General features: G+C 42.3%; 2 protein-coding genes across 3 annotated transcripts; both read right to left on the bottom strand.

Moving 5' to 3' along the window:
- Positions 1–17,986: 17,986 nt before the first annotated feature.
- Positions 17,987–19,646, bottom strand: CH25H (cholesterol 25-hydroxylase). Its single transcript, XM_036437995.2, has one exon. The coding sequence runs from the start codon at positions 19,644–19,646 to the stop codon at positions 18,552–18,554; it is 1,095 nt and encodes a 364-aa protein (XP_036293888.1). The 3' UTR covers positions 17,987–18,551.
- A 7,969-nt stretch (positions 19,647–27,615) lies between these two features.
- On the bottom strand, positions 27,616–56,648 carry LIPA (lipase A, lysosomal acid type). Of its 2 annotated transcripts, none has more exons than XM_036438512.2 (10): positions 56,477–56,648; positions 53,304–53,415; positions 51,590–51,707; positions 43,234–43,432; positions 42,008–42,117; positions 40,095–40,231; positions 37,157–37,303; positions 36,424–36,495; positions 30,360–30,431; positions 27,616–29,109 (listed from the first exon to the last, which is right to left on the bottom strand). In XM_036438512.2, the coding sequence occupies exons 2-10, from the start codon at positions 53,412–53,414 to the stop codon at positions 28,876–28,878; spliced, it is 1,200 nt and encodes a 399-aa protein (XP_036294405.1). In that variant the 5' UTR covers position 53,415; positions 56,477–56,648; the 3' UTR covers positions 27,616–28,875. The 2 variants fall into 2 exon arrangements, with proteins under 2 accessions (XP_036294405.1, XP_036294404.1); XM_036438511.2 differs by lacking the exon at positions 56,477–56,648 and adding an exon at positions 53,662–53,757.
- Positions 56,649–72,089: the final 15,441 nt, after the last annotated feature.

Raw genomic sequence — 72,089 nt, forward strand, 5'->3', positions numbered from 1 at the left:
TTCTCTTAACATAAAAATTATAGAATCTTATGTTTTTTAAAAATTGGACAGAAAAGTAAAGGACATAGGGAAAAAATAATTTTAATCTTATCACTGAGATAACTTCTGTAAAAATTTGGTGTATATTTTAGACTTCATATATGACAAACTGTATCCTTTTTTTAAAGTATCTAAGTGTATGTAATTTTAGTGGTAAAAAGCATATAATAAAATTATTTGATGAGGAAAATGATTAGTTTCCTAGTGACTTCCTATTGTAGAGATTTTATTTTTAAAAGTGTTTATCTATGGAATAATGATGAGGAAAGTTGAAAGGCGGGTGCACTCAAGGCCAAATTTCATACAAAAGCCAACAATTATCTAGAAGGAACTTCTAGCGCTATGACTCTTCCTGCCATTTTCCTGTCTCCACAGAGTCTACAGGCTATACTCTCATTGTTTAATTCCAACTTATCATATCAGAGTCAGTCTAGCTGGCATTCCGAGAAGGGCAAGAACCACTCTATCCCTCCTGGAACACACACACACACACACACACACACACACACACACACACACTCATTTTCTTCTACAAGTACTGCTACAAACTGCTATAACCAATGTGTGTTCCAACTTGACTGTATAGTCATCTAGATATGCTTGCATGTGTGTTCTCTGTACCAGATCTTATCTAGGTAACAGACTAGCACTGATCATGACTCTTGATACTTTTCTCCACTCCTTCCCATGCCATGTTTGGTTCTCCAGAGCCATCTGAGAAAAATTATCTGACTGGGAAATAAGGCAGCTACTTAATATTCCCCATCAGTCAGGATCACAACTTAGAACTCTGTTGTATTTCTGATTATAACTCATCAGAGCTGGCAGGAGATTAGCAGCTGACGTTCATAAATGAAAAATGAAAAAAACCAATAAGGGAGGTGAACTGTGCTAGGCTGTATACATGGCGGGGTAGGACCATGGAGACGAATAAAACCCATGATATTTTTAACTTTTACTCCAGAGTTCTTTATCAAACAGCTGTATTATATTCCCCACATTCAGAACATTACTTTTAAGATTACCTGTTAACAGATTTCATCCATGAAGGAGAGTGGTTCTCAAAGACAAAGGGGAAGAGGCACTTAATTGGGGAAAGATAGAATTTGAAATTTAAATGTTAATTAAAATGGAGTCAGTTGTATATCCCCAAAAGTTAACAAAATATATTGTTTCAGTAAGAGAACTCTAGTTAAATACCAAAATGCTTCTTAAAAGGCATCTTCAGTTCCCTTAGAAATCTGTGTAAATTATGTTAACAGATTTTATAAATTTTGTTATGTTTCCCATTCAGCTATTTCTAGGTAAGAGCTGACAAGATTGGGGTAGCTGGGATGCAGATGTCATCAATAATCTGGGGATATCTTGGCTATAAAAAAAAATGATTTGTTAAAACAAGAATACCATAACTGGTTCATTTCAATGAGACATTATGTGACTAATTTACACCTCCTGTAAAGATACCACTGTTGCTCAAAACATTCTGGAGGCGTGAAGCAGGGGGTGGAGAGCTCTCTTTTAACCTGCCTTCGTGGGTTTTTGTCTACTACATATTATTTCAACCATCCTCTGGTGTTAAAAACCTTTTTTGTTTTTTTTTTGTTTTTTACATTGGAACTGATTATGGAACCAACATCATTTATAATGATGCTTCTTTGTTTAAAAAATTTTTAATATTCTAAAATCAAATCTGTCATACCTACCTCTAAGCCTTCTTTGTGGACTAATTGGTTAGAAGAACTATTATATACAAATGTCAGTTGTTACCACCATCTAAATCTCATGCCTTTTAGTCATAATATTTAGCAACTATCAAAATATCATAATCACAAAGGAATTTTGTTTTTCCATTCTGTCCTGATAATAGATTTCAATAGACATTGCTAATAAGATGACTTTCTTCTAAATGATGTGGTTACAGAGATTTGCATTACGTTGTTCTGTCATTCTTTCCACATTATTTTGAACACATTTCCACTACTACTTGATACTTTGGGGGCTATTTCAGGCTTTTAAAAAATGGGCCTAAATGCTTACTAGTAAAGCAATAGACAGCTCAATGCAATCCCTATTAAAATACCAATGGCATTCTTCTCAGAATTAGAGCAACTAATTTTAAAAATTATATGGAACCACAAAAGACTCTGAATAGCCAAAGAAATCTTGAGAATGAAGTGAATATACCACTCCCTGATATAAAACTATATTTTAAAGCTACAATAATCAAAACAGTGTGGTATTGACATACAATAGAATAAAAGAGCCCAGAAATGAATCCTCACTTACATGGTCAATTAATCTATTACAAAGGAGACAAGAATGTACAATGAGGTAAAGACAGTATCGTTATAGTGGTGTTGGGAAACTGGACAAATACATGCAAAAAAAGAAACTGGACCACTTTCTTACACTATATATGAAATAAATTCAAAATGAATTAAATATAAGACCTAAAACTATAAAATTCCTAAAGAAAACATAGGCACTAAAATCTCAGACATTTCTCATAATAATATCTTCTTAGATATGTCTCCTCAGCAAAGGAAACATAAGTGAAAATAAGGAAATGGGACTGCATCAAACTAAAAAGTTTTTGCAGAGCAAAGAAACCAATCAACAAAACGAAAAGACAGCTTATTGAATGGGAGAGAATATTAGCAATCATACATCTGATAAAGGATGTAGTGACTGCAGGCACTATACTCTATGGAATAGGATACCTACTACACAAGGCCACTCTAATATCAACTCAAGGAGACTTAGCAGCTCTACCCAATACATATAAACAAACACAGGGAAGCAGCCAAAGTGAAAGCAGTCAGACAGAAAGAGAAAGACAACATATGATTTCACTTATATGTAGAATCTAAAAAAACAACAACAAATAAACAGACAAAACAGAAACAGACCCATAGATAAAGAGAACAAGTAGATGGCTGCCAAAAGGGTAGGGGTGGGGTATGGGAAACTTGAAAATGTGTCAAAAGGCCAAATTCAGGCTACAGCTGCAGTTGGGGTCATCTTCCAGGCCTTGATCCCTGCAAGCCCCACAGCTGGGGGTGAGCTGGAAAGTTTGCAAGGTGGAAGCTACCATTCTGGGGACTTCTGGAGAATAGGGATGGTTCTAAGATTGTCTTTAAGATTGGTGCTGAGATTCTTAGTTTGCCTAGAATTCACAAAATCTAAAAGTGTAGTTGTCACCTCCAAGAACAAGCAATTACCTTTTCTCCCCTGCATCTTTCATCCAGAGCACCAGGATTCCTCAAAATGTGGCTCATGAACCATTTGTAAAAGGACTCCTAGTCCCTATCCCAGGTCTGCTGAATCAGAATATCTAGAATATCTAGGGTATCGTTCAGGAATCTATGTTTTGTTTTGGTGTTTTTCCTTTTTAGTTTCTGGGAGTGATTCTTATGAATTCTAAAATTTGAGAACCATGGTTTTACAAGTTATTAAATCCTACCTCCAGGAAGCTTATAAATTAGATCTGACAATATATCAAGGCAAAACTTCATTGAGCTGAGAGATTCATTAGTGTTATGTATGTCATTCTTTATTATGACCAAATAGCAAGAAGTACCTGTCCAGGTCAGCGATTATGGGAACATCAAGACTCATAGTCACACATTCATTCTCCTTAATATACTTACTTCCTTGTACTCCTTTGGTTTTAAGTACTTTTGTCACTCGAACATAGATTTTTAAAAATATAATCGTCTGTTTAACAAATTGCTAAATTCATCAGTACCTGCCATGAGACAGGTCTTGTGCTTGCCATCAACAATATACAAATAAATATGTTAGGATCCTGCCCATCCAAGAGTTCACAGTCCAATCCTTTCTTTCTCGTGTCCTCTAGCAGTTGAGATAGAACAGCCACCACATTCCCCACAAAGAAACAGAAATGTCCTAGTCCACTGGTCTTGCACTGTGCTCCTTAGAGCGCTAAAGTGTCTCTGATGTTCCCCAGGGGATGTGTGGATGGCCGACCAAGCAGGCTCCATACAACTGCCTGCCGTTCAATCGTAAAAGGTCCAGTTTTTCCTGCTTGTTTTTTATTACAAGTCCACTTGACATTCTAAGACAAGGAACTTTATAAAATAGCACTCTAGAATACATATATTTTCAAGTATTTATCTCTGACAAATGGTTTTAATGCTGTATTCTACCCTCCCCTTTTTGTTGTTTCTGGTTAATCAGCGAGGATACCTCAAATTGGTGCTGACATGTCATATACTTCCCACCAGCTGTAATTTGATGAAGGTGTTTGCCCTCAAGAGGACTGTTAAAGTTAGAAACTGCCTTGGCGTTTCATTTGAAAAAAGATGTTTTTGAAACCATGTCAAGCCACACAAGGAAATTCAAAACCACAAACCTTAACTCTCCCATTTCCTGCATTCTCGTTCCAATCTGCTCCAATCCTGGTCTAAGCTGATCTCTTTTCTAAAGTCCTCAATGAGATGTGCATTAGCGCCTGCTTCCGCTGAACTAGAAGATACTTCCATTTTCTAAATAATAGTTGCTTTTCACATCAAGAGTTAGTTCAATTGTTCACAGGAACATAGATGTTAAAAGAGAATGATGAGGGCCTTTTATTTGTCAGTGATTAATGACATACATTAAGGCATGTGCTTCTATCAGCATGCATGTTTAAATACAAAAAATCATGCCCGCTAGACCACATGTTAAGGTAGAAAGGACCATTTCACAGGCATAAGCGTGAAATTCTTAGGGGATAAAGGTATTGCCAGTCCTTGAGAATGAATACAGCATTGTAATCTGGCTGGGTGACAATCAAATATGCTGGGTTGTTTGTGCTCTCTACCTGCCTATACCTCGGTAGGTCAATAAGGACCACATATTTACATGGGAGTGCAAATATTTACTTGGTCTTGGGTAGTTCTTGTTGAGACAATTCTTAGTAGACAGCAACCGGAGTTCTGCCTTTTATTGTTTATGTTGGCACTTGTAGCTGATGAGGGTTATAGAAAGGGCTGTTTCTGGAGAAGGTGGTTTACAATGACATGGATTTGTTCTACTGGAATATTCACTCAACTCTAATTAATCTAAAATCACTATAATAATTTGGAGATATTTTAAATGTTCTCCACATTGCTGTAATGAATCTTTGGGTTTAGGACTAGGGAAAGCAAAGGATGTGAGTCTCTACAACCTCCAAACAGATGTAGTGATTGCTATGGGCCTTCTGGGATGAGAAGCTCCAATGAGGTTTTGGACTCTGATTTGCTTTGTGAATTTGGACATCTTTTTTTGTCATCACTAGCTTAATAGTCTTGCAAGACATAATATTACCTATCCACCTGACCTTGTAAGATTATGATATGAATCTAACTTCTTGATTATAAGAGCATTCTATAAAGTCCTGTGTAAGTGTAAGGGAAATATAATAAGCTCTTTGTAACTATTATTGAAGTCATTAAATAAAATCATTAAGTGGACCCAGCCCAGACCATAGACCTTTCTCAGAGCCGCTGAAAGCTAGTGTGTCTGCTGCCTCCAGCTCCCTTAGGGCAAACACCATTATGAAAGCTTAGCTGGTAGGGAAGGATCTCAGTGAACCACAGCATTTGGGAAGTTGGCTTAGAGAAGAAAATATGCCTGGATGAAAACTATTTTATGTCTTCTAACTTATTCTTAAATTTATATTTCCTCTCACATATGCATAAAGACACAGCCAAAAGCATAGAACAATGCTAAGCTGCATATTCTGGCAAATTAGACATGAAAGGGTTTATATTTAGTGGCTTAAGCACACACAAGTGTATGAAGAAAAATCTTCCAAGATGAACTAAAAAAAAAAAAAAGCTCACCTTTGCCTGTGTTTTGGCATCAAACTGCCAAATCGAGCTATGTACACAATTTTTTTTTCACAGCAGGCTTTGGAAGTTGGCAGGCACAGAAGGGCATATGGAAGTAAACACTCAAAGAATAGTACAAATGCAGGCATACCCACAGGGTGAGAGGTGGTGTGGTCAGGTTGCTTTGGGTTATGTACTCAGAATTATAAAAGCATGGAAAGCACTTCCAAGAATGATTGAAAAGAGGAATGCAAGGATATCAATGTGGCTGTCAATAAATCTTCTCTCCTTCAGAATAAAATACATTAAATGCTCCAGGGCCTCCTCAGACATGTCTGCAAGTTGTGCTCTGCATGGCTCCAAGAGGTGTATGACATTGATGCATATGAAAATGGCACTCCTGGAGTTGTTCAATGTACAATCTGCATGGCTGTACATGGCAGGCCCAGGAGAGACTCTCTAGCATTTGAAGGAGGGAGTAGAATGAAGAGGGGAGGTCTGTGGGATACAGAGGCTTTACTTATATTCTGGTTTTCATATCACCATAGACATCACCAGGGGCAAGTCATTTAACCTCTCCGAGTCTCAATTTCCTCCTCTGTAAAGAAGTAATAATAAAAAGTTTCTACGAGGTTACCAGAGTAAATGAGGGCTAAGTGAGATCGTGGAGATAAAAGTGCCTGAAATACAGAAGGACTTGTAAATGACCATGACAATCATGCACCACCTAACAATGGAAATGCATTCTGAAATATGCGTCGTTGGTGGATTTCATCATTGTGCGAACATCTGAGAGTGTACTTGCACATGTGCTATCCTTCTCACAGCTGGCCGTGCAGCATGTTTTTTACACCAGCATCACCAGAAACATGTGAGTAATTTTCTACCACATTAGGATGGCTGCCACATTAGGATGGCTACCACATTAGGACAGCTACCACATTATGATGGATGCGGTATTACCATGGCTATGACATTACAATGGCTACAACTTTAGGATGGCAATGATGTTAGGATGGCTGTGACATCATGGGCAATAGAAAAATTTCAGCTCCATTATAATCACTAGTCGCCCAGTGCCACGAGATTCATGCACTGGGGGATAGGGGTCCCTCAGCCCAGCCTGTGCCCTCTCGCAGTCCTGGACTCCTTGGGAGATGCCCACTGCCAGCTTGGGCCTGATCAGACATCCTTAGGCCAGACATCTCTCTCACAGTACGGGGCTCTCACAATCCTGGACCCCTCACTCCTTACCGTCCACCTGCAGTGGAGGCAGAAGAGGCTCTCGCCACCACTGTTGTGCTCACCAGCCATGAGCCCAGCTAAGCGGCACTCGCCCTGTGGGAGTAAACTGATCACCAGGGGGCAGCTCCTGCATTGAGCATCTGCCCCCTGCTACTCAGTGTTCATCATAATAACCAATCATTCTGCAATTTGGTTGATTAGACTTTTATTATATAAGATGATACCACCATCGTATATGTGCTCTGTTGTTGACTGAAATGTCATCATGCATCACGTGGCTATATTAGCACTGACTACATGGCCAAGCAGACGCTAGAGGAAGGAAACCCCCTTTATTTATAAAGAGAGATAAAAATTGCTATAATAAAGCCCCTTTAAGTGGTGATCTGTGTATTACTATCAAAATAACCTTTTTGTAGGTAGCATGAGTAGATCCATTTTCTAACTTAGTTGAGTCACTTTACCAAAATCACAAAGTGGAAAAGCCAAACTCACATTATTTCTTTTGATTAAAAGCCCAATGCCCTATCTCTGAGTCACTGAGCAGGAAACAAAGGGGGTAAGTGGAGGCACTTGAATGAAGCTCCATTGGCAGAGTGGGGTTGGCTACTGAGCTTCTTTGGCAATGGATTTTATAAACTCATGAAAATGTATTTAAGAGACTTCTTTCTTTCTCTGTCAGCCACCTTGAGACTGCTTTTGTACAACTCAGAGGCAGAAGAGAGCAATCAGCTCTCGGGCCACACACAGAGCACTAGCAGAAAGGAATAGAAACGTGTGGAATTTAAATGTTGGCTCTAACATAAATTACTTCTATTTTGGTAGCGTATGTGTCTTGTTTTCTCATCTGATAATAGATGTGTGTAATGTGCCAAGGTAAGAATCAGTTCAACAACACAACAAAAAGCAGAATTTTCAAAGGAACTTATAATCTAATCACATTCCTTACCCTGCCCAAAGGTTGAATCCCCCTTCCACATCTAAAATAGCACACTAGTCAAAACTGAAGACTCTGAAATCTGACTGCTTGGGGTTTTATCCTACTATGTAAAACTCTGTGCAAGATTCTTCATCACTTTATGCACCGGTTTTCTTCTCCTCTCTAAAACTGAGATAGTAAATACTGAAAAAACTCTTAACAATGAGTTATGTACGGAAAGCATATATAAGAATGCTTGTCACACAGTAGGTGTTCAATAAATTAGGAGTGCATAATAATCTTAAATGTTCCTATAGCTCAGGTAACAGAGTTCAAAATACAATACATGAAACAAAACTGATAAAACTAAAGAAGAAACAGACACATCCACAATTATAATCAGAGATTGAAAACACCCACATTCAATCATTGATAGACCAAGTAAAAAGAGAATCTATAGTAATAAAAACATAATATGCTAATTAGACCAGACAAACGACCTTCCCAACAACCTTCCAGATGAAGCAGAGGCAGCGGCAGCCACCATGGCTGCAAGGGCCAAGGCAGCTGCCATGGCTGCGAAGGCCGAGCCCCTTGCACGAATTTCAGGCCTCTAGTAAAGATAGATAAGACTTGGATCCCACTTTAATCAACTTGATGTAATTGACAATTACAAAACACTTCACCCAGAAGAATACCTATTCTTTACAAGTACTGAATGAATGTTTGCCTTACCCTCCACCCTCCCCACCCCCCCCATCCCACATTCATATGTCGGTTCCCTAACCCCTATATAGGAGGTAGGGCCTTTGGAAGGTAGTTAGGATTAAATGAGATCATGCTGGTGAGGCTCCCATGAGCCTAGTGTTCTTATATAAAGAGAGAGACCAGAGCTTTCTCTCTCCCTACCATATGAGGACATAAGAAGGCTCTCTATAAACCAAGAAGGGGACCCTCATTAGGAGCTGAATCTACCAGCCCCTTAACTTTGGATTTCTCAGACTCTAGAACTGTGAGAAATAAATGTACCAGTCTATGGTACTTTGTTGTAGTAGCCCAAAACTAAAATTTAGAACATAAGGTCCTGAATTAATTTATCATCATCAGTATCTATTATGATTAAAAGGCTATTCACTACACATATGTTAAGTGTACAATTCGATAAATTTTGACATATGTATCCACTTATTAAACCAACACTACAGTCAAGACGTGAACATACCTATCATCCGTGAAAGTCTTCTCATGCCCCATTGTGATCCATCTTTCTGCCCCTTTCCTCCCCCAAACAACTGCCCAGCTACTCTCTGTCGCAATGAATTCATTTGCATTTTCTGGTATCTCATATAAATGGAATCATATAGCACACACTATATCAACAGACCATATAGTGCATTTTAAGATTCATCTTTGTTGTTGCTCAATAGTTCATTCCTTCTTTATTTTTTTAAAATATATTTTATTGATTTTTTACAGAGAGGAAGAGAGAGAGAGAGAGAGTTAGAAACATCGATGAGAGAGAATCATTGATCAGCTGCCTCTTGCACACCCCCTACTGGGGATGTGCCCATAACCGAGGTACATGCCCTTGCCTGGAATCGAACCCGGGACCTTTCAGTCTGCAGGCGGAGGCTCTATCCACTGAGCCAAACCTGTCCCAGCAGTTCATTCCTTCTTATTGCTGAATTGTATTTCATCATATGGATGCTTCTTACAATGTTTTCTAACAGAAAGTTTCAGAGTTCACAGGAATAAAACACAAATCCACACCAATAACCCACAAATTACATGGCAGGATCGATCTTAGCAAATTTTGAAATAAACACTTCTCTCACATGAGCAGAGCTGTTTATGTGGTGTTCATGCAAATGATTTTTTAAAACATATGGATTATTTCTAATAGTGTCCCATAACCACATTTCTGCTAGTCAGCAAGAGACAGCCTCCAGTGGTTCTAGGACCAGACAGCGTCCAGTGGTTCTAGGGAAGGAAGCAGCTGGGAGAGGCAGGAAGGATGCGGGCCTTTGAGTTCTAACTCAGCTGTCTGATTAAGGAAAAGTCGCCTTTCATCTGAACCTCGGTTTCCCTGTTCATGAAATAGGGAAACTGGACCGTGGTGTCTCAGCCTTAGCATTGGTAGAATCTCTGATCTTGACAAGTGTCAGCTATGTGAGCTAACTTACCTTGGCAAGGCTACATCTCAGGCTAACCAACCCACTGCTAAGCATGAGCCACGCTTTCTCCCTCCACCTAACTGGGGACTCAATCTACCTAATAAGGGCTCACATTTTTCTAGTTAGTGTCCAACTGCAAGAGGCTCCTTCTTTCAAGAGCCCTTCCTTGCTGCCAAATTCTAGTTACGCAACAGGCTGCAGCTCTTGGCTTGGAGCCTGTCCTTAGATTAACACTGCTTCTGACTCTGACACAAGTACTATTGCTCAGGCTGCTTCTGCAAATTGTGCTGCCCGGGGTCAATTTCCCCTAACTCTAGTCCCTCTGAGGCATCATCTCCTCCCCCTCCCCATGTTCTTCTAAGAGTCAGCAGGGAATAGGAACCAAGGAAAGCAGAACAGAGGACTACAAGGGAAAGAAGCTGTATGGTGTGAGAGGCAGTGGGTGGATTGAGGAAGCCATGAAGAAAGCCATGAAGGAGCATCATCATGGCAGAGAAGGAGGGATACAGGAGCCATTGCACCTTTGTGCCTTCATAGATGCCTGAGCTCCACACTATCACACTCACTAACACTCATCCACTCAGCATCATGCTGCTCTGTCTCACTCAACCTTCACGGCAGACTGAGGAAGCAGGGAAGGCCAATTATAATCACCCTTACCTCCACCCATTTCACAGAGAGGAAAACTGATGTTCAGAGTAATTCAAAGATTTCCCCCAAATAAAAATCGGGCAGCTCAACCCCAGCTGCTTCAGGCTCCAGAGCTAAGAGCCCACACTCCAGAAAGAGTGACTGAGCACTTCCCAAGTTGTCAGGTCCTTGAAGAAACCAAGGATCTGTAAGACATTGGCCTCTTCTTTCAGAGAGCTCCATCTCTGGTAGAGAAGGCAGAAAGTGAAGTTCCTGTAAGAGCTGTCAATGAAGTAGGAGTGAGCCGGTGAGAGAAAGGGATCTCCAGCTATAAAGACCAACGGAAGCTTTGCTTTGCCTTTCACCAGTTGTTTCAGATACAAAACAGTCACAGTACCAAGTGATCCATTCGTGGACGCTGTGGAAGACAGACAACTTAAGTTTCTCTTCTTGTTTTGAGTAGTGATCAAAAGACATCAGAAAAAGGAACTAAGCAAAATCTATTTAGAGAGGGCTTGGGCCTTTGTCTAAAGAACTTCTATTCACACTAACTTGCTTTTTTTTTAACTTTTAAAAACAAATGAATGCACAATGAACAACTGATTTCTGGTGTGGCACACAAAAAAGTGTTACCTTTGATTATATCTTCAATGGAAATGAATTCATTGAATGGGAATAGAAATTACTTTTTATTTTATACTGTTCTCTCGCATTTGAAATTTTTCCATAAGCATGCGTTACTTTTATGATCAAAGAGAAATCCATTTCTTCCTCTACACCTCATCTGCACTTGTTTTGGGACAAACGTATTGTCTCTCACCTGTAACCACAACCCTTTTGTAACTACCAGTAGCAAAAGAGATTCTATTTACAGAGTGTTTGCTGTATGTGAGGCAGAGTGCTAAGTTCTCTAAATATTTCACTTCTTTCTTACCACAGTTCTAATGGTAGGTACTACCACCCTCTTTTCGCAGATGAGGAAATTGAACCTCTGAGAGATTAAGTGATTCACTCAGGGTCACAGAGTTCATAGGTGGTGGAGCCAGGCTTGGAATTCACTGCCACCCGTTATCCTCTTAAACCAGATGGAATCACATCTTCCTTGCTTAAAATCTGTGGCACCCCCAACCCTCCCCTCCATTGCCCAGAGCACACAACCTATGCTTCTTAACATGACATTTCCAAGTCCAGTTTTCGATGCATTTATTCATGTACTCATCATAAATCAATAGATAATAGCAAGTTCTAACATTTGTTCCAAAACAGTTTTACATACAATCTCCCCACAACCACGTGGCATAGGCAAGTGAGCAAACAGTCCTAAGCAGTTTCAATGGCTTGTCAAGAGGCAAGACCACATGCCTTGGTTCTCCTCCCTTGTCCTCACAGTCCTCTGAGCTTCCCACCATGTTTTAAGTATGTCAAGTTCCGCCAACCCTCTCTGATTCAGTCACTCTGTGTTTTTTTCTGGTGGGCATGCCTGGAAACACATACAAACCCTTCATGATTTATGTAGCTCGACTGACCCATGTTTCTTTGGGTTTACTCAATAACCCGTCATTACTCTGGATGATCATACGGACTACATTAGAGTAGATGCATTTGTTTGCTTGACTCCCTTTTGCAGTAGACTGTGCAGATTGTGGGTTGTGAACATGGCCTTATTTAGGAAGCTAAGATAAACTAGTGATGGAGGATGGGATGGATGGAGAAAGACATGATTAATGGCAAAGGTGTGTTTCTACTGCTTCCAGGAGTCATGGAATACTAAACCAATAATTATCAAGAATGAGGCATGGTAGTAGGGGCAGAGTGAAATGGTGGTGTGTTAGGTGTGTGTGTGTGTGTGTGTGTGTGTGTGTGCATACCAAGAGAGGGGAAAGGAGTACGTATATAGTAGATATACATATATAGTTTTCTTATATATATAAAATGTTTGCACACATACATAAAGTGTATATATATAATAAGTGCACACACATATATATAGTTTGTATAAAGTATATAAGTACATATAGAGCACATACACTATAGTTTATATATATACTAGAGGCCCAATGCCCAAAATTTGTGCAAGAGTAGGCCTTCCTTCCCCCAGATGCTGCCACAGCTACTCTCTGGCAACAGGGATCTGGGCTTCCTTCACAGTCTCAGCTTCCTTTGGAAGGTTGTCTGGAAGAACATCTGGTCTAATTAGCATATTATGCTATATATATAGTATACACAAGCTTACCTTATAGTGTGTGGATATATAGTTTGTATTTCCTTCACAGTCTCAGCTTCCTTTGGAAGGTTGTCTGGAAGAACATCTGGTCTAATTAGCATATTATGCTATATATATAGTATACACAAGCTTACCTTATAGTGTGTGGATATATAGTTTGTATGTGGCATGTATATAAATAGTATATATATAAAGAGAGAGAAAGAGTGTATTTTATATAGTATCTATTCACATATATGCATAATATATGTGTGCATATACCTCATCTGTATGTGTACTAGAACACAATGAAAGCAGAGATTTAGAAGGTACACTTGAAGATGGTACTGAGGACATTTATTACACACTATATAGATATTTTTTAATAAAATAGAGGCTTGTCTCCCTCTAAGAAAAGCAGCCCCTGAATGAAGAAGAAACAGAATTAGGAAGGGAAATAGAGGATTTTATTAAAACCAAGTAAGAACCGAATTCCAACATGAGGCTAGTTAGCAAAAGAAAGACCTTAAAAAACAAATCCAAGGCAATGGAAAAGCGAGGGCAGGGGGTGGGGAATCAATGGATTTGTACCAAGGAGACAGAACTGAACCTCACATCACCCAACTTAGCCCTGGAGGATGGCTAGTTAGCCAGAGATGGGTAAGATTCCTCAGGGAAGGAACAACCTAAGACAGGCATAGTCGCAGAGGGGCCAGCAGGAGAGAACTTGAGGTCAACAGAGGTGGGGCAAAGAACCTCACCCTCACAACTTTGCAGAGGCCTAACCCCTTACTCCTTCTCAGGGAGGTCTCCTGCCCCCATGGGTACTTAGCTTCCCATGCCCAGCCCAAATCGGGACCCAGGTAACAGACAGAGACTTGGCCGACAGCAGCTGTCCTCTCACTGCAATAAGACTTGTTTGAGTTGTCTTGTACTCATGATGTGGGGAAGTGGGTTTTTGATATCTAAATTCAGCCTAGCACCAGGAATCCTTAGGGCCTATTCAAGAAGGCAAATAATCCTTTCCACTAATATTTACAGGGTAAAATAAGATTGTTGTTAGAGTATTAAATTTGACAGTAAAATAGAAATCAAATTTTCATGCTAATTTAAATTGACTATTTGAAATAAGCAAATATTGTAGAAAAATTATTTATACTGTACAAAAAGCTGTTCCTAAAGTGTTAACTAAAATTTTTATTGGTAGTTCATCTCATGGTAAAATTGCATAACATGTAATGAACCTAAAGCAGTCATATTTTAGTGCAAAAAATTAAATTTAAAATCTATCAAGACTGCATTATAAAAATTCTAAAAGCCTCCTAATATTTAAATAAAAAAGGAGGGATAGTAGAAGAATATAATGTAAGGAAAATATCCTGTAAGTAAATTACATCTAGAAAATTTTTACTTTAGAAAATTAACTTTCATTTGTAATGCTAACAGCAAGACACCAATGTAAAACATACATGGGTTCAAAACAAGCCAAAGAAAAATCATTTGGGCAAAAAATGAAAAAGGATTGCAAGTCAAATTTATAGAAAAGATTCCTTTATTAACTTTTGGTTGAGAATATATTTGAATATTTTCAGAAGACAACTCCAAGACCATGTGGATCCCTGCAACAGAAAGGAATTGACAGGACTACTCCAGCCATGAAGACAGAAGAGAAACAGTCCAGAGATAGAAGACGCTGATGACGCCTTGCAATACTAGCAGTCAGCAGCTGTGCGTCATTGCAGGTTGCCCAGGAGCAAACCAGAGAAGGTCGGACCTACATTACCGCCATCTGTCCACCATCCAGAACTGAACTATCATTGCTGACATGTACACATAAGGAACTGTTTGACATTGAAATTGGAACTCAAAAGAACTGTTAGCCCAGAAAGAAACTCACTACAGACTGATTCATTTGCCTTTCAACATAATCATTATTGCTTGTCTCATTTTTGGTTCTTATAAGTATATTTCTAATAGTACATGATCTCACTCATCTATGGGAAATGATGAACAACATAGACTGATGAACAAGAACAGACCCAGAGACAGGGAAGCATAGATCAGACTGTCGGATCTCAGAGGGAGGGTAGGGGAGGGTAGGGATAACGGGGAGAGAGCAACTAAAGGGCTTTTGTGCATCCATATGAGCCTAACGAGTGGTCACGGACATCAGGGATGTGGGGGCAGGCGTGGGGAGGGGTTTGGGATGGGAATGGGGAGGATGAGGGCAAATATGTGATACCATAATCAATAAAGAAATTTTAAAAAATGGATTTGAGAGTTAGGAAGATGGCAGTGAACAGAGGTGAGAGTTTAGAAAGAGGTGGGATGACTCGTGGTGACGAAGTAGAGTCAGACACTTTCCAGTCTTTTCCTTTCCAACACTTTGGCCTTGAAAGATGATAAGAAAAACCTTATTCGATGGCAGCTTTCATGGGAGAAAAATTAAAAATGGCTTTCTTTGGTTCCCCGTAAGAGGAGAGAGCTCAAATGTGTTTGTGGACGAAGGCTACAGTCCTGGTATCCACATCATGAAACATCAATCATAGCAAACACGGCCAAGACCTCCAATTCACCTAGTAGTAGCTCAAAATCTCTCACAACAACTCTGGGAGGTAGGTTCTTTGATCGTCTACATTTTATAGGAAAGGAATCATGGTATGGCAAGATTAACTCTTCCAGAGTCCCTCAGCTTTTAAGTCTCAGAGTCAAGGTTGCCCCAGGCAATCTGACTTCAGCATAAGTGCTAGCTTGAGTACATAAGGGACACGGAAAATAGCACCCTGACCTCATGCTTTCCCAAGCCTCGCTTAGAAAGGCCTAGGCCTACTTTCCCTAGCTTTCCCTCGTCCCCAGCAGAGGCTTGGAACCCGGGGACGTCCACATCAAAATAGTGGGCCCGGGGGGCACCGTGTTAAGGGGCAGTGGCTGGGGAGGAATAGTGAAGAGTGGCCATTTGTTGGTGTTGCAGAGTTTGTAACTTTCTCAAGTTTGATAAGATGGAGATTATCAGAGGAGAGGGATAGTATACACTACTAGACCTAAGTTCGAGAACTGGCCCCAACTTCTAGTATTTCAGAATCTGGAGTAAGTCACATAACCTATGGAGGTACCAATTCTCTATCCAGAACGTTTGATGATAATAGTAATAATTTTTAAAAATGATAACTATCCTACCTCCCTTAGAGTATGTAAGGAGCAATGTGTGTGACAGTGAATGGAAATGTGAACTATTTCATCACCATCACTATCATAATTGTTATAATAATGATGGTGATGAAATATTAGGTCCTCAAGCTATCTGAAAAATTGCTCATCCTCTCCACACCCTCACTTCCACCTCTCAAGGTATTATAAACTATAAGACATTCGATTCTGAGAAAGTTTTCTAAGCACAAATAGTTTCTATGTGGACAATTTGCCCCAAGTGTAAAAATTCCCTGTAAATTTCCCTTATATGGCAAGGCAACATGACATTGTTAAAAATTCTCAGAGAGGCCTAACCGGTTTGGCTCAGTGGATAGAGCGTCGGCCTGTGGACGAAAGGGTCCCAGTTTCTATTCTGGTCAAGGGCATGTACCTTGGTTGCAGGCACATCCCCAATAGGAGGTAGCTGATCAATGTTTCTCTCCCATCGATGTTTCTGACTCTCTATCCCTCTTCCTTCCTCTCTGTAAAAAGTCAATAAAATTATTTTTAAAAAATTCTCAGAGTAAACTGTGACTAGTTGTCATGATCCAAGATTTGCAGGCAACTCTGGGGAGATTGGAGGTGCTCAAAACAACAAATAGTTGTATCAGATGTTCAACACCTGCCCCTTCATCCTTCTTTGCTTTGTTAATCATATTAACATTTGACCTCCAATCAGCAATTTTCCCTTACATCTCCCTACCTGTTTTTGTGGATTTCACTTTTATAAATCAATATAGACTTAAAATCCCCGCCTGGTCTTGCTAAGGACAGAGGAGGAGATAATCTTAGGGGAGAAGCCAAGAGAGCACACACGTTGGGGAGGAGCCTGGGAAAATGCCTCTGGGTTAGTTGCCAGGCATTCTAACTGCATTCTGCCAAAGATTTGGAGGAATCTCATTTGGCAGGCTATGGAGACCTGGTCTTCAGATGGATTTTTCACCTTTATACAACATAGTTTGGTTCATATATGTAGTGAGCCTAAAATTACCATAAATGCAGAGCTGCCATTCCTTATACTTTTCTGTCTCAATTGTCTTGACTTTTAACTTAGCCCTATGTAACTACACTCCAAAGATAAAACTAAAACAATCAGACAGCAGCTGGATGGAGAACATGATGGGCAGTAACAGGGACACTTAACTGTCACAAATAATCCTCAAGAACATCGGAGGCACAATTTCCTTTGAGAAATAGACATGCAGTTTGCATGTTTGTTTACTTAAGAAAAGTGAATATACAAAATTCCCCGATAGCCGAGACGATGCGTATGATCGTCATTTGTACTAGATCGCTTCATGAAAAAGGGGGGTTCACTCTGAACGCCTTTCTGTACCTACCAGCCCCTCAAATGTACACATTTGACTCCCCAGTTTTGTAAAGCAAGGCACCCCAATAATTCTATTCATCCCCCAATATCGCCCTCCCCCCAAATAAGCAAATGGTTGCTCAGTATTAATCTCTCTAAATTTTCACAAGGTAATTTTTTCAGTTGCCTATTAGGCAGAAATCACTTAAAACACACTTTCGGACAATAGTGTTTTTTCCTCTTTGAAATGTCTAAGCCAAAACTCAGGCTCTTTCTGCCTCTTCCTCTCCTGCAAACCCCACCCCTCCTGCAGCAGACCCCACCACCAGACTCCTCTCATCCCAAGATGAGGCAGAGGGATGCTGGGACAGACACCTGCCATCCCTGCTCCCTCGCCCTCTTTTAGTTTGTTTTTGGTTTTTTTTAACTCAGAATGCCAATAAAACAAGGAGCCAGTACTTATTTGGTTCATATTCTTTTTTTTTTAAGCATAAATAACATTTCTTTCCATATAAATATAAAATTCTTTGATAAAAATAGGAAAAAAGAATGATCATCTTAGTTACTGTCCAGCAGGAACATAGTGCATTGTGTATAGCATCAGACATCAGATTCTCCATTTTAAAAAATACATTTTTCTTTTTAGTCTCATTCTAGGACCCTTTCAAGCATAGGACATCCTTTTGTCCTACAAACAAATCCGTTTAGAAATGATTTAAATATGCCAGTGATACACGTTTACATTGATCCAGGAATCAAGGCTACTGGAGTGAGCTAGCACTCAAAACACCCAGTATACAATTATTGATATACAAAAAAAAAATTATATAAATTAATTCATCAGGTAATTTCCAGCGGGTAATAAATTACTTACTAACAAATAAAAAGAGCTCAGGCGTGTTTCTTCTGATTCAAGTGTGAAAGGCACAAACAGTCCTGGTTCCGAGGGTGGGCACCCCTCTGCCCACCGCAGCCGCCCCTAAGCACCCCCACACACGGGAGGGGTGCGGGGAAGGGGTGCGGGCTAGTTGGCGTGAGGGTGCCACAGCGTCCCCAGGAGCCTGTCCCAGTGCGTGAAGTAGGGGGCGAAGTTGTAGTTGAAGTGGGAGTGATGACGGTCGTGGTGCACCACTCCCCCGTACCACCCGAAGGGCACCAGCCTGTGCGTGGACCAGGGGAAGTCGTAGCCGGAGTGGTCCTCCACCGACAGCCAGATGTTGAGCGTGTGGAAGACCAGGACGGTGAGCGGGTGGCACCGGAGCAGCGCCACGTTCACCGTGTCGAAGAAGCCCAGGGAGAAGAGCTCCCAGGCGCTCAGGTACTGCGTGGCCAGCGCGAAGGAGGGCGCGTGCTGGTGGTGCACCTTGTGGAAGGTGCGGTACAGCCAGGGCACCCGGTGGTGCAGCACGTGCCACGCGAAGAACTCGGCGTCGAAGAGCAGCAGGCAGAGCGCGACGTGGCCCAGCAGCTGGGGCAGCGCGGGGGCCTCGGCGGGCAGCGGGGCCGGGCCGCGGGCCCAGTGCAGCAGCGTCAGCGGGAACACGAACACCAGGTGCTGGTAGAGCGTCCGCGCCAGGCAGCACAGCAGCTGCCGCGCCGAGGGCGTGCAGTCGGGCTGGATCTTGCAGCGCCGCAGCGCGGGCACCCGGGGGCACAGGAGGTCCAGCGCCACGAAGGGCAGGCAGAAGCTCACGTACGTGGTGATGGAGAAGATGACCGGGAAGAAGGGCGACTGGGTGAGCGCCTCCCGGCTCCGTAGGAGGTCCCAGGCGGGCTGCAGGAGCATCTGGCCGGAGCTGGGCTGCAGGAGCATCTGGCCGGAGCTGCACCCGCCGGCGGGGGCGGCGTGGAGCCGGGAGGAGTTGTGGCTGCTCATGGCGAGGCGCTGGCGGGCCGCCGCTGGGGCTGCCGCTGTCCCCCCGGCTTTATAGGGACCCGGCCCCGCCCGGCTGACGTCAGCGGCCGCCGAGCTCCCTCTCCTGCTCCTTGGCTTGCATCCGAGCGAGCTGCTAGAGGCGCGTGGAGTTGCCAAACTGCACAGCCGCGGCTGCGTTTCGAGTTTGGAGAACTCCATCCATGTGTCATCACCACCCCCAAGCAAGACAGGGGATCTTTCCATCACCGCCAGAAGAGCTCCTCTTGTCTTTATTTTATTTTATTTTATTTTATTTTATTTACTTTATTTTTTATTTTTTTATTTTTTTTATTAAGGTATTATATGTGTACGTATCTTACCATTACTCCCCCACTCCCATACATGCCCTCCCTCCCCAGAGTTTTGTGTCCATTGGTTATGCTTATATGCATGCATACAAGTCCTTCGGTTGATCTCTTATCTTCCCATCCTCCCCGCTAATTTGACAGTCTGTTTGTTGCTTTACTGTCTCTGTATCTATCTTTCTGTTCATCAGTTTATAATGTTCCTTATTATCCATAAACGAGTGAGGTCCTGTGGTGTCTCTCTTTCATTGACTGGCTTATTTCACTCAGCATGATGTCCGTAAATGCTCGTTCAATCGCCTGTGCGGACCCATAAAGACGCCAAGTGCAGTTGTACTTTTAAGAACTTTTTAAAGCGGCGTGCCTCCTGTGCTTCCCATCTTTGCTGTCTGTCTGCTCAGCCCGGAACGGTGTGACCCGGAGCGAGGGGCGCACTAACCCTTCTCTCCCGGAGGGAATGGCGCGTCCCCGGCCGCCTGCCGCGGCGATCAGCGCAGGAAATCAGATGCGACCGGGCGGCGGGACCGGAGCCTCTCCAGTTCCTCCGGGCTTCGGCGAGAATGTATTCCCGTCGGTTCGCCCGCCCGGAGCTCCGGATCCTGCCCTTCCCGGCTGCCCCCACTTCCTCCCCTACCCACCCCCGCCCCAACCCCGGTCCCCCTCCTGCACGCAGTCAGCTCAGGGAACTCGCAAACCCGGCCGCCGATCACCCCTCCGGACGCCACCGCGGCGCGCAGACTAGGGACCGGAACGGAGGTGAGACTCCCCGGCAACAGAGGGGTCCGCGACCTTTCATCGCTTTACACACATACGCACATATACATGCATGTATATATGCATGCATACATACATTATATACATGCACACATTCTGGCTTTAACTTCTAGCGCCGGTCTAGAACTAGCGAAAAGGACGCTGCGTCTCAGGAAGCAATTCAATCCGTAAAGCACCCACTTTGGCCCCGAAGGGAATGTGTGCGTGTTCCCGCAGCCTCCCCCCCGAAGCCGCCGGCTGCACAGATGTCGCCTGTCTTGCCCTTCCCTGGGCTGGCTTCGCGGCGCCAGTTGGCACCTTACCTTCATCCCTTTCCTCTAAACCCCCAAGGCTCAGCTCCGGACTGCACTTCTCTGCCATCAAATTGGGGTTGGCTGGCCCAGGACTGAGTGTGAGGAGGTGGGTACCACACACACACACACACACACACACACACACACACACACACACACGTCCAGACCACCAACAAAGCCTCCTTTGACGCGGGAAGCTGGAACACGGGAACGCCTAGAAGATGGGTTTGGATGAAAACTTGGAAGCCAGGGACGCACTTTGCCTCTGATGTCTGTGAGGTTATAGCCAGCACTTCGCTCCTCCAAGCTTTGCATTTTCAGATCTACCCCCTCCCCAAGTAGCAGCTATCTCACGAGTCTATTTCCAGCATTAAAGAGGAAAATAATAATAATAAGGCTACCATGTAACATCTGTGAGGCACTAATTACATGTTTTATTTGAGGGGATTTCACCCAATCCGTGGAAGTAGGCATTATCATTAGTGCTGTGGTCTTACAGAAGTAAACTCAGAGTGCCTGGTAAACGTAGTAAACGTGCAAAATAAGACGCACTACTTTTATTTTTTTTATCACCATTTATCCCTTCTATGCCCTCTTCCACCTTCACCCTCACCCTCCACAGACATTATTTTAAATTTTCATTTCACATTTTATCTAAATCATAATGAAGGACATTTGCAATGAAAATAAAATAAAATTGTGTAAAAAGATATAAAGCTATATATTGTGAGGAAAGAATAAGTACAATGAAAATATAGACCAATATCTGGGCCTAGAAATATGATATATAGCCTATGTACTAGTACATACCCTAATATATGTATCTATATATTAGACATGTTGTATATAATATGCCAGTTCATAATATATCATTATATATTAATATATAATAACATAAGATATACACTGAGCAGCCAGATTATTATGATCTCTGAATGCATAATAATCTGGCCACTCAGTGTATTTATGTATAAAGGAAAGCTGGCAAATCTTGATATGTCAAGGGACCAGGAGATAGTGGCCTTCAGCCTCTGGCTAGTAAGTCCTCTGCTTCTTTCTAACTACCCACAATGCAGATCTTAGACATGGAAAAACCTTATTTTAAAATCCTAACTCTGTGGTCAGTCTACACTGAGTGGCCAGATTATTATGCGTTCAGAGATGATAATATTCTGGGCACTCAGTGTCTATGGGATGTTACACACACACACACACACACACACACACACACACACACACACACATACTAGGCCAATTCCTCATTCAGAACCTCCCAACTAGTGTGTGACCTGAACTGCCACTGATGGACCCTGGATGTTCCTTAGCAGCCCATTCTCTGACGCCTCGGGGTCCTGTGTGCTGTGAAGTTATTATGATATTCTGCTTGTGTCTTGAGGAGATAAGGCTTCAGAAGCAGCTTTGAGCTTCCTGACAGCCAGCGCCAGAAAGGAAAGCAAGTGGGGTTTTCTGTTGTTTGGGCATCTGGATGGAAGCAGAGGCAGGCACAACGCACAGGCCCTTGGCCTCCCTGCTGGTGGGTTCCTTCCGTTTAGAAATCCTGTCCTCTCTAATCTCCTCAGTGTTCCCATGCTCCAGTGCTCTTCCCAATTCGCTTTCTGTGCCACCGGGAACTTGCTACTTCTCATTCCTGGGAAAGATCACCCTGCCCTTGAATTGTGTCCGGCTCAAGCGGCATCTCAGAGAGAAGGGGAAGGGCTTCTTTTCCTTGATCTTTATTTATGATTTTAAAATAATACAAAGAAAAAGCTTTATTTGAGAATCACACCACACTACCGAATGTAGCATATACCATTTACTCTGAGTTCCAAAGGGTCCATCAAAATTCACATTCTCAGACTTACAATTGCACTCTGCTCAGAAGTCAAATATCACTCAGATTTGCCCTCAATAGAAATTAAGTCAACCTTCAAATCTATGTCCGGTACATGCTGTTCATTTCCTGTGGTTTCTATTTTTCATGCTGGGATGCTTTGGGCGAATTCTCTCACAGATTTTTTTAAGCAGGTGGCATTGGCAGGTTTTTTTCATTTAGTCTTAGCTATCGGATTGTTCTCAGGACTGCCCCCTTTGGGCCCGTAGCTCCAACCATCCCCTTCTTCTTCTTTGGTTTTTCCATCCTCTATCACAGCTTGTTAGAATATTTCCCATAAAGCCCTGCGCAGCAAGACCCAGAAGCCCTGGCTTATCCCTGGTTGTTCCAGGCACCCTCCATATTGCTGGTGGCATATTGAAGAATAACCACCAGCTTCTCTGCCTTTGCGTTCCATGCAGCCATCAGGACAAAAGTTTGTGCCCAATACACAAGTGCAACCATCGCAGGGCAAGAGGTCCATTCAAATGTCATCAGTTGTCCATTCCAGGCCACAGAGGATGCTGCAAACATAGGTGTTGGACAACCAAAAACAGAGCATCACTTAATGGAGCCAAATAAAATGGAGCCCCGTATAGTCTTGACTGAAGTGGCATCGTTGCTTGAATTGGCAAACATGCTTCTTGAAACACTTTCACTTAACACAAAATTGATCTAACAGCTTTGCTAGATGATGGGTCTTTTTAGGGCACAGATTCTATCTGGGAGATTTCTGCCCCACAGGGCCAAGCATTACATAATAAGTGACGAGGAAGAGTTATTTGTGGACTCAATGTGCAGTTTAAAAGATATTGGCTCTAAATTGAGGCTAAAACATTTGAATTCTTTTTTTTTTTTTTTTAGCATTTGGTATGTAGTTTAGGTCTACTTATCCCCTGGAATGGTTTTTCCTAAAACGTGGCATTTATTTATTTCAAATTGTTTTAGGACTTTGGGCATTCTTTCTTGCACTTCTTCTTTTGATTTTGACTTCCTGTGTATTATTTTTATCTTGGCAAGGTCTTCCTGACAGGGCTAGAGTACAGGAATCCTTTCCTCTCTAGCTATCCCAGAGATCAAATCACTTCTCTGAGAGTACAACAACCCAGTCTATGAGTGTTTAATACAATCTAGATGCTATTTGGTACTAACTTACCAACAGACTTTGGGTACTGCCCCCTCCCATAAAAAACAAACATGCAGTTGGCAAAGTGCATTGCCTATGACATAAGCTCTTCTTGTGTGTAAACTTCATGTTTGTTTCTTTTAAAAAAAAAATTAGGCGAGACTATCTCTTGTGTGATCTTCATGTTTGTTTCCTTCCAAAATAAAGTGAAACTGTCTTAGCATCTATCTAACCAAAAAAATTATCCATCTAACTAAAACAATTATTCCTGGATAGGAAAAATGAAAACTGTTGTAATGTTTTGCAACTGTAACACATTGAGACTCATAAAGAGAGGGTAATCTAATCCCTGGTTGTAAAAGTGAAGACTTAGCCTCAGAAATGTCAAGACTAGCTAGAGTTAAATAGCAAGGTGCAGCCTATCTGAGAGCAAAACCTGGTCCGTGTCAGCTTCAAGACACGTGCCCCTATATCAAAAATGTGGTGTCAGGATAGAGCATTGATGTTGCATATAAAGTTTACAAAAAACTGGGCAAACGTTAATTATCCACACCAAAATGGGGAATGATGATGAAGAATATAACAAAGATGCTGGTGCATATTTGGTTTTAAACACTTTCTCTTTATATTTGTGATTCTTCTGGGTCACATATGTGTGGGTGCTTCTACTGATATTGGAATTCTCATCAACCTATTTAAAATAAGCAAATATATATATATATATATATATATATATATATATATATATATATATATTTAAAGCATATAAAATCATTCCCATGAAAAGAAATAACAGATGGAGAAATAACATTTCTTTTCATGGGAATGATTTATAGAGAAAATAACTCACTTGTCAAAGGGGTTGTTGCAAAGATCAAAGCCTTATGAGAAAGCTTTAAAAATCAGGAAGGCACAATGTAAAATGCAGAAGTATTTGTGTTTGTACCACTAAGACATGTGGGCAGAGAGTATTCTGCTTAGTTTGGAGTTGAACTTGAAATATGCACCTAAAACAATACAATAAATACTCTTGAATTAATTACTAACTATTTTTTTAAAAATTAGAATTATTACAACCTGATGTTGCCTTTCAGGGGTCACATTTTGAAAATCTCTCCATCTGTTGAAAAATGAATGACAAGAGTTCAAATTAGTGTGTTTTTAATGTTTACATTGAACAAAGTAAGGCCTTTAATACCCACAAGCACAGAATAGTCTTCATCATTTGGAGATCATATCAACAGTCTAAATGTTGGTCCTTTTTAAGTGTGAGGCCTAAGGTTAAAGACATTTCCATTCCCTCCCCCCAATTCCAGGGCAGGGTGATCCTTCCCAGGAATGGAAAAGAAGAAAGTTTCTGGGTGGCACAAAAGCGAATTGGGGGGAGAAAATGGAAATATCTAGGGTTCTGGCCACTGTATTAGGCACATTTTTATTTTCATGTCACATTCCAGACATCGCTATTCTTTGAGAGCATTTTTCAGATGTGATGTGTTAGACAGGATTAGTCATAATCCTAGAAATGACCACAGTCATGGTTGATCTTACCAGTCCTCCAATGACTAACTGGCTCATAAATACAGCTCTCTGCCTCTCCCCAGAGGAAGAGACTAGAGAAAACCTCCTTCTGAAAAGGTTTGGAAGCAAAGCCAAGAGTGTCCTCTTGTGGCAAATGAAAAAAATAATAATTTTGTTCTCAGTGGTGACTTCATTTGGTGGTTTTGCCCATGGAAGTACAGTGCAGTATCGAAGAGTTCCAAGTGGGCAAATATTAACTAGTCTTTTTCTTGCCACACAGGTCTGTGGACATCTTTGTGATCTGCTCAATAGAAATACATACATATGTTTAAAATATACTTTTATTGAATTCAGAGAGGAAGGGAGAGGGAGAGAGAGAGAAGCATCAATGATGAGAGACAATCATTGATTGGCTGCCTCCTACACATCCCACACTGGAGATGGAGCCTGCAACCTGGGCATGTGCTCTGACTGGGAACCGAACCATGACCTCCTGGTTCGTAGGTTGACGCTCAACCACTGAGCCACACCAGCCAGGCATTAGAAATATATTAAACACAGTTGATACGTGTGGGGGCGCATGGGGCTTGGTTGGAAAGTCTGTGGGGAGGATTACCCGGAAGGCCAAAGGCCTCTGGGGGAACTTGCTGAAGGTGGCAGACCCTGCCTTGAGTTTTCCAAACAAGTCTGAGTCCTGGGTGTTGTACTAGAATCTTTATGTTTAGACTTTAAAATGCCCTTGTCTGAAAGACACTACAGATGCAGGTGCTTTCTCAAGGATGCTTACCCTGGTGATTGTAACTAGAGGTTAATTTTAGTTCAAGCTGTTGTGACAATAAAAGCCTAAGGAGGCAGGCAAACAGCCTTCTCTTCCACAGAAATGTGTGTCAGAGTAGTCATTCACCCATCATTCAAGGACTGCCAGTCATCCCTGGTGGATAAGGTAATCAGAACTCCTACAAACACGTTACCAAACTTCTTGAGGCACATGCTCCAGCCTTGTTCTGCACCCTCAGCCACGGATGAAACAAAGCTCCATTATTGCAGCCCCATTACAAAGATATAAAACTGAGGCAAGAATGGCTATGCAGCATTTTCACCTCCGGACTGACCCACATACTGAAGGAAATGAACCAGGGATTTAGAAAGGGGGTGAAAGAAAAACATCCCAATAAAAGGTAGACTGAAGCCCCCGCTTATTCGTATGGCCTGGTGTGTTGGTGCTTTAATAACCACATGTTTCAAGAGCATCTATGGGAGCCTCCATGGCTGCAGCCAAAGCAAGAGAAACCAGGTCACCTATGGCACTGAAGCCATCTCCAATGAGCTCTCTGCCACTATTGGTGTAAAACAACAAAACACCTGCTCACAGTTCCCTTCTTTCCAGCCCTAGCAACGAATCTTGAGCCTGATCGGCCTGTGTCAAAGGAGAGTGGCACCCTCCTGGGGATGTATATCCTTTGCATCTAGTAGTTTTACTCTTTTCTGTGGTTGCCTTGGAAACAGATTTCACAAATATGCAGTCCCAGAAGCTACCTGAGCACCAAATTTTATTTCACTAAATGACAAAGTTCATTATTTTTCACACATTTTGTCAATCCACTCATTTTTATTGACTCACTATACTCTAAGCTAGGGGTGTCGAACTCAATCAGAGAAGGGGCCAAAATCTAAAATCCAGCCTAAATCGCGGGCCGAATGGTTTACTGAACAGTCATAAACTGTCATTGTGATGGAAACGCAGCGGAGTGCAGTGATGACAGCGCGGTGCGGGCCACATTGCAAGGCCTGGCGGGACGGATTTGGCCCGCGGGCCTTGTGTTTGACACATGTGCTCTAAGCTGTGTGTTAGATTTGCGGTAAGATATATCGTCTGCCCTCCAGCTCAGAGTAATTGGAGAGATCACATTAGATCCTAAAAGCTAGATTTATGATCCTTGAGACATGACTCATCTCCACCAGCTCTGGCTGCTTCATTTGTTCATGGAGGGAGTTGGATGGACAGTCCTTGATGCCATTGTCCTGCCTTTAACAGACCACTACCTGCAGATGGGGTTAATCACTACCCAGTGATCACTCAGCCTATCTCTGTGGGCCCTGCAAGATGACCCTGAAGACCAGTGTTTCCCAACTATCCCGATGTTCCTTGTGTTTGAGACACTCTCTGCTGCCCATTGGAGAGGATCAAGCACTCACGGGCAAGCACAAGTCTTATCAAAAAAGAAGGGGAAGCAGAGAAGGGCTATTAAATAAAGAAGACACACACACACACACACACACTAAATCTGTCAAGCCTCTGAGACTCACTGAGTTTTATTGCAAAGTTTAAATAAGACTTTTTATATGTTACAAGGAAGTATTATGCTGTCTCCACACATTAGCCAACACCAAGTATTGTTGATTATTGCAGCTGAAGTAACTAGATCAGAAACACATATCCACGCCATTCTGCCTATCGGACAGAACTGTAGGAAACAAGGCGGTGAGAAAAGCAGCTGAACCTGGACTTCCTGACAGAGGTGTGCAGATCAGGGGTACAAACACATGGACACACACAAAACTAAAAACGAAGCGGTTTCCCGCGATGAGATTTGAAAGCATTCATGGTCATGCTCCTCTCACGTCAGATGCATGAGGACACTCCTCAGGAGCGGCCTTGGGGCTCTTGTTTCACATGCATCATTGCTGAGCGACAGCCACTGGCTGAGGGAGTACATTCGTTTGAAGAAAACTAGTGGCATCGTCTCTCCACAGGACTTCTCTTCTCAAACAAGTGGGTGTAGGACCTGCCTTCCAATGAAGAGTTCAAGGATATGGAAGGTTGTGTGCGTCCGTCTTCAAGTATTTGAAATACAGTTGTTGTGCTTTAATGAGCAGAATTTGTTTTTGAAATTATTTTGCATCCTCTGAGCAATGTAAACAGTTGCTAAGTAACGGCTATCACACACAGATTTGATGAAATGCATTACAGGATTTTTATTACTGACATGGTGGGGGTGTCGCTGCTTTGACTCAGCACCCACGGAGTGACTACACGAGAGTGTCATTAGATCCCCAAGCTCAGGGCCATTCCTCTGGAGAGCCTGTAAGGCCAAGAGATGAGAATAGGGTGCTTATACCCTGAGCTTTCGAGGCAGTGTCATATTATTTACCAATGAACAACACAGTTTAAAAAATCCAACACAGAGGTCAATGTGTCCCATATGGAGTAAAATCAAAAAAGCAATACAGTATATTTTAAATTGTATGGGTAAGCAGAATGGCTATCACCTTTCCAAGTCAGTGATATGTTTAGAAGACTTAAAGAAACTACATTATTGTTAAGACACAGCTGCATATTTGGCCATGATTAAACAAATTTTTTTTAAAGCAAGTGCGTTTCTACCCTAACTGAAGAACGTTGGGCATCTTCAGCATCGTAATTTTCTTAGATATGAAAAAAATAAGAAGCCTGGGAAAGAAAGATAAGTGCTTTAGAAAAATTAAGCCAACAAATGTTTAACATGATTTGATCATGGTATTCATGGTAAATTTCGCTGTCTGGCTTTCACTGATACTTTCTCATTAGATTTATCATTTTCTCATAGAGCCGCCAAGGGGCATCCAAGCCCCAGATGAAGTCCAGGTGCTCCCAGTCCGGAATGCACTCATCATACACCAGGTTGGTGATCTGGGTCAACAAGACACTGACGTCCTTGACGTCCGCAAGCCAGTCCTGACCGCCGCTCCAGATGGCAGTGGGCACGAGCATGTCCTTCACGTGGTAAGCAGGAGGGTAAGTCTATAAAGGAAAAACCCACAGAAAGTTTTGTCATGGCTGCTCTAATTTACAAAACCACAGGCGGCAATCTCCATTAAACACTGATTCATTCATTGAGTATTAAAGACTAAATTTTGAAAATCACTCTGTTTACTTTTCAAGTCACTGCGACCAGAACAAACATAAACCTAACCCACAATGAGAGCACAGTTAGCACAGGACCCTGGTGGGCCGGTACCAAGTGCTGAAATCCGGTGGGAGGACGGTATTCTCCTAAGTCGTCGATTCAAAGCAACAGAACCCAGCGGTCGAGAAGGGGCTTTGGAGTCCATAGCTTTCTATACTTTTCTTCCCTCTGGGGTGCAACACAAGTTCTCTAAGCCTCAAGTTCCTCATCTTTAATAATAACAATAACCATAGGGGATTTGTGAGAATTAAGTAAAACATGGTAAAGTGCCTTATACTTCAGAGTACTCAGCACTCAAAATGAACCCGAAGCAGGGAGGCCTGGAACAGACTGACATACCTCGATGTGGGGTTGGGGGAATGAGAAGAGATAAACTAGAGAACTTATATATTTACTAAAGGCCCAGTGCAGGAAATTCATGCACTGGTAAGGTTCCTAGAAGCTGCTGGCCAGTACTTCCTTCCCCAGGCCCTGACCCCTAGTCAAACTCCCGGACGAACTCCTGGTCAAGGGGATAATTTGCATATTATGCTTTTATTATATAGGAGATATATATATATATATATATATATATATATATATATATCCCATGGACATAGGCAATACGGTAGTGAAGACTTGGGGGGCTGCGTCAGGGCAGGGAGGAGGGAGTATAATGGGGTGTGGAATGGGAGGTATCTGTAATGCTATCACTAATAAAATACATATTTAAAAATGAAAACAATGGTAAATTAATTGCATATGGGAGCAAAGGCTTAGGTCATGTCATTTGGCCAAGGCCCTCCAGCTACCAGATCACAGACCTAGGCTTGTCTGACTCCACGTCTGCGTTCCTGATCACGATGAGTCACATATGACAACAGTGAGAGTGGCAATTGTTATACAGGGCCAAGGAAATAACGGAGAGGGAACGCCCAGGCCACTGCGCCAACCACAAAGCTTGGGTTGTTCTGGGATTGAAACACTCTCTAGTCAACTCTCCCAGACATTTCCACAGCCCGGAGCCCAGGATCCTGACAGCTAGGGCTGGCTTCCTTGGAGAGTCCGCGGGACCCACTGTTTCTAAAGACTCTGAAGACTTTACCTGGTTGTAATGAACGTAATTCCTGGCTCTGCTCCCCCAGTCAAAGGCTTGGAACTTTTGCAACTTAAAAGTCTAGAAAGAAGATAATGTGGACAAAAAGTTTATCTGACACACATGTTTGAGATAACATCACAGGTTGCAAGAGTTAGCCACGCCCACCCTCAGAAATCAATTTTAAACCAATACTCAGGTTTACTCTTCATTTCCAAACTGTAATTCAAAATAAATGGCATTACTTGGCTGTCTTTTACTAAGTGACTCAATTTCTTGCCGTATGATTGGAAAATAGCTATTGTAGGACACAATAAAGCAGCTATAGACATGCTATAAATTATATAGGATTGGGGCAAAAGTAGATTTATAGTTGTGAATATGCAGACACAGAGCTTATTCTTATGTTATTTATTAATTATTGTATTATTTTCTATACAAACAATGGTACACCTACTTTCACCCCACCCTAGATCAATGACCACACTCATTGGATAAACTTTATGCTGACATTTTTTACTAAAATATGTCTTTTTTTTTTTAGTATATTTTATTGATTTTTCACAGAGAAGAAGAGAGAGGGATAGAGAGTTAGAAACATCGATGAGAGAGAATCATCGATCAGCTGCCTCTTGCACACCACCTACTGGGGATGCACCCGCAACCAAGGTACATGCCCTTGACCGGAATCAAACCCGGGACCTTTCAGTCCGCAAGCTGATGCTCTATCCACTGAGCCAAACCAGTCCCGGCTAAAATATAAGTCTTAAACTTTTCAAAGTTACCGTATTTTTCAGACCATAAGACGCTCCGGACCATAAGACGCACCAGTTTTTAGAGAAGGGAAATGAAGAAAAAAAGATTCTGAAACAAATAGTGTCCTAAAATATTTTATGTGCATTAAAACCCAACATCACAGTCATAAACACATGTAATCAACCCTGTAAAGTAAACAGCAGCATTTAGAACCATTTTAGAGCCGGGCAAGCACACAGAGACCACACAGAGCCGGGCAAGTAAAAAAACTTTTTTTTTAAAGTATATGTGTAGGCTATATTTGGACCATAAGATGCAGGAACTTTTCCCCCCCACTTCTGGGGGGGAAAAAGTGTGTCTTATGGTCCGAAAAATACGGTAACTATCTTACTTAGGGAAGTTTTATATATGTGTATGTATGTGTGTGTGTGTGTGTGTGTGTATTACATACAACATATAGATTAATATATATGTATGTGGATTAGAATATAAATATTAATTATAAATCACATAACTATGAATAAATATAATCACTGTATATTTATATATAGATTAACATATTTCTGTGTGCTTCTATATAAACTCCATATATAATCTCCATATTCTCTATATATATACTCTATTTGACTAGTTATATTACTTAATATTTTAATAATTTTATTGTTTTGACACTTTTTCTCAAGTACCAGTGTCAGTATAATCACCAAATTGTACTGCACAAGAGCACAATTCTAACTAGTCATGAAATAATATTGTATATAAAATTTAAATTATGCATAAATAGCATGATATAAAAGCATTTTAAAAGGCACTTATTTTTAAACTTTTAAATAATTCAAATTCACACCTCCTCTATATGTATCCCCAAATTAAAAATATGTCAAGACTTAAATCCAAAATCGGCAACCCAAATGAACTGGGAACTGTTCAAGTTTTGGCCAGAGGGTGGCGTCTGGTAAAGAGGAAAAACATCCTCTGCTGGAACTGCTGTTGATTCATGTAAGGTTCCAGGTCTTATCCATTGCCTAAAATTCTACTGTCTGATATAATAAAAGATGGCGTGAGATTAGAAGCCACAGGGGATTTCTACAGGAGAAATGCTAGCATCTGCTTTTTCCCTTTGCAAAGGACAGAGTTTAAATCCTATGGCACATTTAACAAGCAGAAGAAAGTATGAATTTACAGCACCTGCTAGGGCGTCTGGCTGTCAGTGAAAAAATATCAGCGCAAGCTGCTCACCACTGCAGACAGTCTATTGCTTCCTCACAAATGTCTTTCAGCATTTACAGAAAGCACCCTAGTGAGTATGGAACACACAGGGAAAACTTGCCTAGGGCTCAGACTGAACTTCTAAACTTGACTTTTGTGTTTAGTGTCATAGGAAATCTCAGAAAGAGAGAAATGTGAAGATGATTATTTATAGTAGCAAAAACGTGGAAATGAGCTGAAGTCCAATCATAACTATTTGGTTAAATACATCATGTTACATCAATAGACACAACAGTAAATATAAAGATAATAAACTAGAAAGAGAAATATGAATAATATTTATAAATAATATTAAGTGAGGGGAAAAGTCAGAAAATGAAAGTGAGCAAGCTCTATGGTTACACTTATATGATAATCATATATGACCAAAGATTAGGAGGAAATACTTATACCATTAGGATATTGGGATATATGGATTTTAAAGTGACATTTAAAAATTATTTTTATGTCTTGTATGGTCAATAGGTTCAACCTTTCCAAAGTACAATCTGTATCAGAAATCTTAAAGATATGCCTTCCTCTGACCACTAAGTCTACTTCTACAACTGCACCCTAAGAAAGTAATGAAAGATCTTTAATTCAAGAATTTTGTCCCAGAATGGTTTACTAATACAAAAAAAATAAGCTATCGTAGCAGAAATAACAGTAACAATTACAATAATAAAAATATTAATACTAATAATTTAAGCAGAGGGAAATTGATGTTACCAATATTTTAAATGTTAGTTATTGACCTGGAAAGGTATTTTTGATTACAGCAGAGACAGCTAATTTCCCATTCTTGCTTGCTTCCATAATCCCTAAAGCTTTTGCTGAGCACATGGCCGCCAGGGGAGGAACCACATCCCTTATATGCTTCCTTCCTGGAGGCTGGAACACGCATGGAGGCAACCCGGTTTCCACCGGGGAGAGGGGCGGCATGCCAGCAGTGGCAGAGCTGACGTGCTGCGGGAGCTGGGGCCCTGCATGACTTCCGGGAGCACTGTCACTCCCCCTCCACCACCATCCCGCGGCACTGATGTCTGCGCTGTATCACCAGAAACAAAAACTGTTTTAAGGCTGTATGATGGCATCTCTGATTCAGCAACTTAGCAAATACGAAGCTATCTAATTAAAACTGTTTAACGCGTGCAGAGGGTAATCCTACTTTTGCAATGAAAACAATTATACAGAAAAAAAATATATATTAGAAGATGGCACTGAAAGAGTTCAGGACCTGCCACCACAAAATATGTTGCTTTGGCCATTTTAATGACTGATTTAAAGGAATGTGAGAAACAGCAGACGCAAGGAAGGTACTCTGACCTTCCTTTGAAGCAAGATATAAAATTCCCATGTGAAAGAAGCCATCCCTGTACCAGAAGGAAGAACTGTTTTTATTATCAGAGAGAGAAATCTGTACAAGAAGACCTGGCTAAGCCCTGCTGGTGTGGCTCAGCTGGTTGAGCATCATCTTGTGCACCAAGAGGTCACAGGTTCAGTCCCCACTGTAGGCTTGATCCCAGTAGGGAACAGGCAAGAGGCAGCCAATCAAAGTTTCCCCTCATCAGTGCTTGTATTTCTGCCTCCCTCTCCCTTCCTTTTTTTTAATATATTTTATTGGTTTTTTGGTTTGTTTGTTTGTTTGTTTGTTTACAGAGAGGAAGGGAGAGGGAGAGAAAGAAACATCGATGAGAGAGAAACATCAATCAGCTGCCTCCTGCACACCTCCTACTGGAGATGTGCCTACAACCAACGTACATGTCCTTGACCAGAATTGAACCTGGGACCTTCAGTCTGAAGGCCAGTGCTCTAGCCACTGAGCAAAACCGGTTAAGGCTCCCTCTCCTTCTCTTTAAAAAAAATAATAATAATAATAAAACTCTTATTTCCTTTAGTGTCCTGTATTTATTTTACTTTTTCATAGTTGCTACTTTGATCAACCTAGTTTATAAGCACGTAGGCCTAGTCACTTCTGTGGATCTTCATTTTTCTTGTGAGGGCTCCCATGTACATGTAAATAAAATTTGTACTCTTTTCTCCTGTTAATGTCTTATCTCAGTCCCAGTCAGAAACCCTAAGAGGGTTAAGGAAAATGTTAACTACCACTAATATAACAACATACTACTAGTAGTTATCCCGGGTAGGAGAAATGTGGGTAATTTATTTTCTTCTTTGTATTCACATGTATTTTTAAACTTCATAATGAATACAGACTACTTGTATAATTTAAATTATACTAAATGTCTTTTTATAATCTTTTAAAGACCCTCTCTAATGTACATTATTTTTTAAGCACTAGGTTTCAAACATCAGAATCACATGAGAAACTTCCTAAAATGCAGATCCCAGGGACATACCTCCAGGAATTTGAATTCTCAACAGGTCATGGGTAGGCCTGAGAACCTGAATTTTCTATAGCACCCTAAGTATTTCTAGACAACACCGTAAAGATAGGTTAGGACCTGCCTTCTTCAAATCGGACCGAGTTCCTGGGCTCTAGGCATGGTCAGTGAGGGAATTAAAGGAGGCTTGGCGAGGGGCAGGGGAACAAGAGGTCTCCAAAACTTGTCAGATTTATAAAGAGAATAATATCTATAAATTAAATTTAAAAGCCCAGTAAAGAAATAGGTTTTGGATTGTCAACTACTATGCTGTACACCTGAAACAAGTACAAAATAATATCCTATCTAATAAAAGAGAAACATGCAAATTGACCATACCTCCACGATACCCACAAGCCACACCCACTAGCCAATCAGGAGCGTATATGCAAATTAACCCTATCAATATGGCAGTTAACTTGCATATTCAGGCACAGAGCAAAGACTGAAGACCGCATAGATGGAAGACAGCTGCAGAAGGGAGCGAAGGTTCAGAGAAGCAAGCAAGCAAGCGGGAGGTGGAGAAGGGAGGGAAGCAGGCGGGGTGGCAAAGACCTCCACAGGAAGCCCTATTCTTGCAGGAATCTTCCTGAAACGGACCTCTAGTTGAATATAAACTGTGACTGAAACATTCTTTCAATTTAAAAGACATATTTTTTAAAAAGTAGGAAACATAAAAAAATAGAGTTCCACACCAAAACAAACAAACAATGTTTTGGAACTGTTTTTTATAAAATGGAATGCTAGTTATTTAAACAAGAAGTAAACTTCTGAATGTACTATGAATAAAATGACCTTGTAGGGCACTCTCAAACTCCCACCAGAGGGACCCCCAACCTTCACACTTAAATCATAGCCCTCAGCCTGCCAGTGCCCAGACCCCACACCTTCAGCAGGAGCCTTTGCCAGCAGGCAGCCTGGCAGGCAGGGACTGGCAGCCCCTGGCCAACAGCCCAAAGAGGGAGAATCAAGGAGAAGGTCCTATGAAACAGCTGCACAAAGCAATTCTTCTTGACAAAGATGACTCAGCAAGCAGAAGAGCAAAGGGCAGGACTGCCTTCCGCAGTGCATCTGGACTTCAGAAATGTTCACGAGACACATTCCAATGTGGTTAAGACCTAAAACCACAATGGGGCCCCAGAGCCGGGCTCTGAGCTTCAGTCTGCGGCCTTTGACCCCGGCCAGCTGCTAGATTAAAGGGGCTGGGGCAAGAACAGAAGCCTGGACTGCAGCCGCTCCAAGAGCTCTGCAGACCAGGTGCGTGGTGGCGGCCTGCCCCCCAGAGGGGTGGAGCAACCCTGTCCTGTAACATATAGCAGGTGCCTGACAGCCGTGAGGCCTGGGGGTCAGCTGTACTTGGCTGAGGCGAACGACACAGCACACGTGGCCTGCAATGGTCATGAAGCTGGGTAGTCCAGCAGCTGCCTTCAACTCGGCAGGCCATCCTCCCCACAAAAGTGCACTAACCGCAGAGGTGACAAGAACTGGGCCTTTTCAGAAATTATCCATTAGGTAGAGGGTAGGACATGTTCCAAAAGGCAGGGGCATTTGGTGATAGGGTACATAAAGAAAACAAGTGACCATCAACAGAAACGTGGCTGAAGAAAGGTACATCATGGGATACACAGATCTTCCTGACGCTCATTTGACACAAATCCCACTGCCCTCCTGGAATGCCCGCCTACCTGGCTCCAGTGGATCATGTTTTGCACGGAGGTCCCAGCGGGAGAATGTGTCACATACACAGATATTCTAGACTGCAAAAGGAATGTTGAAATAAAGCATTTTAAAAAAAAAGAAAGAAAGAAAACAGTGTTTAGGAGGCATTGATAATACACAAATTTTGCACTTCAAAGCATTAAAAACCACAGAGCCACAATCTCAATGATACGATATTAAGAGCAGGAAAATATTCTTTGACTACAAATATGTCATAAAAAAATATGTACAAACACACACACACACGGTCAACAGGGTAACCGTGTGGCTGCACGGGTTGAGATAATGCTCGTTTTTATTTTCTTCTTCGTGCTTTTCTGAATTTCCAAAATTTTATATAACAATTATACCTTACGTTTATCATCAGAAACAAGAACATTTACTATCAGTTTAAAAAATCCCCTGGAACCTTCATTCCAGAATATTAAAACCTGTTTTTGAAAGGCAACACTACAAACTACAAATGTATTTAGAAACACCAGCAGATTGCTGGCCAAAAAAAAATTTATTTATTTTCTAAAATAAATAAGTGTGTGTGAATGATTATTCCAAACTTAAACAATTATATAATTTTTTTAAAAATCACTAGAATTACTGTAAATGTCATTTTACCTCTCCAGCATGCACCAACACAAATAAGCATATTCACAGATAAAATAAAATCGCTGAAAGTTACAGTCTCATTATAAACATACATACCATATTTAAATTTCTCTCATTAAATCCACACAGAAGGAAAAAGGCATTTCCACAGAGCTCCTCCAGAATGACATGACTACAGACATGCAGACTCATCCACTTCAAAAATGCATTCTGGGGGAGAAATTCTCTCTCCCCAAATAAATCCTGCAAAGAAAAAGAAACCCAAGAAAACCTCAACATTTCATTCTTCTACACGGGCCTCCGTGACCACCTCAGAAGCAGAGATAGGAGAGAAGTGATAACCAGTGGAATCTAATGAACAAAATAAACTGATGAACAAAATAGAACCAGAGACATAGAAGAATGGAACAGACTGATGAATCTCAGAAAGAAAAGGGGAAGGGGGGGAGAAGAGATTAACCAAAGAACTTATGTGCATATATGCATAACCCATGGACGCAGACAATAGTGTGTGAAGGCCTGGGGTGGAGGGGGCGAGTGGGGAGCCAATTTGAGAGGCGGGGAGGGGGTCAATGAGAGGAGACCTGTATAATACTTTCAACAATAAAGATAAATTTTCAACAAGAAGAGAAATGGTAACTAGTGGATGTCCAAACTAAGGTACCTTGGCAATCTGTTTACTAAGGCAACAGCAGATGTTATAGATGTGCATTTAAAGTTTCGAATGAAGAAAGGGAGGCAGAAAACCCAGTAAATTCGCAGCGGACTTTTACAGTGGGAAAGGGCCTGAAGGATCACTCATTCCAGGGCCATCTCAAGTTTCACTTGACTTTGATGGATTGGTATTGACTTCAGAGAAAGAGCCAAAACTGTGATTGATCAGCAACGGGCACGAACATCTAATCCGATTCCACTGGCCAGTGGCTGTCCACTGCCTATTGTTTTCTTTCATACTTTTTAAAATTCTTTTTACCTTCTTTTAATCCTCACCTGAGCACACTTTTCCACTGATTTTTAGAGAGTAGAAGGGAGAGAGGGAGAGGGGAAGAGGAGGGAGAGAGCAACTTTGGTCTGCTACAGCCTTCGATCTGTCTTCTCCAAGGCAACCAGTGGATACCTAAAGGCCCATACCAGGACTCCTTGAACTCCCTTTCTTCCAGATTAGTCACGCTGCTATTAGCTGGGGAGAACCAGGAAGTAAATACCACATGCAGATGAGGTCAAGGGTCATGAAAAGACATCAATTTCTAAAACTCATGACTCTGAGTCTACCTAATAGTCACATGTAATAAATGCATATATGCTTGAGGTTCTCTACTAACAAGTTAATAGGATCAATGACTCAAACCAACAAGCCAAGCTCTCCTTTTGACTGCCAAAGGAGGTGATGTTGTCCTGCTCTTCAGAACTGTTTACCCAAACACGGCTGTGGCAAACTCTACTGAAAATCACTGCAAAGCAGGACAGCATTGCAGAAAAAGGAAAAGTCACCTGACACGGACAGGCCTGCTCCTGTCCACCCTGATGTCTTCGAATGCACGCCTTAGTATTCTGAGAAAGAGTTATGACACTCAACTTTCATGGAAGTAACATATTCTTCCCAGAACAGCAAATTCAAAGGTTTTACTCTTTCACTTTGTCACTCTCCCAGGATATTATAACACACTGGTGTCTGGATCAGTAACTCCTAAATAGCAGTCTGTCTGGCCTGCATTAGAAACATGGAGGGTACAGATCCTGGACTGCACTGCAGATTTATAATAACAAAACACCATCTCCAAGGTGGGGAGGGGAGTGTGTATGCTTACAAAGCTACTAAATCACAATCTCCAAGAACTAAGTTAAATTGAATACATTCCTGTGACACAGTAGTTTCAGTTCTCCATTAAAAAAAGCTACAAGGACGCAGCAACAGCAAATCAGCAGCAACCTAAATATCCACCACAGGCACCTGGCTTCATACGGTAGCAGTTCTTTATAAATGGAAAACTTACTATGAAGCAGCTAAAAAGCATATGATAGAGTTTTATACACTAACATAACAGCTCCTCAAGAGTGAAAAGAGTAATCTGCAGAACAATATACACAGTTGAATACTGTCTACATCAAAACAAAACAATATGTGTCTCTCTGGAAATTCATACACAAGGACTGAGCACTGTGCTTAATTATGAAGAAGGCACCAAGAGAAGCTACAGTAAAGGACACTTTATTCCTCCAATTGTTTAGAATGAAACTGTTAATAATATTACCCAAGGCACTATAAACTAACTTGGGCTGAGGAAGTCACATCTTATCTGCATATCTGGTCCCCTAGGCAGAGAAACCCATCTTGTGTGAGAGTGAGATGCTAAGCTCAGAGTACAGACTGCATTTCTTATGAAAGTCTCTTAAATGGCCAGTAGATGTGCTATTCCTGATTTGTAGTATATATGCCTGAACGAGATTTATGTCGGTGTGTTTTAAACATGTCATAGATAAAAAATATATAATGCATGCATAATGGACCATCTGGCCTCAGCTATCTCTCAACTTCTCAGAAAAACTGCTTCCTCCTTGACTAGAGCTTGGGGTCACACAGCTCAAGGGCTAAGCTCCCCACGAGGTTACTGTCTTGTGTTTAGATCACCCTCGTTGTGGTCAGGGTCAGGCATGTATGTGGGAAGGGTGCATTTCCTTCTCCTGCCTCCTGCCTACTCCTCTGTACCACTCACTGTGTAGAATGAAAGGCAAATCCAAGAGGATTAAGCTACCTGCTCCCAGACTCTCTTGTGCTCTCTTTGCTTGATCGGTGGAGATCTGCACTAATATGTTAATTATGAACATAGGCCTTGGGTGCAGAATTAATGATACACTTTCCCTGTCTCCCCAGGATCTGGAAGTAGGGGTAAGGGGGAAGAGAAGAAAAACCTAGGAGAGAAAAATCCCACTTTCCATTGATAGCAAACCATAATAGAGAAAAGCACAAATTCTCCCTCTAATGGCCAATTCTTCAGATCTGGAAAGGAAATTGGGGGAGGGGTCGGTTAAGTACCTTAATGAGAAGATCTGGAAACCGTCCTAATTTAGCCATAGGGCTACTAGAGAACTCGACTGAAGCCACAGGACCCAGGGCAAAAAACATCTTAATCTTTTTGGCCAGCTCCGGGATCCGTGAAAATGCTATAAAGCCTGTGGGAACAAAAGGAAGGTAAGAGGAATTGGATCCTCTGGTATTTTCTCTGAAAAAGCAAAGGCAGTTGTGTGTGACGCCCTCTAGTGGCAACCTGAGAGACATGCAGGCAAACACGGGTCCTCTGAACTATGCAGAAACACCGAGTTTGACTAAACTAGTCAATCAAGTATTTAAGTGCTTGTTTCAATTTTTCAACCTAGTTATGCACTGGAAGAAATCTTTGTTGCTAAAACCAGATGTTTCCTGTTCCTTTAATCATGTAAACCGAGCCCTAACTGGTTTGGCTCAGTGGATAGAGCATCGACCTGCAGACTGAAGGGTCCCGGGTTTGATTCCAGTCAAGGGCATGTACATTGGTTGGGGGCACATCTCCAGTAGGGGGTGTGCAGGAGGCAGCTGACTGATGTTTCTCTCTCATCGATGTTTCTAACTCTCCCTCTCCTTTTCTCTCTGTAAAAAATCAATAAAATATATATTTTTTAAATAATAATAATAATAATAACAACAATAATGTAAACAGAACTCCAGAAAGACTGTAGTCCTAACAGTTTGTGAGGGCCCCAACACATCTATATTCCTAAGAACAATTTACAGAGCCATGCCAATAAATTAGCAATGACTCAGAAATGACTGGCACCTGTGGCATGCCCTAGGGACATAACACCTCTTAGCGTCCTTTCAGGTCACTGCTAGCCTTAAACTTGGCTTTAGAATGCTAGAGAGCAGTGGGGCAAAGGACATTCAGTAGACAAGTCAAGAAATATGAATGAAGAGCCTAAACTGGTTTGGCTCAGTGGATAGAGTGTCGGCCTGTGGACTAAAAGGTCCCAGGTTCAATTCCGGTCAAGGGCATGTACCTTGGTTGTGGGCACATCCCCAATAGGGAGTGTGCAAGAGGCAGCTGATCGATGTTTCTAACTATCCCTCTCTCTTCCTCTATGTAAAAAATCAATAAAATATATTTTTTAAAAAGAAATATGAATGAAGAAAAATGCTTAACTTAATGAATGAGAAAGGCAAAAAGATATCCACATTACTTTTTGAGTGTGTATTCTAATGAGACCATGTGATATGAACATAAAGATATTGGTCACAGTAGACACTAAAAGAGGGAATTATTCAAATTATGTCACCGGTTCCTAGTCCCTAATCAGAGGAACTCTTGTTTGCTAGAATTATGGACAATTTTCATTTTCTTTAAACTTTGCTCATTTTCTATTTTTGTTTACAATGAACAGGTATTACTTTTATAATCACAAGTAAAAATGCATATGACTTTTAAAAACTATTTTTAAATAAAAGCGTAACAGCATTGGCAAGGTAACAATGAAACGGGACTATTTTTGCATATCTAGTAACAAGATTACATCTTTGTAGTTAGCTTCATTCCACTTAACTTTAAGTCAGTGTACTTTTGTGTTTTCCTTTTAAAAGCCTCTGCACTTATGAAACTTGTTTTCTACCTTCTCACATCCCCATGTTGCTTAACTAGAAAAATACGTAATAGGCTGTGGCTTAATACTTTAAATTCAAGAGAACCATGAACAGCATGGTTTATGCATTTATATTAAAGTGTGAATTTCCAGAGAAGATAAAATATTAGCAAAATTCTTTGCCCTATTCATTATTTCTGCTTGGTGATAATAATGATGATGATGATAATGATAAATGAAAGTCTACTTAAGCTAACTTTTTATATTTCATTTTTCAGAACAAATGCAAATTCTGTAATAATACATTATATCAATTTCCAATCTTTATTACATACATACCTATCGAAGTGCCTTGAGAATGACCCACATAATACAATTGTTCTTGACCAGTTTTATTCAGAATGAAGTTAATTGAAGCTGGTAAGTCATAATTTGCCATCTCATCGTAACTGTAATCCAAAAATGGAACTCTTTCATTGAGACATTACATACAAATGCCACACACACAGATAGTAATTGTGCAGTTTGACCTCTTATCACAAACTGAACACAGCTGGGAAACCATGCCCAAGCACAGGAAACAGAACTACCAGAACTACAGAGATCCCCTGAGCCCTTTTCCAATTGTGCCAACCATTATCCTCATTTTTTACACCATAAATTATCTTTCCTCATTTTTGAACTCTTCTATAAATGGGACCACAGTATGCATTATTCTGTATTGGGCTCCATCCAAACTGTTGCACATAGCTGTAGGTTGTTCATTGGGTAAATAGACCACACTGAATTTGCCCCTTCATTGTAAATGGTCATTTGGTAGGTTCCAATTTCCCACTATTACACATAAAGAGACATGCCGTAGTACATGTCCTTGGTAAAAGCTCTCCTTCTTGCATTTCACGTCCTTAGGTTGGCTCCGGTTTAACAAATGGGAAGCAGGTCTGAAGGATCCATAGCCTGCTCTTCTCTGTGCCTGGTATCAACACAGAGCCTGGACCTGTGGACATGTGAGCGTTCGACATCAGGAGAAAGACGAGCCCATTGTTGCCACTGCTTAAGATGTACCAGGTTCTTTCCCTGTATCCTCGCCTTTAACCCTCAATAACCTTATAAGATAGATATTTATTATCCCCATTTTACATGAAGAAACCGGAGACACGGAGAGCTTGAGACACAGGCCCAGTGTCACACAACGATTAGCTGGTAGAGCCAGAAGTAACAGAGAGAAGAGGGAAATGTGTGGCTGTAGAGTCGTGAACATTTGGAGTGTGTGTTTTTGGAGGGAGGAGGAAGGTTCCGAGGCACAATTCACCCAGCAGCTGCCACACCGCCAGGAATGTCCTTATAACTAAATATTCCTACTTGAACCTAATTCTTAAATGTAACCACTAATTTAAAATTTACCTTACTGCTATTGATTAAATTCCTGGAAAGGCTTAAAATATTTCACGGTCCACCAGTTTCTTCTCTCATATGACCTCAGGTTACCTACCTATCTGCCGCCCTGGTGTCTGCGTTAAGGATACTAAGGAGCTAGACACCTATCAAAATCAAGCCAACTATACCTGAAGGCCCAGTATTCATCTTGAAAAACTGAGAGGGTCCTGTGTTTCCGGGACCAGGTGTTTCCCCTGCTGTTCCCCATCCACACGTCAAAGCCAGCGTCGGCCAGAATGAAGCCCAGGCTGCCGTTGGGAGGGTTTGTGACCCAGTTACTCGAGTCGGCCAGCAAGCCGTGCTGCAGGAACACCACCGGTCTGGGACCTGAAAGACATTGGTGGTTAGGAGCTAGCAGCACTAGCTTCTAAACAAGCGTGAATCTTGTCTACGGCCATACCACCCTGAACGCGCCCGATCTCGTCTAAACAAGCGAGAATTTTAAAGCAAATAATGAAACAGATCTCGTCTAAACAAGCGAGAATTTTAAAGCAAATAATGAAACCGTGACGCTGGTTCTATTCCCATTTAGCAGTTTCAACAAATTAAAATATCAAGGTAGCAATGCTCTCCTCTATAACATTAGTAACAATATTTTTAATAGCGTTGGCAAGGTAACAGTGACTCGGGACTACTTTTGCATATCTAGTAACCAGACACATTGACTTAATCATCAAAAAGTTTTTTTAATGGCCAAGACCGGTTTGGCTCAATGGATAGATAGAGCATCGGCCTGCGGACTGAAAGGTACCAGGTTGCCAGCACATCCCTAGTAGGGAGTGTGCAAGAGGCAGCTGATAGATGTTTCTCTCTCATCAATGTTTCTAACTCTCTAGCCCTCTCTCTTCCTCTCTATAAAAAAATCAATAAAAATATTTTTTTTAAGTTTTTAATGTAGCAGTCAGCTGTGTATCACTGCAGGTTGCCCAAGACCAAGCCAGAGAGGGTTGGACATGCATTACCACCATTTGCCCACCACCCAGAACTGAAATATCATTGCTGACATGTACACATAAGGAACTGTTTGACATTGAAATTGGGTCTCAAAAGAACTGGTGGCCCAGAAAGAAGCTCACTCCAGACTGATCCATATGCCTTTCGGCATAACGATTATTGCTTGTCTCATTTTTTATTCTTATAAGTATATTTCCAGAAGGACATGATCTCACTCATCTAGGGGAAATGGTGAACAACATAAACTGATGAACAAGAACAGACCCAGAGATAAGGAGCCATGGGTCAGACTGTTGGACCTCAAAGGGAGGGTGAGGATAAAAGGGAGAGATCAACCAAAGGACTTATGTGCACACACATGAGCCTAACACACAGGAAGAGTTGAATAAACATTTGTTCTAATTATTATTACTTAAGCAGTCTGAGTCTTAGTTCCTTAAAGAGCTATTAAGAGGAATAAATTAGATAATTAAGTGTCTGGTGCAGTGGCTTTGACACATGGGTCAAAATGAATAAATAAGAACTCCCTGTGCCTTCTGCACATTCTTTGTAATAGTGAAACACTTGAAATAAACTAATGGTCGAGTGGACAAGTAATTAATTTCAGCCTAACTGGTGCAATAATTAAGCTACCAATGACAAGGACTGTGGTGGCACAGGAAAGCTTATAACATAGCCTTGAAGCGGGGTGGGGGTGGGGGGAATAAAGTACAAAACTGCAGTCTACTCTGTACTACAGCTATGTAGCAATGATGTGTGCAAATGAGGAATGTAAAATATCAACAAATAATGAGAAGACTGATTCACTGAATGCTCAGATGGGAAGTGAACTGACAAAATTTTCTTTCTGCTAGTTGGATTTCTTTTCTCTTTTTGCTGAGAAAAGCTCATTGAAATAATGGCTAGCTACTATTGCTTGCTTATAAGCTGCAAGGTACTGTAGTGACCATTCCGTGACGCTGGTTCTATTCCCATTTAGCAGATAGGAAACTGTGGCTAAGAGAAGTCAAGTAACTTGACCACTGTTGACTGACAGTGAGTCCCAGTAAGTGGGCGAGTTGGGAATATGAACCAGGTATGTCTGATAGCAGGGTCCATCACTGTCATTCCTTCGCTATGGGAAAGGAGGTTAGCCAGAGAGAAGTCGTTCTAGACCACAAAGAAAGCCTTCAGAGGATGACGGCCCAAAGAGGGGAAGCTATTTTGCAGGGAACTGGACCAAATGCTTGGAAGAAAGCAATCTCTGGTGGGTGCAGGAGGTAGAAAATGGGAGACAGGGGCATGACAACCTTTCCCACTCAGATGATCCTTCCAAGGACCAGCCTGGTCCATGCACTCCGGCACCTGAGGCCTGGGGTGTCTGAGCAACAAACTAATATGATCAGAACAGGGCTGCCTCCCCCAGCTGTGCCCTACAATTAGTTTGTCTGTCCCAAACCAGCTCTGGGAGGGCTGGGGACTGAAGGATAGACCTAAAAGCACCTTGGACCAGAGAGGGCAGGTGACATTATCATGGTCACCTAAATAGCACAGAGTCAGCAAAGGGAAGCAGCCCAAAGATGACCCATCACAGTGCTGCCTGCCAAGATTAGACCCAAACGTGGGTGGAAGTGAGGAGGGGATTACCCAGGCTCCAAAAACCAATCTGCTGAGCTCACAGTCTCCCGAGAGGAAGATGACCGTGTGAATGGGGAAGTTCCTCCTGCCTCCCAAGCCACTGGCCTTCTCTGCCAGGGCAGTGTCTGGTCAGGCTCCACTGGTCAGGCTCTAAAACGGTGTGAGAAATCAGCTGAGGGGCAAGGACGAACTAAAAGAAGAACAAGGAGGAAATCGCAAAGAACAAGGCGTTGGCATGAAACAGACCTTGGTTCTTACTAACTATGAAACCCATGTATTGTAGCATTTACTCAAGGTCCTTTTCTAAAGTGGGAATGATACAGTGGCTGATACCCAGGAAAGCTCAATAAATAATGGCTCATAATGAATGTATAAGTTTAATAAAATAATATTAGAACAGAAGTCACAGGCAAGAGGGAGGAAGGAAGGGAGGGGGGAAGAGAAAGGGGGGGGAGAAGAAGGAGGAGGAGGAAGAGGAGGAGGAGGAGGAGGGTAGAGGGAATAGGGGGAAAGGGAACGGGGGAAGGAGGAAGGGGGAAGAAGAAGCAGCAGCACTGCTGGCTTTGAAGATGGAGGATGTGGCCAGAAGCCAAGGAATGCAGGCAGCTTCTAGTTGCTGAAAAAGGCAAGAAAACAGATTCTCCCCTGGAGCCTCCAGAAGGAACACAGTCCTGCCAACACCTTGATCTTAGGCCTTCTGACCTCCAGGATTACAGGATCATAAATTTGCGATGTTTTAAGGCACTAAGTTTGTGGAATTAGCTGCAGCAGCAATAGGGAACTAATATAGTTGGGGACTATTTTTTATCCCCATTTCTCTGATAAGGACTCTGAGGCACCATGTGACTGAGTTATCTGTGCACAGGTGCACAGTCAGCAAACCCGAGCTCGGGCTCAGAGGCGGCAGGATGCCTCCTGGGCCTAAAGGAGAGAGGCCTGGCTCATTAGTCTGGCAGGAGCTTGTATGACCACAACCTTCCAGGAGCGCTTAGAAGATAGACTGTGAGTGGCATATGAGCTCCTCTCCTCTGCAAAGATAGGTTCTAGACAAAATGGCACCAAGGACTTAGCTTACAGTACATAAGCCTTCCCACCACTCCTCAGTGAGCAATGCAAAGTCAGAAGTGCCCTCACTTTAGTCCTTTCTGCAGTCATCCCTGGGACCAAACAAGTCAAGGAAGCTCAACACCCAGCAAAGTAGTCCTCACTTGCACAAACCCAAGTCCAAGGACTGGTTCAGCCATCCCTTCTGGCTTTAGCTCACCAAAAGCTCGGGGCCTAAGAGACTTCCTTGAACCTGCTGTACCACTTGAGATAGATCCCAGCAAACATTCTGGTACCTGGTTGGTTAACAGCTACCGATTATGTACATGCACTGAATTTCACATGAATTAAACTGTTCTAGAAGAGCTAATAAGATCCGGCCCATGTTAAAGAATAGGTAACTGATTCCTGGAATCAGAAATTAAGAAACCTACCCTAGAAGACTCACCTAGTAGAGAGCCAGAATGGAAACCGGAGTCAGCCTCCTTCCAAAGCCCTTGCTTTTAACTTACACTCTAAAGATTCCTTAGAAAACAAAAATGGTGGGGAGAGGAGGTATGCTTATCCGTATTCCTGACATTTCAAAGCAAGCCAACCACTATTTCCCCTGCATATCTAAATCACTGGGGGACTTAGAAGATACACATTTCTGGCCCTGGTTCTGATGTAGGGAAGCCTGCAAATATCAATATGTATTTTTGATACACACTCTCGGCTCTTCTCATGCAGCCCATCCATAGGCGTGTTCAAAATGGATGCATCTAAAGGGGAGCATGTCCATCCCTCGAAGGGGCTGGCAGAGTTCACAGTGCCAGTCTGTGCCCACTGAAGACAGCTGTTCATATCCAGAGCAACACCAGATACACAGCTTCTCAGATAGTGTTGGTACTCCATGTGATGATTGCCTGATAAGTTTCCCAATTCGTTTCCCTATTGGGCAAGGAGTAAGTATGCCTTGTTGCTGTTTAGGTGTTTAGTCAAGGCCTAATTGTCTTTCCTCTTTTTTTAGACAAATAAAATAAATATTCTGTCAGGAGATTAACTTGCTCAAGACTTATTACACAAGGCCATGTTCTCTAGTTTTAAAGAACATTTTCTCAGACTGACTGGCCTGCTGCCATTTGACCTGAAACAAATCTCTTTCCTTCTTTGCACTTGGCTGTCTCACCTAGTAAAAGGAGAACACTGACCTAGAACTGGGTTGCCAGCTGTTTCAGCCCCAAAGGGCTCTACCTTGAAATCCACAGGAAAGCTCTCCAAAACCTTCGCCCAGGCAGGACTCTGAGAAACTTCCAGCACTAACATCCCATGACCTTCTGAAATAAGGCTGAGCTGATAAAAAAACAAAGCCACTTCCCCATAGATGGTGAGTTTCTGAATTTCAATTCCCTTCTGGAGCTAGTCCCAAGCAGGGGGTGCTCAACACCCTATAGAGGAGTTTGCTTGACATTGAGAAACAGCCTAGGTTTCTCAATCACCAAGAGCCTCCTAAACAAGCGTGCTGAGCTGCCTGGTTAGCAGAGGTTGGATCAGACAGGCAAAGGATTGTCTAAACTGGGGGATTCCTTACTAGATCCATAAACTCATTAAAAATACATACAAGATTTCTGTGCACACAGGTGTCTTTTATTTTACTAGAGACAAGGCCCATCGCCTTCATCCAGGTATGTGCCCCAATTCTGAGGACTGCCCGGTATCCCTGTCACTCAGGTTGACAGTGCAGAGTTGATTCAGGCATCTAGTTGTGGGTTTGAGCTCTTTTTGGGGTGCTGCTAGTTGCTCTGAGGCAGAAGTCAGCAAAATCATTAGTCAACAGAGCCAAATATCAACAGTACAACAATTGAAATTTCTTTTGAGAGCCAATTTTTTTTAACTTAAACTATATAGGTTATTGTTATTAACTTAATTAGGGTACTCCTAAGCTGTCTTTTGCTAAAGACTCAAGGGACCAAAGAGCCACATGTGGCTTGCAAGCCGCAGTTTGCCAACCACTGCTCTGAGGGATATAAAGATGACAAAGACACAGTCTCAAAAAGTGGCTGAGGGAGCGAGGATGGGGAGAAAGAGGTACAAAACGAAGTCAACCCAAAGCAGAATAAGCTAAGCACCCCCGGAGGAGGGTTAGCAAGGCATTTGGCAGTCCAGAGCAAGTGTGCGTCTGCTTCCTGCTTAAGCAATCCGGAGAGCTGGCAGGTAAGCCCGACTTGGAAGGAAGAGAAGAATTCTTGGAAATGCATATAAAAAGGAGGATGGTAGGCAGGGTGGGCAGCATTCCAGGGGTTGTGCTCACTAGCTGAACTCCAGGGGACTTTAGAAAAAAAGGAAATAACTCCATTGGACTTGCATGTCCAAAAGTAGTTCTTTGATACTTTTCACATAAAATCACAACTTCGATGATTTCATGCATAATTTGGCTATGGAGCCTATCTAAACCTGTGCAGTTGGTAAATGATGCGAGTTCCTTAGGTAATGGGTAAACACAGCTGGCAACCCACAGTCCTCAGGCGCTCCTCAGAGGCCTTGTGAAAGAGGTCTGCTACCCGCTCTCCACAGCTTAGGACTGCACTCCCTCCTTCGGGTGTCATAGCCAAGGTGAACTTAAAAGGCCTACTGCTTACAGAAGGGGGAGGGGCGAACAGTACAGACAAGACAGAAGATGAAGGGAAGGTGTATATATCTTCATAGAGCAGGGTCCTGTCAATTGCTGACTGGCAAAATCACATAATTAATTGATTTAATTATTAAACATATTAAATCAATTAATTATGTTTAATCCCGAGAAATTGCATACAAGGGGAGAAAAGAGGGAGGCTGGCAGGAAAGAGAGCAGTTGGCATGTGTAGAGGAGCCATATGGGTAAGCCCTGTGATCATAAAACTTCCAATAATCCCCAGATGAGGCTCCACATGTGGCCAGAGGTGACCACTGGGACAGGACTGAAGGATGGTTCTATATGATGTAAACTCGGGACATGGCAGCACCCCAGTATAGCCCACACACACAAAAAAAAAAAAAAGAAAAAAAAAACTTTAAAGGGTATTAACAGGAACTGTTTCACTTAGCCCCCCTGAATGAATAATGCTTCAATGTTGCTTGTAGCAACTTAAAAATGGTATAAGTCATTATACTACGATGTTAGAAGCACTGATTTCTTAAAAGATAAAGCAGACTAAATTTTCATATTCCTGTTTCAAAATTCTTTCTGTTTTTTGTGTGTGTGTGTGTGTTTTTTTAACATATGGGAAGTCTTTAAGTTGGAGTTTTTAAGAGAGAGGCTCAAGCCTCTCTCAGGTTCTGATCTTAGTTCAGGCGTCCAGTTAAATGGTAACGAGGACATAAGGTAGGATGGCGGTGCCCTGGCGGGGTGGCTCCGTTGGCTGAAGCATCATCCCATGCACCAAAAAGGTGGTGGCTTTGATGCCAAGTCAAGGCACACACCCAGGCTGTAGTTTCGATCCCTAGTTTGGAAGCCTGCAGGAGGCAACTGATCAATGTTTCTCTCACTCATAGATGTTTCTCTCTCTCTCTCTCTCTCTCTAAATATCAATAAAAAAAAATTTTTTTTTTTTAAAGAAGACAGGGTGGCAGCCTACCAAAGCGAAGGAAGGAATAAATTGAAGCGAGCAGCCTAGAGAAGACTGGACAGCCACTTGACGATGGGAGCAGGAATGATTCTGCAGTTTCTAGTCTAGGTCATTAGGAGGGCGATGGTGTTATTAATAGAGGAGGAAGTCGGAAGAGGAAGCTGATGAATGAGAAGACAACAAGCTCTGTGTGAAGCACCTAATGAATCCTTCCTGTCTCTTTGGCTTCACTGAGCCAAAGGCACACCGTCGACTGCACTGTTCCTGCTGGAGGGAGGGCAGGACGATGAGGAGCCTCGGCCTAGGAGCAGGAGCCGTGCTCCGGGAAACCACAGATTTCCTCCCGCTCCCCTGCCCTCTGAGCTCAGCTCACAGCACGTGTATGTGGGCACCACCGGTCCCCGACAGGAAGGCCTCTGCAGAGCAGAGGAAGAAGGCGGAGACCGCCTGCTAGGGCCAGGTGTAGGGTACTTTCCCTCTCTGTTCCCCATTTTGAAGGCCAAGGGTATCCACTGCTCTTAACAGCTGCCAAAACAAGACAAAAAAGAAAGAAGATAGCATGCAGCCCAGAGAAACAGAGAGTGGGAAAGATGGAAGTGGGACTTTGAGATTATTCCAGCCCATCGGCTGTTCTCACAGAGGAAGATCCCAAACAAAGCCACACAGGCACTGCGGGGCTGACCCAGACCTGGCCCCGGGGTCTCCTCACTCTTCCTCTCACCACCTGGGAGCCATTAGGAATCAGGCACACTTTCCTCAGGCTCCGGGGCACAGCACCTTCCCCGCCTGCGCCCTGATGCACACAAGTAGGGCATGTGGTGCTACTTGCTTAATTGCCAGGTGGACAGAGAAGCCTGGAAGGAGTGATTAAAAAAAGAGGAGGCACATTCTCTACGCTTGTTTTTTCTGAGGATTCCTTCATCTGTTAGCAGTGACTCACACTACTCATTACATCAGTCAGCTCACCACTTTTAAGAGAAATCATATTTTCTTTACATATGGAATCTAAAAAATCAATATGCAGGGTTTATTTTTCTAAGAAAGAAAATAAGGAAGGAAACCAAGATCATATGATCTCTCTAAAATAAGATTATATGTTTTGTGTGTTTTGAGCAGGAGGAAAAATAGAAGCCCTCACTATAGCTCACTACTCATTTCTGTACCATGCTTATTGAAAGGAAGATTGACAGTAAGTATCCATAAGACATAAAAATCTCAAGAGGTAGAAATTAAATTTCTGGCCAAATGTCAAGCTCTCCTATCTTGTCACAGAAAACACCCATACCTTCGTCAGAATGGTTCTTCCTCCCATGAGGGATTCGGTGGAGGCCAAGAATATACCCATCTTCTGTCTCCACTAGGTGTTCCTCACTAGGATATCCCCAGTAAGAGATAATTTCACTCTACAAAGAGAAAAATGATTATTATAATGGAAATTCTATGGACAGAATCTGTAAGATCTCCCATATTTACAGGCAAAGGAGAAGACACAATGTCAATGACATTTTCCAGGCTTCACTTAAGAAACCAACTGGTTTGCCTCAGTGGTTAGAGCATCCATCTGCTGACTGAAAGGTCCCAGGTTTGATTCTGGGCAAGGACACAGGCCCAAGTTGTGGGCTTGATCCCCAGTAGGGGCCATGCAGGAGGCAGTCCATCAATGATTCTCTCTCATCATTGATGTTTCTATCTCTCCCTCTCCTTTCCTCTCTAAAATTAATTTTTTTAAAAAACATTTTTTAAACAGTAACAAAATCAACTGTGATTGAGATTTTAGCCTGCTGAATCCAGAAGCACACCCACCACAAGAGTAAATCCTCCACTTGTTTTATCCATGTGTTCTACACACAGTTGTTGGGTTAAATTTGGCATCATCATTCTGGCATGTTCTGCACCAACAATGACTAATTTTATCATAGCTTTGGGCCTCTTTGTTTTCATCCTGGCTCCCAGGCACAAATAAACACTCTTTTTTCTTTCTTTTCTAAATGTACCAGCTAATCAGGGCACATGCCCGGGTTGTGGGCTTAATCCCTAGAGTGGGATGTGCAGGAGGCAGCTGATCAAAGATTCTCTCTTCATTGATGTTTCCATCTTTCTCTCCCTCCTCTTTGAAATCAATAAAAATATATATTTTAAAACAAAATAAATAAATAAATGCACCTGCTAAGTATGTGATCTATCTCTATTCTTATTTTAAGAGGTCCTATCCTGCTTAGTTTTGCTTAGGAATCTCTACTTTCCCAATCCTTTATGCATAAATAAGGTATTTCCAGACTTCATTGTTTACTTAAGGTTGAAAATTTGGACATGTTTTAATTACTCAAGGGATTAGTTTTGCTTTTTTGTTCTAACAAAATGTGGTGGTTTTTTAAAAACATGTATATATTATTAATTTTTTTACAGGGAGGAAAGGAGAGGGATAGAGAGTTAGAAACATTGATGAGAGAGAAACATCGATCAGCTGCCTCTGCACCCCCCTGCCCCACACTGGGGATGTGCCCAGAACCAAGGTACATGCCCTTGACCAGAATCGAACCTGGGACCCTTCCGACCACAGGCCGGCGCTCTATCCACTGAGCCAAACCGGTTAGGGCTAACAAAATGTTTTGAGACATTTTTATTTTTGTATTGAACTGTGCTTCCTGGACCTTGCTGATCACAATCCTTGTTTCGTGTATTGTAAAAGCAGCACTCAGTAACATTCTTGCAAAGTTTTGACTTGTTTTAACTGTTCTATAAGCACATTTTTGACACTTAAATATCATTTATCTCAGTGAGAAGTATATAGTTTTAACAATAGGATGCAAATGCAAAATATACATCACCTGGTAGGAAGATAGGGCGAACTAAATCTAAGATTCAGAGAACATGAAAAGCACTATGAAATAGTGAGAGATTCGAGTTTGTGGCTCTCCGTAGCCCACATAACTGAATTTAAGGAAATAGTTAACATCTGTGACATGCATTTCAAAAGCAGGTGACTTTGGGAAACTTACCACGTTCATATTCACTTCAGGATCCACAACCGCCTGCTTCTCTCTAGACGTCTCGGAATGCAGGGTCCCGAGGGCCACACACAACACCAAACCCAAGAGCCACATTTTCATTCTGTACAAAACAGTCTATTGTTATTTGTCCAAATTTCACTACACATAATTATGCTGATAGATGACTGTCCCCATAAAAAGTTCAGAACCAGGTTTAGGGCAAGTAAAAGGTGGGTAAAGGGTAAATAAGAAATAAGTCATATCTGGAAGCCAATTTAAAAAAAAAAGAAGAAGGAATTCTGTTTTACTAGGAAACCTTCCCAATAGTTACCCCCCAGTTAACACGTGACCTAGCACACCCACTCACCTCTTCATCATGAGGTTAAATTGCTGCTGGAGAAATGGAGGAATTGGAGGAAAGTAGGCCGAGAAAAAGCAAGATCCTCAAAAGTCCCGAGCCTATTAACCTCCCACATTTTCCTCCTAATTGTGATTTAAACATGGCCAATATTAGCTCTTGCCCCCCCTCGCCCCCCCATCCCCACCCTACCCCTATTTACTCATTTCCATTCTTGCTCAAAATTATATGTCAGCATTGAAATTTGTCACCCCGGGGGAAAAAGTGAAGTAAAAGAAAAGATCCTGCAAGAGCAGCAGAGGCAAAGAAACCACCCCTCTCTCCTGCTGAGACCCTCCAACCATCAGCAATGACCATCTCCTTTCTGGCGGTGACGGGCACAAAATCACGGCACCGCAAAGACTTGGGGATGGAAGTTAAAGGCAAAGTGAAGTGGCTCTCCCAAGGACACCCCGATGGTTAGAGGCAAGGCCCAGGCCTCCTAGCTTTTTAAAAATAAATATATTATACTTACTTATAAAGATCTATGTGTCACCCTAGCCGGTTTGGCTCAGTGGACGGAGCGTCAGTCTGCGGACCAAAAGGGCCCACGTTTGATTCCAGTCAAGGGCAGGTACTTGGTTGCAGGCTCCTCCCTAGCCTGGGCCCTGGTCGGGGCATGTGCAGGAGGAGGCAACCAATCGATGTGTTTCTCTCACATCGATACTTCTCTCTGTCTTTCCCTCTCTCTTCCACTCTCTCTCAAAATCAATGGGGAAATATCCTCAGGTGGGGATTAAAAAATAATAATAAAGATCTATGTGTGTATGCCCATCCAAAGACTTGTATGAAAATGTTTATAACAGATTGTGTATAATAGCCCCAAACTGGAAAAGCCCAAATGCCCAAATGAGTGACTGAACAATCATATTGTGGTATATGCATTCTACTCGGCAATACAAAAGAATGAACACAATGACATGGGTGCATCTCAAAATAATTATAGTGAGTGAAAGAAGCCAGGCCCTCCAAAAAATTACATATGATTCCATTTTTATAAAACTAATCTATATTGATAGACAGCAGATCAATGGCTGTCTGAGGAAAGGGGGGTGGAAAGAAAGGGTTACAAAAGGCTTTGTGCAAGGAAGCTTTTGGGGGGAGTGATGGATAGATTTATTGTATTGCATTTACTGAGTTTTCACAGGCTTGCGCATAGTCAAAGCTTATTGAACTGTATAATTTAAAGTATGTCTTTTTATTTTATGTCAATAATACAATTCAGCTGCTCTTAAAAGATGATGCTTAACTCGAGTACAGGAATATCTCGGTGATAGTGAGCATTTGGTTCCAGACCACAGCAATTTAGTGAGTCTGGCAATTTTTTTTTTTTTTTAATTTATTTAGGCTGGAACCAAACACAAAGTATCTCCAGGTTGGCCTGTATTCCACGAATCTTAAGAAACTGATTCTCAGGAGATTGCAAAAGTGGACGGACACCTGTGGATGCAAATCCTACTGGTGCTGCCCTCATTTCTACAAGCAGTGGTGAGCTCTGACCTTGTGGACAGGGTGGGGTGGGGGGTCATGTTGGGGTCTACACTGGCAGAGCAAGCCCACTTGCATTCACACAAAAGTTTGTGTTTCTTCGTGGCGGTTAGAAAGGCTGTACCGTCCTTGGCTACCTTTTATCAACCTCCCCAAACTCCATTGTTACTAGGGAGTATGGGGTAGATTGAAAAGAAAAAAAATGGAAGGTTATCACCATAAATGAACACAACGAGGCAGCCAGCAGGAGCGGCTGCTCTCCATTCAGCACCTCCAGAACTGGGACCAGCTGTGCACAGGCCTCCGGGAGGTAACAGCAGAAGCCGCTCAAGGAAATAAACAGGGCCCAGCTAACTTTTCCTTCCGACACACAACACCAAGCATGTTTCTCAATCACTTTCTCAAGTGATTCTTGCGGGAGGAAGGCTGACAAGGGTAAACGGAGAGTAAAAGCCCCTTTCAGGGGGCATTCCAGAGCTGGACACCCAGTACTTCTCTAGATGCTCAGCGACTGTGTCTCAGTCCTTCCCATATTGCAACAATCCAGTGACATGCTTATCTGCCCCCATTTCACCCCAGCCCCAAGGCAGAGTGGGTGTCTGATTCAACTTGGAACCCCTAGGACCCAGCCAAGTGCCACTCACACATCAGATGCACAATACCAATGTTTGCAGTATGGAATAGGGGCAGTCCAACAGTTCAGCGGCTGAAGAAAAGCTCCAAAACAGCTAGCCATGTAGCTTTATAATAACAACAGTAACAGTATCTTGCTATGGGGTCTTTGGACTCACGATGTTAATTACTTTTCTACCAGCTTTATGCAGTGCCCTTACATCCTTTTCTCAGGAAACTGAGGGTCACCCAAGTTAATTACTGAGAGCAAAGTGACATCTGGCTAAGTAGTGTCGCCTTAAATTTCACCAGGACCAATGCCAAAGTCCACCCTGGACCAAGCTCCTAGCTAGGTCGGGCAGGCTGCCTGCCTGAAGGAGCTAGCGGGGCGTAGAGGAGGAGGAAGAAGGGGAGCTGGGAATCAAGAATCAATAATCAATAATCACCTCTGGGGGTTGGAGGGCACTGGGGAGAGCGGACAACTTCAAAGGGCTCCCCACCCCTGGTCACTGGGAGGTGCCCCAGGCAGGACGCGCAGGGCCAAGCGCAGGGGTGGTGCTGCCGGCCTGCAGAGGCTCAGGGACGGTGGACTGAGACTCCGGGAGCCGGGCACGAACCTCCCCGCCGACTGGCCCAGGCTGACCCGAACTGCCCCACCCGCACCCGGCGGAGCAGTGGGACTCACCTGGCGTCCTCCGGGTCACAGTCCAGAGCCGCAGTGCGCGCTCACAGAGCCCGCAACTCGTGAAGGGAGCAGGGAAGGGGCTCGGGGAGGGGCTCGGCGGGAGCCGGGGCGGAGACAGGCTGACCCGGGGGCGGCGTGCAGGACCAGCTAAGGCTGTGAGCGCCCCGAATCGGAGCAGCGGGTCAGAGCGGTGGAGACTCCGCCCAGCTGAGGGCCCCGCCCCGCCCCCGCCGAAGGCCCCGCCCCCGCTGAGGGCCCCGCCCACGCCGCGGCCCCGCGGAGCATGCGCTGTAGGCGGGCCCTAGAGGTGCGGCGGCCAGGCTCCGCTTCCCAAGGCGCCGCAGCCCCTACTCCACCTGCAGGCAGCAAATCTCTGGTCTCTCCTAGAGCTCCAGTGGGCCTGCACCCTCTGCTTCAAATTAAGCATTTAGCGTTGCAAAGCCATCTTGCTGTCCATTTTATTTTTATTACTAAGCATGCCAAGCATTATTGAGAAACTGGGAGTATAGTATCCCACCAAACAAGGTCCGGCCCTCCTGCTTTCATTCGAATGAGAAGAGACACATCGTGAATAACGAACCATATAATACAAAGTAGTAGAAAGTGCCATGCGCCATGAAGAACAACAAAAGAGTAAAGGGATAACGAAGAGCATGCAAGGTTATATATAAGGTCATCAGAAAAGGACTCTGATGAAGTGGCATCTACACACAAGCAGGAAGGTGATTGAGAACCACGTTGATCCTGGAGGAAAAGCATGCCCGGGTGTGAGTAGCGTGTGCAATGAGGATGTTAGGCCCCGAGGCAGTAATATCCCTGGATGGTTCTAGCAAAAGCAATGAGGTCAGTGTCCCTGGAACAGAATGTGTGTGGGGAGAGTGGTAGAAAATGAAGTCCTAGAGGTAGCTAGCACCTTAAGGGCCAGTGGTAAAGGCTGCTTTTTCCAGTCTGCACAAGGTGAAAAGCTGGTGGAAGGTTTTCCATAGAAAGGCAACATAATCTGGCTTAGAGTTTGAAAGATCACTCTAACTGCTAGCGTAGACCAAGTGAGGGTTAATGATGGCTTGGTCTACGGTGGTGAGAGTAGTAGAGGTGAAGAAAAATACTCCAGATATGTTCCTAAAGTCGAGCCAACACGATTTGCTGGTGGTTGGATACAGGTATGAGAGGGAAAGTGGTGTCAAGGATGATGCTAATGGATTCAGTTGCCATTTTACTAAATACTCTCGCCTGCTAAGGCCCCATCAGGAAACAGACTGCTCCAGGTATTCCAAACAGAGGAAATGGTCACACCGTAAGGCAGCAGAGTTTAGGAAGGTCCCATGGAGATTAGCAATAGCAGGAAGGGCTCAGGCATTGGAGGAAGATAAAATCAACAGAGACTACAGGTTGCAGTGTTGTGCATCAGCATCTGGCAGAGACACCGCCCAAGGATGAAAGAGGGAACCTGAAAATACCATGGCTTTTCCTTCCTCCTGTCCCCCAAGCTTCCAGCAGTCCCTACTGCTGGTCAAATGTAGCCTGTAGCTGTCTGACACAGGAGCCTAAGAAATGCAGCCTGCAGGGTCAGATCCCTCCAAAATACAAAGTAGAGCAGAGGAAGGGGGGAGGAGGTGAATCTGGAGACAAAATGGCAAAAATCAGCATTAGGACTTATAGGTCCAGTGTTCAAAGTCAACTTCCAGGCTAGAGATATAATTTGGGGATAATCAGCTTAGAGACAGTATGTAAAGCCCTGAGACTGAATATATCTGATGGGGTAGGCACATAGAGATTCAGAAGATTAAAAAGCCAAGAAGACAGTGAAGTTGGGGGGAAATTGAGGTTGTATTTGACACCAAGTAGAGAGGAAAAAAATTGGAGAAAGAATATGAGTAGCCTGAGCCAGTACCAATGATACCTGAGTGAGGTGAACATTGAGAAATAAACATTAGATTAGAAACTTTTCTGAGCACCTTTACAGAGTATCTCATTCAATCCTCAAAACTGCCTCCATATCCTCATTTCACACGTGAGGCTTTGAAAGGTTAAGTTTGTTGCCTCAATTCGGGCATAGAAAGGTACAAAGATAGAAAGTGATGTGGCCCAAAACGAAAGCCAACTAATTAAATCCAGGTTGTCATCTATGAATGAATGAATAAAAGAAAATGCAACCAAGGACTGCCTTCTCCCAGGTAATGGGGGATTTCCCCGTTTCCTGCTTTGGGCCATTGTAATCTACAAGGACTGGTAGATGACCCATACTTTTATTATAAAAATAAAGCTTTATAGCCCAGACCTGTATGGCTCAGTGGATAGAGCGTCAGCCTGCAGACTGAAGGGTCCCGGGTTCGATTCTGGTCAAGGGAATGTACCTTGGTTGTGGGCACATCCCCAGGGGGGGGTGTTCAAGAAGCAGCTGATTGATGATTCTCTCTCATCGATGTTTCTAACTCTCTGTCCCTCTCCCTTCCTCTCTGTAAAAAAATCAATTAAAAAAACATTATAAAAATAAAGCTCTACAGAAGACAGGGGATATGAGGTGGTTTGTGGGGGTGTATATGAGAGAGTTTGGGATGGGCACTTATAAGCCAGACTAGTGGATTTTCACACTGAAACAACAGTACTAATAGCAGTCTGCTTCCAGCCAAGATGAGGTAACAAAGACCAAATTCACTCTCCTGCCTGAAACTACTAGGGAAAAGGGTATGGCACGTTGGTAACAGAGGTATGGAGAGCCACCCCTGAGTAAAGGAAAACAATTGCCCCCAATAACAGACTGGAGAGAATTTCCAGGAGAAATTGGTGGCTAGTGTGAATATAAAGAAAAAGAAGGGGGAAGTGGAAGAAGAAGAGGAGGGGAAGGGGAGAAGGAGAGGTCTAAAGTTATTTGATAGACATATGTATTGGGAAATATTTACTATAATTTGGTTAGCTAAGACATCTTTGGAGGAGATATTATTCCATGATGTGACCACTGCCAGACCCGCAAGCTAGACTCAGGCCAAAACAAAGGTTGCTCGCTGCAAACCCCACATAGCACTGACGCTCATTCTGACATAAATCACAACCCTACCTCCTGCTTTGTGCTGGTTCCTGAAACAGGCCAATGAACTGACCTGGTCAAGCATGTAAAATAATGCCCCATACTTAGTAGCATTCACATACTAGTGCACATGACTAGCCCCTTTCTGGCCCTAGATACTTATTTGACACCTGTCAAGAGGCTTGGGGATCCATTTTGTCTTGTAGCCCCCCCACACCCGCCCCCCTAAGAATCACCTTGTGGGTAAGTTTTCCTGAATAAACTCTATCAAACAGACTGTAATAGCCAGTCTCTCTTTAATCCTTTCTGCCCTCCACTTATGGAGGTAGATTTTCCATCTCTGAGCCTTTCCCTGGGTTCCTGCAGACTAGCATCCTTCACCTAATAAAATTACCATTTTGTTGTCATTGTTGTTGTGGTGGTGAGAACATTAAAGTCTAATCTCATAGCAACTTTCAGCATTGTTAACTGTGGTCACCATGCTGCCCATTAAATCCCCAGACTTTATTCATCTTACAACTGAAAGTTTGCACCCTTTGACCAGTATTTTACCATTTCCTCCCACCCCTAGCCCCAAGCAACCACCATTCTCCTGTTTCTATGAGTTTGATTTTTTAATTTCACATTAAGTAAGATCATTCAGTATTTGTCTTTCTCTATCTGACTTATTTTATGTAGCATAATGATCTCAAAGACCATCCATGTTGTCACAATTGGCAGAATTTCTTCCTATTTATGGCTAAGCTATCCTATATAATAAAAGGCTAATATGCAAATCGATTGAACGGAGGAACGACTGGTCTCTATGATGCGCACTGACCACCATGGGGCAGACGCTCAATGCAGGAGCTTTCCCTTGGTGGTCAGTGCACTCTCACAGGGGGAGTGCCACTCAGACAGAAGCCCTGAGCCAGGCTCACAACTGGTGGTGGTGGTGGTGGTGGTGGCAGAAACCTCTCCCACCTCCACAGCAGTTGGACATTCCCCAAGGGCTCCTGGACTGCTAGAGTGTGCAGGTCAGACTGAGGGACACCTCCTCATCCTCCCACCCTCCACCCCCAGTGCATGAATTTCATGCACCAGGCCTCTAATATAGATATCATATTTTCCTTATCCACTCATCCCTAAATGGACAGCTAGGTTGTTTCCATGTCTTGGCTATTGTGACTATTGCTTCAGTGAACCTGGGATGCAAAGACCTCTTCAAGATACTGATTTCACCTCCTTTGGATATATATATTTAAAAAATGGGATTGCTGGGCCACATGGCAGTTCTATTTCTAATATTTTTGAGGGCCCTCCATACTATTTCTTTCAATGGTTGTACCAATGTATATTCCCACCAACAAAGCACCAGGGCTCTCTTTTCTCCACATCCTCAATGGCATTTGTTATCTCTTGTCTTGTTTTCATAGCAGTCATTTTAACAGGTGTAAGGTGATTTCTCATTGTGATTTTTTTTATTTGTATTTCCTTGATTATGCTGATGGTGAGCATCTTTTCATGTATCTGTTAAGCCATTTGTATGGCTTCTTTAGAAACTGTCTATTCAGATTTTATGCCCATTTTTTAATCTCTCTCTCTCTCTCTCTCTCTCTCTGTGTGTGTGTGTGTGTGTGTGTGTGTATGTGCACATGCTATCGAGTTGTATCGGTTTCTTATATCTTTTGGGTATTAACCCCTTGGGTATTTACCATATAAAAATATGGTTTGCAAGTATTTTGCCCCCTTCCACAGATTGCCTTTTCATTATGTTGATTGTTGTTGTTTTTTGATGTGCAGAAGCTTTTTAGTTTGATGCAGTATCGTTTGTTGATTTTTACTTGTATTGTTTGTGCTTTTGGTGCCATATCCAAAAATTCATTGCCAAGATGGATCATATCCAAAAGGTCATTGCCAAGACCGCTGTCAAAGAGCTTTTTCTGCAGGGGAACCAGAGTAGCGAATGAAGCTAACAGGCTGGCCCACTAGGGGGCGAGCTTGGCTTACTCACCTGCCCCTCCTGAGCTGGCTATTCTACCTTCCTCCTCCATAGATGCTGCCTTCTACATTCTCCATAAAAGTCAGTGTTAAAAACAAAAAACAAAACAAAACAAAACAAAAAAAACACCATTTTTCTTTTGTGTTTCTTATTTGAAAAAAAAAAACAGAAACTTTAGAAAATACAGTAAGTATAAAGGAAATAACAAAAATTACCCACAGTTTCAGAACACTGGGATTGCTTTAGGACTTATTAATTAAGTATGGAAGGAATTGAATTTTCTTTTTTAATTAAACTAACACCTGGCATCCAAATTCCTCTTTGGGAGAGAAGTGGTTTTTTGTTTTTTCATTTCTTTTTCTCTCTTGAGAAATATAAACTGACACATTTTCAGGATTCAGCGTAAGGACATGTTGTCCCTTGGCATAGGAAGGAGAGAGAGGGATGTGGGGGCTGGTGTCCTCTGGCAAAAGGGCTTCGGGACTCCTCTTATCGCATCTCTGCAGCCCAGCAGGAAGCACGCAGTCATGGCTTTATGAGCACATGATTTCCAGTCAATGGCAGACGTACACAATGTACGTAAGCGTTGGGGCTCTTCCCCATCAGCTTCCCCCATTCTGAGGAAGCAGCATTCTAAGCCGACAGTTAACTCTACTCCCACGCTGGTTAGATGAGCCCCCAGGAAGGTGAGCAATCACGACGCCTACATCCAGGTAACTGGACTCACAGAGATCCTTTTCATGTATGACATCCAAGGATTTTTGCAAAAAGTATTTTGTATCGGCCACTGTTCCGCTTTCTGAAGCAGAAAGGGAGTGAGGAGGAGTGGAGGAGATGGGAGAAGGAGGGGACACGCTGAGCTTTTCCAGGGCATGCCGTGGACCATGGAAAATACTAAAGAACGGAGGGTGGGTTCTAGGCCTCCCCATAGGCACGCGCCCTTCCATGACTGATGGGAGGGAGGTGAGTTCCCTGGGGATAGACTGTGTTGGAGCTCCCTTGCCCTCAGAACACACATAGAGGCACAATGACTCGGTTCGCAGGTGCTGCTGTTATTTTTAGAAGAGGCTTCTGGTGCTAGGACTTCTTCTGTCATCCACCCAGAAATCAAGACTGCACGGTATTCTCCTCCACCTTCTTCATTCAGCTCCAAGGGCTTTCCGTCTGCGGGTAGCCCAGCCCTCAGGCTCCCAGAGCCCAGGCTCCGTTAGGCAACGGCAGCATTGCGTCTTGAACTGTGGGAGCTTTGTGCTGTGTCCCCGTGGCCAGGCGGAACTATGTCTCCCAGAACTTTCTTGTTTGTATGATTCCAGTCAGGGTGAGTCAGGGCACATTTTTGCATGTGTTTTGGAGAGTGGAAAAAAGAAGCATTCATTTCGCTTTTTGTGCTTGGAATGGCAGGACGGGTGTGTTTGCAGCTCAGGGCTTATTGTTGCTTATCTTCCTGGCTCAACCCCTTGGTATGCCTGGCCGACCACGGCTGCACCTCCCCCTAGACCCTCCTTCAATGTCTCTGAATCCTGGGCCGCTGTGTGTTTAGCTCCGTGGTGAAGGGTACCAGCCTCTCCTGCGGAGCCCACATCGTCTGAGTGGGAGGCAGTGAGAGCTGACTTGCATCCCTGTCCGCTGTTGGGATGCACACAGCCCGTGCTGTGGTCCTGCTGTCTTTGTTCTTCCGTGTCACCTCCCTCTCCCCTTCTCCACTGCCTGCTGTGGACTTCAAGCTCGAGATCAGACAGGGAGACAGCAGTCTCACAGACACTGCTTAGCCGGCTCCCCAATGGCATAAAATCAAAGGCCTGTAAGAAATACATGTATATGTATATGGCTCTTCTTCTCCCACCCAACCCTAACACACACATAAAGACACCTCCTGCAGCTGGGAATTAGTGATCTAGTTTTATTTCTGCTAATTCTGGTTCTGTCACTTTGTGGGAATTAGTTTATTCTTTTAGGCATCAGATTCTTTAAAGTACAGGAGTTTGGCCAAGTGATCCTGTCCCAGCTCTGGGGCTATCAAATGACGTCATGGTTCTTTGCCAAGCAGACCAGGCCCTTCATAAACAGCTCTCTAGTTACAACATGTGGAGATTACATTATGACCTTATTTATTGTATTAACTTCTACCTTATCTCCAACCCTTAACTACACAGTTTGTGTGAGCAATGCCAGCTCAGGTCAAAGTGTGACCTTTCTGCTTCATGGTACAATTTTGTAGAGAATGTTAACTTGCAGAGGGCAGAGTTTACAAACATGGGTGCTGGACCCAGACTAGGCAGGGAGAGAGGCACCTAGGGCACATCATTTAAGGAGACACTCATTCTCACAGCCATGTAAATTCAGGGTCTGAAAAGCAAGTGTCTCTTTAAACTTTATACCCTATCAGGTGTCCTCAAACTTTTTAAAGTGGGGGCCAGATCAAGGTCCCTCAGAGAGCTGGAGGGCCGGACTATATGAACTACTAATTCCTACTGTAACACCTCGGCTGCGCTCACTGCCCAAAAAACCTGGCGGGCCGGATCAGACTCCTCTGCGGGCCGCATGTGGCCCGAGGGCCATAGTTTGAAGACACCTGCCCTAGGTGCCTTACTCACTTCACTCTAGTGCAGTGGTTCTCAACCTCCCTAATGCCGCGACCCTTTAATATAGTTCCTCATGTTGTGGTGACCCCCAACCATAAAATTATTTTCGTTGCTACTTCATAACTGTAATTTAGCCACTGTTATGAATTGTAATGTACATATCTGTGTTTTCCGATGGTCTTAGGTGACCCCTGTGAAAGGATTGTTTGACCCCCAAAGGGGTTGTGACCCACAGGTTGAGAACTGCTGCTCTAGCGCTATGTCTGGTTCTAGAGCCAGACTAATGGGTTGGAAGCACGGATCCTGCACTTGCTAATGTACAATCTTATGGAAGTTATTTAATCCCTTTGAGCCTGTTTCCTGGTCTCTAAAATGAATCACAAAGTGTATCATAAAGATGTTTCAGAGATTAAAACATCAAAGTGTATATAAAACAGCTAAAACAATCTCTGGCACATAGTTATGGATCAATTAATATTAGCTTTCTTTATTTTTATTTCTATTATACTCAAACAGTAGAGGCATAGAAGAGTGTTTGACATGTAGCTGAAATTTAATAATCATTGAGTGAATAAATAAATGAAGAGAGATAATGGATGGATAGACAGATGAAGAAAATATTCTGAATTCAGCATCCCTAAATTTCCCCTCAGCTATTCAGAAAAAAATACAAATAAAGCAAAGGGAACAATCACTGATAAATTACTTTTTAATATGTTCTATTGATATTTTTTTACAGAGAGGAAGGGAGAGGGATAGAGAGTTAGAATCATCCATGAGAGAGAAACATCGATCAGCTGCCTCCTGCACACCTCCTACTGGGGATATGCCAGCAACCCAGGTACATGCCCTTGACCAGAATCTAACCTGGGACCTTTCAGTCTGCAGACCAACGGCCTATCCACTGAGCCAAACCAGTTAGGGCAACTGATAAATTATTAATGATTGTTTTTAAATAAAGGAAACTATTTAAAATAACCTCTACTGATCATGATTGGGTTTAGGGATATGACTATGTTAGTGGCAATGAGATATCTTCATTCATTCATTCATTCATTCATTCATTCTCCAAGTAAAGAAAGCACAACTTGCAGTTTGAATGCCTCCAGTGTCTTTTACTCTATGGTTTTTTTTTACACAAATAACCCATGCCCACTCTCTTTATAGAAATACAAGAGGCCTCATGCATGGGTGGGGTCCCTCGGCCTAGCTGGTGATTGAGGCCAATGTGGGGAGAGACCATGGGAGGTTGGCTGGCCACGAGAGGTTGGTTGTGGAGTGACTGACCACCAGGGAATCAGCTCCTGCATTGAGCATCTGCCCCTTGGTGGTCGGTGTGCATATATATATATATATATATATATATCCCTGTATTTTTTATTTTAGTTTTGGGTTTTAAGTGTCCCAGACTCGCTTAACTTGAAAATACAGAATGCTATAAACATATGAGGGACAAGAGATGACATTCCGTTGTATGGAGAACCAGTTATACAGCTCTGCCTCTTTCTTCCCTCTCCCTCTCTTTGATCAGAATAAGTGCTCTGAATTGGGCTCAAGGTCAAAGTCCTGGTGAGGCCCCCAACAGAGTGACAACAGGAAAAAAGAACCATTCAGACTCAAATAATTTCCTGAGTTTCTTTTCGAGAAGTATGAGGAGGATGGTTTCCTTTCCTCTGTTCTATTGGCTTCATATCTCTGCTGAAGGAAAAGGAACAGTTGACAAGGCTAGTGACCTCTTTACACAAGACTTTTGACAAACAAGAGAAGCCATAGTTGGACTGACTCCAAAAGCTAAAGTCCAAAACAAGATTAGTTGGTATTTGAGTCACTGTGCCTAAAAGCTACAATCCAGACCTGTGAGGTAAGCCTCTGCTGCCGTGTCAGGGAGGCGTGGAGAAAGTACACAATGACCAAGCAATAATATTTGTAATTAACTCTTATAAACAGCTTATGATTTGTCAGGATTATGATTTGGGGCTTTTCTTGGTTTATCTTATGTAATCCTTCCAACAAAAAAATGTGATAGAAAGCAGAGGCAGAGAGGTCAAGTAACTTTTCCAAAGCCACACAGCTAGCAAGTTGCCCTATTTTACTTCAGAACTGGAGAACTTGACAATTTAAATTGTTATTTTAGAATATTAGCCGAGATATATATATATATATATATATATATATATATATATATATATATATATATAAAGAGAGGCTCCAAAGAGTGCTTTATGCTTTATAAAAGCAAGGAATCTCATATATCATTGAATTGTAAAAATATAGAGTCTTAAGTTTAGATTAAAAACATAATAATAGAAGCCCACAGAATATATATTACTGATACATACACTTCTCATACAACTTTTATAGAATATATAATAGGATATTACATGATAGGATATATTATTTTATATATGACATAGAAAAAAGTATATAATATATAAATATTGTGTAATATTATTGATATATATTTTATTATACTTATGTTATACTTAAATATTTTTATATATTTACATATTAATATTTATACTTTATAATGTAACATGACATTAATTATATGTTGTTATAGAATGTAATTAAAAACAATACATAAAATATTTAAATATATAATAAATATATTATAATAAATAAAATATTGAATATATTACAAAGGAATATGTGTACACATGTCTAATGAAAACATAGAATGGGAGAGATTCTTGTCAACAACTGCTTCACTGAAGCTCATATAAAATGCACTTGAGAGAACTGTCTTCTGTGAACAATCAGTTATCACAAAGAACCCTCTTTTGGCTACATTAATAGAAGTAGAGTAGCTCAAGAAAAGGGAGAGGGGAAGTGTTCTAAGCTTACTGGTCATGAGATTCTGTTTGATGTGATATGTCCATGTGAGGCTCCAGGGCTTTAAGGATGAACCCAAACCTGACTTTCCCACCACCTTCCCTGCCTTTTAGGACAGACCCCATCTTCTTCCCTTCCTCTTAGCTTCATGAGTTTACTGTCCAATGAGTTGAGTCAAAGGAGACTATTCTGTAGAAGGGGATGTGTGAAGAAGGTTGGGGAGAGTTTGGAGAAGCATACAGGATGGCCTTTCTATCTGAGTGGTAAGTGGTGGAAGACAGGGCAAGATGGGAGTGGAGAAGGCTCCCACCTTCAGGAAGGATCTCAAGTTTCCAGAGGCACTGGGGTGAGCCACCTGCCATGACCCTGGCTTGGAGCCCAGGGCTTCTACACAAAGCACAAGAAGTGATAGAGAGAACCAATGGAGAAATGCCCCCATTTCCTGAGAAGGGGCTTTGAGCTGAATCCTGACAAACAATACATTTTCTTGGCCTGGACACTTCAGAAGAAGCATGAAGAAACAGAGTAGAAATGCCATTCATAGAGTCCTTATAGCAAATCCCACAACTACAAGAATACTTTACAATGCAGGCAAATTTTAACACAGGACAGGAAAAGGCGCTGAATTATTAAAGTTTTATGAATTCTCACCCAAAATTGCCTACCTGCTTCACCAGATCTAAGACTACTCTGGGGGAAAATTCAAACAAATCCAAATGCAAAAGCGTATGAATCAAATGGAAAAGAATAAATTATACAGACCCTAAGGAGATATGCTACAAATTCTTTTTCTAAAAGATGTCTTCATTTTTATTCCAGTTTTATTGACATATAATTAACAAATAACATTGTTTAAGTTTAAAGTGTACAGCATAGTTACTTGGCTTAAATATATATTGTAAAATGATTACCACAATGAGTTTAGTTAAGAACCATTACTTCATATAATTACCAATAAAATTGTTTTCCCTTATGATGAGAACTTTTAGGATCTACTTCCTTAGCAACTTTCAAATATACCATACAACATTGTTAATTATAATCACCATGCTGTACATTATATCCCCAGGCCATATTTATCTTATAACTGGAAGTCTGTACTTACAACCACCTTCACCAAGTTCACTTGCACCCCTGCCTCTGGCAACCACAAATCTGATCTGTTTTTCTTTTTCTTTTTTAACATGTTTTTATTGATATGAGAGAGGGGGGGGGAGAGAGGGAGAGAGAGAGAGAGAGAGAGAGAGAGAGAGAGAGAGAGAGAGGGAGAGAGAGAGAGAGGTGGAAATGTCATTGATGGGAGAGAATGATTGATCGCCTGCCTCCTGTACAGGAAAAATATCCATGTCCTATTTGCAAGGACACATAAAAGTACCCTTCACCACCAGCCTTGTGCTTCCTGCCCTGAGGACCTGCAGTCAGCTCAGGCAGACTCTGAGCTGCAACCAGCCTCCGCCAGACACTGCAGAGCAGCCCTTGGCCTACAACCATGAGGTAAATGGTTTTTATCTTGTATTGATCCCTTGAAATTGTGTCCAGTGTCTGAAAATCTTAAGGCAGATTTTTCTCAAGTGCTTGATTTCAGCATCTGCTTAAATATTTAACGTACTTTCATTTAGATATTAATTATTTCAGGAATTTAAAAGTCTATAGCACTTCCTGACTCACACAGGCTCTCCCTAATGGAAGCTTTTAGAAATTCTAACCAGCCAGTGGCCAGAGGCTGAAGAAGTAGGAAGAGTAGGGAAGATTGGGTGCTGGTGTGCGAGGCTTTGGTGGTGGGGGAAGGGCGAGTTTATTTCATTCTGTTGTGGGCAAATTTTATCAGTTAAGGATAAAACCAGGCAGAAATGTTCTTATAGACTTTTATTTTTCTGCTTATTTGAAAGGAAAAGTTGGAGTTTGGGGTTATCAATCTATATAAAACCTTAATATGCAAATAGACTTAAAGGCAGAATGACTAGCAGAACGACTGGTCATTATGACATGCACTGACCACCAGGGGCAGATGCTCAACACAGGAGCTGCCCGGAGCCCACAGGCCCCAGACCAGCAGTGCTGGCAGCGAGGGGTGGAGCCAGTGAGTGGGAAGCACCAGGCCAGCCAAAGTATGTGCAAGCATTCCTCTCCCCGCCTTGATTGCCTCACCAGTCACCCCCCAGATCAGCTCTAATCAGTGGCCAGGCCTAGGGGCCCAACCCATGCACAAGTTTTGTGCACCGGGCCTCTAGTTTAATTATAATTTTTAAAGTAAGGCTATCTCCTCATCAGAGCTCAGCAGTGGCTGTCCTAGTAAAGGGCGGATTTAACTCACGTTCTCAAAGAACCACTGTCAGGCACTAACCCTAACGCACATCTCAAAAAACCAAGTCCTACTTCTCTAAATATTTAGAGAAGTGCCCACCCTCCCTTTCTTGTTTTGTTCTTAAGCCCTGATGATCTTTAAACAACAAAAGCATACTCATTCAACAACTACAAAACTAAAATTATGAGAAACATTTCTAAGGATATAAATACTATAAGCACACTAAACCCTCTGGAAAAGTACCAGCTAATATAAAGGGGGAAATTCATCTCATCTATTTTATATAACCAACCAGAACAAAAACATTTCAATATTTATAAAACAGACTTGGGGGAATTTCTTTCAACTTTAGAGTGCATATTATTTAAAGTTTCATGTTGTCTTTTCACTTAACATTATTTTGTGAAAATCTTCCCGTGTTCATATATATTTTTAAAAATATTATGAATATCAAAGGCCTCATAATAATGTTGCAAAGTATGAATGCATCATAATTTTTTCCCTTTATTCTTTCTTCCCTCCATCCTTCCTTCTTTCTTTTCTTTTATTCCTCATTTTCTCTTTCCTTAGTTCTTTCCCTTCTTCCTCTCTTTCCCATTTCTTCCTTTACAGTCTAATCTAATTTACACATTCACACCACTGGAATAGTCAACGTAATCTACGAGGTAGGAGAAGTAACAGCCCTTCCCCTTATTTCCCACTCCTTAGAAGCAACCATTTATAATTCTTTCAGTGGCTATTGTGTTATTTCCTTGTACTAAATAATATGCTTATCTTGGAAATTCTAGATGTTTTAAAAATGGTTAGGCATTATTTATCGGCTTTCCACCACTGAACTTCCTCCCCCAACATACACACACACACACACACACACACACACACACAGGGCGCCTCTCCCACATCCTCCCTTGCCAACGGCATTGTCTTAGATTAACATCCAGTATTTAGATTACTACAACCACAGGAATGCTATTTGCAACGGAGCTAACTCTTGTTCTACAATGACCTTTTTTTTCCTGTATTTTATTTCCTATTTCCCCCAAGTTAAAAGAAACAAACAAACAAAAAAAAGTAGTTTGTGTGTGTGGTTTTTTTTTTAAGATTTCTAAGTAATGATCACTATCTCAGCCCCAATCAAACTCTCCTCCAGTTGAATAGATCTCCTCTCCCCATTTTCAAACACTAGGTAAGCTGACATTTTCACATTTCATAGGACATGTGACAGGCTCCTAATTACACTGTTGCTCTTGAGACCTGTGGCAAGGTTTTCCCTTCTCCCTCATTTAGGGTTTCCCTTCACCTCCCTCTGGTCCTGGGCCTCCCCTTGCACTATATCCTGTGCTTCCTAAATCCCATTTCTGTATTTCCCTGGGTTTACTCCTACTTTTGGTGGGATGTCTCCTCCCAGCTTCCTGAGGAACTGTGCATATAAAACAAGTAGTTCACTTTTATATATAAAAGTGTCTTTATTTTTTCCTCCCATTGTTTGGCTATATTTAGAATTCTAAGTTAGAAATCACTTGCCCGCACTCTTTGGATGACATTTCTCCTTTGTCTTCTAGCTTTTACTAGTGTTGCTGAGTCCAAAAACATTTGGATTTTATTTTATAAATCCCCCCCACTTGCCCCTGGCTTCCAGAACATTTAGAATTCTCTTTGTCATTGGTGTTCTAAAAAGCTTACTTTGTAAAGGTTTATTTTTTCCCACTTGGAAACTTATAGCTTTCAATCAGGGAAACTATATTGGATATTTTCATTGGCTTTTTCATAAATATTTTTTCTTTTTTTTTTTTTCCTCAGTAGAACTCTTACTATTCAGATATTGGTCCTCATAGGCTGATTCATGCCATTAATTCCTGAGCCTTTGGTGTATTCTGCAATATAAATTGGGTTGATTCTTGGACTACCCCCGCTGCTGACAGATGTAGTTTTCTCAAGTTTAGTACAGCATGAGGAAATGACCTCTTGTCTAGCTCTTTCAGAGTTTCCAAGATTTTGTTGCCTTTGTGTTCTCTGCTATTCTCTTCTCCTGAAGGATTTGATTTGAGGAGAAAGCTAAAACAAACTCATATGTTCAATTGATAGTCCCATATTGCCTTTAAGTATTTTTTATGAACCATCATTTAGTTCGTTTATACTTTTAAGCAGTTGTAACTAATCCTGCAATGAACATCCTTTGTTCATTAACCTCTGTGTCAGGATTCAACCAAAGAAGCAGAAGCAAGAAGAGGTATATAGTAAGAGATTTAATGTAAGGAATTGGCCTTTCAACATCAGCAAACTCATTAGTCAACAGAGCCAAATATCAACAGTACAACGATTGAAATTTCTTTTGAGAGCCACATTTTTTAAACTTAAACTTCTTCTAACTCTACTTCTTCAAAACAGACTCACCCAGGCCATAGTATTTTGTGGAAGAGCCACACTCAAGGGGCCAAAGAGCTATAAATGGCTCGCGAGCCGCAGTTTGCTAACCACGGGCCTATTTGATTGTGAGGGCTGGTTAGGCAAGTCCAAATCCATCGGACAAACCGTTAAGAAAGACAGGCTGGGACTCTGGGATGTGGGCAGCTGCTGCCGTCCACAGGTAGCAGCTCTTCATCCGGGAAGCCTCAGCTCTGTCCTAAAGCCTTTCAACTGATTAAATCAGGCCCACCCAGGTTATGTAGGAGGATCTCCTACTTAAAGTGAACTGATTCTGACATTTCATCACATTTGCAAAATACCTTCACTGCAACATCTAGATTAATGTTTCTGACTAACCACAAAATAATAGGTGTGGTTAAGAGATCAGGGAGAGCAGTCACATACATACACACACACACACACACACACACACATACACATACATACACACACACACACACACAGGGTTAACTGATATGGCA

Source organism: Pipistrellus kuhlii, unplaced genomic scaffold (assembly GCF_014108245.1).
Source record: "Pipistrellus kuhlii isolate mPipKuh1 unplaced genomic scaffold, mPipKuh1.p scaffold_m20_p_15, whole genome shotgun sequence".
NCBI classification, from domain to species: Eukaryota; Metazoa; Chordata; class Mammalia; order Chiroptera; family Vespertilionidae; genus Pipistrellus; species Pipistrellus kuhlii.

Excerpts from the sequence above, each read along its gene's own strand:
- CH25H (XM_036437995.2), bottom strand. The coding sequence starts at position 19,646 with ATGGAAAGATCCCCTGTCTTGCTTGGGGGTGGTGATGACACATGGATG.
- LIPA (XM_036438511.2), bottom strand. Across the intron at positions 43,433-51,589 it reads GAAGAACCATTCTGACGAAG|GTCCCAGACCGGTGGTGTTC; the intron begins GTATGGGTGTTT and ends AATGTCTTTCAG. Across the intron at positions 29,110-30,359 it reads ATTACGTTCATTACAACCAG|ACTTACCCTCCTGCTTACCA; the intron begins GTAAAGTCTTCA and ends TTTCCTTTATAG.